The sequence below is a fragment of the Trematomus bernacchii genome, unplaced genomic scaffold (genome assembly GCF_902827165.1).
Source record: "Trematomus bernacchii unplaced genomic scaffold, fTreBer1.1, whole genome shotgun sequence".
Lineage (NCBI taxonomy): Eukaryota > Metazoa > Chordata > Actinopteri > Perciformes > Nototheniidae > Trematomus > Trematomus bernacchii.
Window position 1 is genome coordinate 21,194,069 of NW_022988043.1, and position 72,089 is coordinate 21,266,157.

General features: G+C 42.9%; 4 protein-coding genes across 4 annotated transcripts in view; all 4 read right to left on the minus strand.

The window, feature by feature from the left end:
• Positions 1-869: 869 nt before the first annotated feature.
• Positions 870-39,558, minus strand: LOC117473026 (solute carrier family 12 member 2-like). The gene is made up of 26 exons (XM_034118498.1): positions 38,993-39,558; positions 35,966-36,091; positions 35,717-35,792; positions 32,709-32,804; positions 31,295-31,434; positions 31,094-31,204; positions 30,196-30,304; positions 29,934-30,061; positions 28,893-28,977; positions 27,916-28,064; positions 13,650-13,757; positions 13,045-13,168; positions 12,852-12,953; positions 11,928-12,083; positions 11,489-11,588; positions 10,300-10,411; positions 10,052-10,192; positions 4,969-5,075; positions 4,361-4,440; positions 3,936-4,073; positions 3,601-3,714; positions 2,621-2,732; positions 2,441-2,527; positions 2,026-2,161; positions 1,849-1,916; positions 870-1,157 (listed from the first exon to the last, which is right to left on the minus strand). Exons 1-26 carry the CDS (start codon positions 39,395-39,397, stop codon positions 1,022-1,024), a joined length of 3,246 nt encoding a protein of 1,081 aa, XP_033974389.1. The 5' UTR covers positions 39,398-39,558; the 3' UTR covers positions 870-1,021.
• A 10,712-nt stretch (positions 39,559-50,270) lies between these two features.
• On the minus strand, positions 50,271-51,075 carry LOC117472608 (putative nuclease HARBI1). Its single transcript, XM_034117904.1, has 3 exons — positions 51,038-51,075; positions 50,722-50,831; positions 50,271-50,638 (listed from the first exon to the last, which is right to left on the minus strand). Exons 1-3 carry the CDS (start codon positions 51,073-51,075, stop codon positions 50,271-50,273), a joined length of 516 nt encoding a protein of 171 aa, XP_033973795.1.
• Positions 51,076-56,487: 5,412 nt separating this feature from the next.
• On the minus strand, positions 56,488-59,974 carry LOC117472533 (testis-expressed protein 43-like). The gene is made up of 4 exons (XM_034117787.1): positions 59,940-59,974; positions 57,374-57,482; positions 56,631-56,800; positions 56,488-56,533 (listed from the first exon to the last, which is right to left on the minus strand). The coding sequence occupies exons 1-4, from the start codon at positions 59,972-59,974 to the stop codon at positions 56,488-56,490; spliced, it is 360 nt and encodes a 119-aa protein (XP_033973678.1).
• Positions 59,975-67,694: 7,720 nt separating this feature from the next.
• The window catches only part of LOC117473200 (GRAM domain-containing protein 2B), a 23,655-nt gene continuing 19,260 nt past the window's right edge, over positions 67,695-72,089 (minus strand). The window contains exons 13-14 of the mRNA XM_034118717.1: positions 71,814-71,895; positions 67,695-69,018 (exon numbers count right to left, since the gene is read on the minus strand). Of these exons, the coding sequence (XP_033974608.1) occupies positions 68,977-69,018; positions 71,814-71,895 (124 nt within the window). The 3' untranslated portion in view covers positions 67,695-68,976. The remainder of the gene's footprint in view (positions 69,019-71,813; positions 71,896-72,089) is intronic.

Here is a 72,089-nt window from a genome sequence, read left to right on the forward strand (position 1 = left end):
TCCTTCTTAATTCGCAAAAATAACCCAGGAACCCAGAACTTAAATACATACATGACCAATCAAGACGACAAGACACAGCTGGGGAGGGAGAACACAAAGAGACCAGGTGACCAGAATCAGATCATCAAACAGGAGGGAAAACACAGACAGGAAACTAATACAGACATGACAGACAGGGTGAACACCTTTCAAAGTAAAAAAGGAAACCGACAGACTGTGACAATTCAAAATTAAAACTGAAATAAACAGAGGGTAACAGTACCCTGGTTTTTTTGTGTCCCAAAGTTAAAAAGTAACTTTGTTTTTATCATTTAAAATACATGCGAGAGAGGCATGTAGGATGTTAGGGGACAAATATTTAAAATAAAATGCAACAGCTGTTTGAAATAAAAGCTTTGTGAAAATATGAACTCAATTTGTGCCTCCTTTTTTGTACAGGAGGTTTAGGTGTACCATTCTTTAACATTGTTTCTGGTCAATAGGATAATCAGAGACAGTAAAAAGTAATAAAGCAGGTCTGGTGGGTATTTCATTTGTTTATTGTTTTATTTGCAACGTGTCAAATCATAAACGGTGCAAACGAATTGAAATAAATGTAAAAGTCGAATGATCCTCCTCAACCTTTGGCTATTGAAATCTAAACAGTGGAAGGTAGTGTATTGTTTTAATTGATTGTATGGTATAAAGGAGAGAACATCTTTAATGTTGAAAAGGCAAGCAAGTATTGCTTTTTTTGGTTCTGTGCAGTACCTAACAGTGGTGTTGATAGTATGCCAATGAACATAACCTGAAATCCCTCCCCCCATGGGGACCAGTCCCCATGGGGGGAGGGATTTCAGGTTTCTTTTTTTTTTTGAGAGTTTGGAAAATGTCAAGTGATATTTGTGTTAACAAAAAATTATAACGATTTTAGCAGTTCAAATCATGTCTCTAGACCCTTCAGAAAGGCTGGACCCCATCAGGCTGTATACAGTCATGGGCCCCCACGGGGTAGCAAAAACCCGTGTGTGTGTGTGGTTCGCTAAGAGTAGAATGTGAGGACACTCTGGTGGTTTCCTCGGACTAGCAGCAGAGGCGGTAGTTCTTTAGACAGAGTTTCCAGCCAGCACATGTAGAGGGCGCTCGACACCGTGCCCTTCCTGGCCAGAGGCATGCTCCTGAGAATGTAAAAAAATGTAAATACAGAAAACAAGTATTATTATTTATCTTGGTTTTTAGCAACCTGAATGTACAAATGCTATTTCAAACCAGTTATGTGTCCTTCAGTGGTGGGAAGAACGTTCACTTAAGAACAAATTTGAGTTTTTTTTTGGTTTGCCTACATATTAAACTACACCAACAGTTTATCCAAGTGGGTAATTTCAGCAGCATTTCTTACTTATTTGACTATTTTTTACTAAACGCAATATCCATTAATGGAGAGATAAAACAGCAGAGAAAATCACAGCGAAAATAATCATTAGTTATAAGCTCGACGTCATCAACTACAACTGACAAATCCTGCTTTAAAATTAATGCATGAGTAATAATAGTCTAATGATATAATAAGTATAGTGTTTCAATTATAATAAAGTCACAGGGAACATTATAATTTGTATTCTGTTACTACATAACCCTGATTAAACTAACATATGTTTTGTTTACTTTTTTCAGTGGAGGACTTAGGCAGAGTATTTTTACATTGGGGTTTTATCACTTTCACAACACTAAAGGATCTGAATACTTCCTCCTCCACTGGTGTCATGTGACCAATATGATCCACGTTCGTCTTTAACTCAAGTTATATAGTAAGTGAGTAAAACCAAACATGAAGTTAAAGTGTAACATTGATAATGAAGAAGCTCTTACATGACGATGAGCTTTGCCATGCTGGAGTGTTCCTTCAGCAGCTCGTTCAGTCGGATCTGCCGGTTGCTCTGAAAGTCACAAATCATCACGTTGACGTTAAGACAGCTGTCACTCACAGTGAACTTCAGCAGGATATTGATTGGTCAGAGTGGATGTGTGCAGTGTGGGGGGGGGGACCTTTGCCCTGTAGAGCTCCAGTTCGTTGTCAGTGATCCTCCAGGGCTCATGGGCCTTCAGCCTCTCTGCAGCTTCCTGCTCCATGTCGTCTTCCTTCAGCCTGTACGGCTCAATCAGCTCCTTAAAGCTCAGCTTACTGCACAACAGACACGTCACTTTATTACCATGAAGCTACCAGATTCTTCAAAAAAACATTGCTCCTACAGTTGGTTCAACTTGCAATCTACTGTACATCCGAACCAAACTATCACCAGCACAGAACTAGAACAGAATTTTTTTTAGTGTAAAAAGTGGTAAACCAGCATCTCTAGTTACCTGCGGCCCTTTAAATATCTTCATTTGATGACCTTGTGCTAAAAATATAGTCTTACACCCTTTACATTATAATGCATCAAACTCCGAACAGTGTTCATACCTGTGTTTTTTGGGCTTGCTGTTGATGTCTCCGAGGACATGGATGTCAGAGAAGTCGATCCTGAACCTGCTGAGCAGCGTGGCCATGCTGACGGGACACACACACACACAATCTTCTTCATACAGAATGTAGTGAGTGTACAGTATGAAGTGTAAAAAAAACAAAGCTGCTATGACTCACGCTCTGCGGTCGTGGTCGATGCGGTTGATTTTCCCGCCGATGAAGACGCGGATCCTGCAGTCACCCCACTTGTTCCTATTGGTCAGCAGGAAGGGAATCAGCACAGTCAGACCTGAAACACAAACACATTCAATACAAGTTAATGGGTAGTTGGAATCCTTCTCTTATATTTCACACAGGCTCCGCCCTCTACTGGACTCTTAGTGACACAAAAAGAGCCATTGTAACACATTCCGCTGTAATGGTGGTGGACTCATCAGAACAGAGTGGGCGAGCTGACCAATCAGAGCACAGTGGGCTCATAGGGGGGGGGGCAGGAGCTCCAACAAGCCGTTTAGGACAGAGAGTGAATACACATACTATACAGAGATGCTGTATGAGAAACCAATGTGAGTTTGGAACATTGAACAATGTAAATCTATTCTAGTAGACCTCAACAATGGAATTATGATCAGTAGAAATGGCCATGACATGGGCCCTTTAAAGCTTGACATGCTGTTAGATATGCTTAAAGTTGGTTTAGAGCAGGGGTGTCCAAACTACGGCGAGCCATTTTGAATCGGCCCTCAGCAAATTCTAAAAGTATAATGTATAAAAAAAGCCCAACAACTTATTTACATAACAACCTTGAAATGCACCCCTTCATATTTTTCCTTATTATTCAATCTGAGGCTTCTGTTTTAAGGGATGAGCTGCTAACAAAATAAATGAAACCCTCTGGAGAGCTGTGATGTAGGCTGTTTATTTTTCTTAAAGCATATGCAATTATCAAGAATAATTTACCTACATTTGATTGATTTTGCTGATTTATAACTTAAGAAACTTATGAGGCAATATACCTCACCTCTAGTGAGTGGCCCAGCACTTCGAATATTTTTCTGTATGTGGCCCTCTGTGAAATAAGTTTGGACACCCCTGGTTTAGAGGAATCTGTTCGTGTATATGTATAGTAAGCCTTCTTCCTTGTATTAAAAACTGACCTCCATCATCAAACAACCACCAGACATCTATGGTTCCTTTGCCCTGCTTCTTCTTAAACTGCTGGCTGTTCTCCAGCAGACGCTGGTCGGTCAGGCTCAGAGGAGACTTGGAATCTGTAGCAGGTGACAACACAGGAAATTAATCAACACAGGTGAGGTTAAAGAAATACTTTGACAGAAGTGATTTGATGAAAGTCTGTCCAACTGAGATTGTTCAAAGAGAATGTGATGGACCAATCTGGTACATGGAAGCTAAAGATAGACGGAATAAAACTGTTCCATTATCAATAAAAACAGGATGTGAAGCCAGACAGTAAATAAGTGTTCAGGGGTACCTATCGTGATGAGTGGGCTGCTCTGGTTGCTGGTGATTTTTGAAGGACAGTCAGATTCTGGGTCTTTAGAGAGACTGACGGTAACCACCATCTCCTTACTTTCAACAGGTGGCTTCTCATGGGACGACACCAGCTCATCTACAGGGACAAACAGGGAGATAGAGGACATGCAGTATAGATAGTTAAGACATATATACAGATGGATAATAATAATAATAATAATAAACTGTATTTATATAGCACCTTTCATGCAAGATGCAGCCCAAAGTGCTTCACAGAGCAAGACAAGATACATGAAACTAACACTGAGTTACAATAAAGTTATAAAAAAGACAATCAGAGAGTTAGATTACAGAACCATCAAACAATAAAACATGAACAGTGATACCACTAAAATGACCCCAAATGAAAAAGATAGGATGTACCTTGTCCCGGGATGTGAGAGATATCCAGTCCGTCCTGTAGCCGAAGGATTGCCACTCCGAACTGCAGGTCAAAGGCATCGCTGCATCATAGAACACATAATACAACTTTACTGTCTTTCAAGGGAAACTGTTTCATAAATCAATGCATTTTACGAAGATAAAAAAATATTTTGTAATTCAGTCAACTCATCAAACATTTCCTTGTTTTGGTGACCTGTGAACTTGAAGCCTATTTGCTAGTATGCTATGACTACATTTGAGGAATTTGCTGTTTATCGGATCACAAATGACACACTAATTTGCTAATTAGCGCTTCCCTTCGCCTCCCAGCAGCGCAAAAAACTAAATATCCACGACAGAGGACACAAATGAACCAGTGTGATGGTGGTGAGGAGAAATAACATATATGTTAACACAGATACAGTATACATGTGGTTATCTTGCCCCCAGTGGCGCTTCTCAGGCTGAACATCCTCTGGCAGTATTAAAAAGTCTCCAGACACCAACCCCAAAAATGTCACAATCCCAAACTTTAACTGTGTTTTGGGCAAATAAAGTACCTCCGATAAATGTTAGTAGCTCTTTTTAGAAGACACTTCAGTCCTTACTGTATGGTGTTGATGTAAATCTCCACTTCTCTCATGTCTCCATCACTCCAGTTGTTTTTGAAACCCATTACCAAAGTGTTGGGCTTCAGACGACCCAAACCAACTGCCTGAACATCAGAGAACATCAGAGAACAAGTTATGTGTTACTTTAATGAGGATAGGTATACAAGTCAATGGGTTTCTGGATCATTCATATCTTTGTAAGGCTTGAATCCTCAAGACAGCTGTAACAAAAGTACGAATACGAATAATGAAATTAGGTCGCATTCACACCAGCCTTGTTTAGTCCGGTTGAATCGAACCCTGGTGTGTTTAGCCGCTAGGTGCGGTTCATTTGGTTGGTGTGAATGCAGTCCGAGACCTCTGAAGTGAACTAAACAACCGGACTCTGGTCCACTTAAAAGAGGTGGTCTCAGACCACTGAAGTGAACTAAACAACCTAAAACAGGTGGTCTCGGACCACTTGCTAGTGAACTCTGGAGCGGTGTGATGCAGTCCGTACCAGAGCACAGGAAGCGTAGTATTTACGAGTCACGAGAACGCGGATGTCTTCAAAATCTTTAGTGAAAGAGTGAAGCAGAATTAAGTGTTGAACAGTGTCGTGTAAAGTAAAAACAACTATCACACTAAAAACTACATAAAAGTCAGAGCCACCTGTCGTCAGTGAAACGAGGGGTTACGTATTGTAACCCTAGTTATATAAGCACAGGCGGAGCCCTCTACTGGACTCTATGGGTACTACCTCTCAACCATACCATGCAAGCATTCACCTACTGAGACTTCTATAAATGTAGCCGGCCCACGGGGCGGGCCTACCTGAATGCGCACGCAATCACACCGTATAAAAGGCGGCCTCGCCTCCTGACCGTCATCGTACACCCTCTTCAGCGAGCGGTATATAAACGCGCTGTCATCCAACAACATCGGCCCCCCCACACTGCCCCTGACCGGCTTTTGGTTAACAGCCACTGCGCCGCCACTCCCTCTCCTCCAGTTGTGACCGTGGAGAAGACGGGGCCGCAGATCACTTGGCTGGTAGAGCACACACAAGAGTGTGCATGAAAAAAAAATAGTGAGGAAGGCTCTCACTCTCCTCGCCTGCCCATAGGCCCATAGGCAGGCGAGGAGAGTCTTCCAGCCCCGCCTGGGGCTTACTGCGCACCATGTTCCCTGGGTCCCCAAGGAGCATGGGAAAAACATAAGTGCATTATGTCCAGGGGAGGGGGGAGTCAGTACTCAGTACTCCAAAGGCTCAAATGGTTCTGTGACCAGAGCCTTGAGCACCAAGGGCAGGTCCCACTGCGGGGAGGAGGCGTGCACCACTGGGCGCTGCCTACTGACCCCCTGCAAAAACCGCGTCATAAGCGGCTGACTGAAGGCTGACCTGCCGCCAAATCCCTCATGACAGGATGAAATGGCTGCTGCATACACTTTAACTGTGGAATGAGCAAGCCCCCTTTCCACCATTAACTGTAAGTAGGACAGAATAGAGCCCAACGAACAAGATAGGGGCTCTAGACTCCGTTCCTCACACCATCGCTGGAATCCCAACCACTTTGGCCTGTAGCAAGCTGTGGTGGATCCCGCTCTTGCTGCCTGGATAGTCTGGATAACCTTGTCAGACAATCCCCCTCGTCTCAGCCTGTCCCTCTCAGGAGCCAAGCCTGGAGAGGTTGGCCCAGAGTGGGTAACGCCCCTATTGCACCTGCTTCCTGAGACATCGCCCCCCAGAACTGAAGAATCGCCCAGGGCTGGCCCACCATCATCTGTGTCAACTCTGTGAACCACGGCGCTCCGCAGCGATCTGGGGCCACTAGGATGACTGACAGATGCTCTCGTCTCACTCTCTCCAGGAGGGGGGAGCGGTAGGCCTACACGCTCTGCTGCCATGGTCATCACCGCAGGGAAGTCCTGACGTGCAGACCTGTGTGGCGGACCCTCCTGGACGTCGGAACCGGAAGCACCAGACAACGAGGCATCCTCGTCGTCTTCCTCCTCGACGAACGGGGCCGCCCGACCCGCCGGATTGGCGAACACGAATGGCACCTCTCCCGCGAAATCCTGTTCCTCCATTTCCACCACCTCGAGATCTTGGTCCTCCGCCTCCTCCGGCGAGACATAGTATGCCTGAAAATGCTCCAGACGATGCCGGCGGCTGAGCCGTGGGAGCATGCGGCAGGCATTGCAGGCCGGAGACTGGGTCAGGCCGTCCGCCGCGTGGTCAGGCCACAGACACTCAAAGCAGAGGCGGTGGGGATCAGCACCTGCGATTAAACCAGGGCACGAAGGACAGGGCCGGGGTTCAAGGAGTGGTGAGTCCATCTTCGATATTACTTTCTTTCTTTCTTTTCTCTCGTTTAAGTTCTCAGTTGTTATCCTGCTCGCTGAAGAGAAAAGGATGACGGTCAGGAGGCGAGGCCGCCTTTTATATGGTGTGATTGCGTGCGCATTCAGGTAGGCCCGCCCCGGGGGCCGGCTACGTTTATAGAAGTCTCAGTAGGTGAATGCTTGCATGGTATGGTTGAGAGGTAGTACCCATAGAGTCCAGTAGAGGGTGGAGCCTGTGTGAGATATAACCTCCTCCTGACTGCAGAACGTCTCTCATTATGTGTTAAAATGTTTTTTAACGCACATTGTCTCATTATATAATATCAGCTCCCTGGTACACCCCCAAACTCCGCCAAATGAAATCACAAAAACGCCAACTGGAACGTCTTCACAAGAAAACCACTCTAACAGTTCATCTCCATGCCTACACCGACTACCTACAACAGTACAATAACGCACTCAAAGCAGCCCGGTCCAACTACTACTCACAACTGATACACTCTGGCTCCAGCAACCCCAAGGCTCTGTTCTCCACCATCAGCACACTCCTTAAACCCTGTGACAACGCCACCCCATCCTTCACAACCGCACAGTGCAATTCTTTCCTCTCATTCTTTCAATCCAAAATCGACAGCATTTATAGAAACCTGACCTCCTCAGCAGCCCTCCCCATCTCCCCTCCTGGCTCCCCCTCCCCCTTCACCTCACAGCCCCTATCCCGGTTCTCCCCTGTGACCCCAATGCAACTGTCCACCCTCATGGCTGGAATGAACTCCACCTGCACTCTGGACCCCATACCAACAACATTTGTCAGGGAATGCCTCCCTGCCATCTCCCAACTCATAACCACAATCATTAACTCCTCCCTCTGCTCTGGATCAGTCCCCCCCTCACTCAAACTGGCTGCTGTTACACCTATACTGAAAAGACCTGGACTCACACCTGACATCACACCTGACATCATGTCCAACTTCCGGCCCATCTCGAATCTCCCCTTCCTATCAAAACTACTTGAACATGTTGTAGCCTCCCAACTAAAATCCCACCTCAGCTCCAATAACCTGTTTGAACCCTTTCAATCAGGATTCCGCACAAAACACAGCACAGAAACAGCTCTCCTCAGAATCACTAACGACCTCCTCCTCTCCTCAGACTCCGGCAACCTCAACATCTTCATCCTCCTCGACCTCACAGCAGCGTTCAACACCATCAACCACACCATCCTGCTGTCCCGCCTGGAATCATCACTTAACATCACCGACACTGCACTCTCCTGGCTGAAATCCTACCTCACCAACAGACACCAGTTCATCCATATCATGAACTGCACTACCTCCACTGCTCCTCTGTCCCAAGGCGTCCCCCAGGGTTCGGTGCTTGGTCCCCTCCTCTTCATCCTCTATATGCTCCCCCTTGGAAAAATCATCCGCTGCCATAACCTTCAGTATCGCTGCTACGCGGATGACATCCAACTCTACATCTCCACAAAAACCATCACTGCCACAACTCACTCCACACTTACCAACTGTCTCTCAGAAATTAAATCCTGGATGCAAACAAACTACCTTCAACTGAACAGCGACAAATCAGATATTATCATAATCGGACCCACATCCCGCACCAACACCACCCAGAACTTCAACCTCACCCTTGACAACGCCACTCTAACCCCCTCTCCTCACATTCGCAACCTTGGAGTAATTTTTGACAGCCATCTCAAATTCAATAAACACATAAACCATATCACCAGGACCGCCTTCTTCCATCTAAAAAACATTGCCCGCCTCCGCACCTCACTCTCCTTCCCGGCTGCTGAAACCCTCATCCACGCATTCATCACTTCAAGACTGGACTACTGTAACAGCATCCTGTATGGCTCATCATCCAACATTCTAAATAAACTGCAATATATCCAGAACTGCGCTGCCCGCCTCCTCACCCACACCCGCTCCAGAGACCACATCACCCCCGTCCTTCAAAACCTGCACTGGCTCCCTGTCCGTCAACGAATACACTTCAAAATCCTCCTGCTAACACACAAAGTGCTCAACAACCAGTCCCCCCCCCTACCTCACCGACCTGATCTACCACCACACCCATTCCCGCAGCCTTCGCTCATCAGAAGCCAACCTCCTTTCTATCCCCACACGAACCAAGCACCGAACCTGGGGGGACAGAGCCTTCTCCATTGCTGCACCCACCCTCTGGAACTCCCTTCCACAACACATCAGACCCCACCTTCAAAACACTGACCAAAACACACCTCTTCAGACTGGCTTTTAATTTGTGAATTATGTTGTGTTGCTGTTTTAATATTTTTTTTAAATTCTATTATATCTCGTTTTATCACCACTGTAAAGCGTCTTTGAGCACCTGAAAAAGCGCTTGGAAATTAAATGTATTATTATTATTATTATTATTATGAAAATAACCTGCCGATGCTCCATGGTGGGGGCTACGGTAGAAATTGCCGGGATTTGCGTTTTTACCCCCTTAATGTCTGACCAATTGTTGAACAGCATTTCCGTGCACATGACTATGGTTTAAAGTTTATAGTCCGTTTGAGTTTTGCCCGTGTGAACGCAAACCGAACCTTCTGAAAAATGAAACAATGTAACAAACTGTCGTACTAGAGAAACAGACTATTAAGGTGTGAATGCGACCTAAGGCTACCACTTACATATTAAGACCTTTTTAATAATGATTGAGATACTCGCTTAACCTAAGAATAACATTTTGATCCAGGTTTCATTACCTGCATAAGGAATTGCGCCCCGTGTCTCAGGTTGTCAGCAAACACATTAGTGTAAAAAGCCTTGATACGTTTTTCATTGAGCCAGCGCTGACATCGGACATGTTCCTGAGATAACTCCTTCAAGTTTGGCCAACGGGTCACCTGAACGGGTAATGACAGGAAAAAGACAGAGGAGAATCATGCAGAAAGTGTTTCAGTGATGTTAAGAATGTAGTGAAGGTAACAGACTGAACTGAATGTGTACATACTGTCCTGACGTGAGCGCAGACCATGAGGCCCACGTTCTTTGTGAAAGAATTCACCAGCTGAATGAGAGCAGGACGGGAGTTTGGATACCCAGTCATCACCAGACACTGCGGCCTGGGAACGGGGAATTCAAACATTTAAAGATGAACTTAAACATCGCATAAAAAAATGTTTTAAAAGCACTTTCAGTTTTGATGGAAATCACAGGTTGGTCTTTTTAAATCAAATTCTGTTAAAAAAAAAAAAATGTCCACAATCTAGCAAAAAAACGTTTAAGTTTTTAGGTTTATTCATTCACTTTTGGAAACTAAACAATTACAATTGTCAGTGGACTGCATTTGTGTAACGCTTTTCCTGTGAGGTTCCTTCTCGGCAAGTTTACTTTATGTTATCATTTTGTAATTCCTGTCTTATTTTGTTACTCACCTCTCCTCTCGTTTCAGTTTGATTGAGCTTGATTGTTCCCCGTCTGTGAAATCATCCAAATAAGGCTCAAATGTTCCCCATCATCCCTCTCCCTATGTATTTAGTCTGTGTCCCCATTCCAGTCCAGTAGTGTTCCCCCTAGTGTTTAGTGTCTTTTGTGTACCTGATCTTGCTACGTTTCCTGGCCCTGCTTTCATCTACTCCTCATCTGTTGTGGCTCCCTGTCCGAATGATCCGCAGTGTACGGACTTTTTGCAAAGTAAAGACTGTTTCTTCAAACTGAAGCTTTTGTCTCTGAGCCGTGATGTTGCAAGTCAGCATTCACCCGTTGACATTAACACATATTCCGTGCCATTGGGAGCAATTTGGGGTAAAGTATTTTGACAAAGGACACAATGACATGTTAACTGCAGGGCCAGGTCTATCTCCTGAGCTACTGCCGCAACATCTGTATGCTACTTCAGCACAACAGACATCATCATGGATTGAACTGGCACAAACCTCCATCAGATAAACGATGGATGAGTCAGGCAGACCAGACAAACATATTCAATTCAACAACCTCTCTTCCAAAGCACTCTCACTGTTTTTTAAGAGGGTGGAGTGCAGGTTTACAAGAAAACAAATATTTTCAATGACATTGCCCCTTGAATTGCACACTACTTGATTTTAAACATATATTAGAAAAGGTTTTCTGAGTTGGTATAAAGCTGTAACTGATTCTGAAACCAGAAACAAAACCCAAATCTGGAACATTGAGCTGACCTGAAGTTTTTAATGTGGTCTTCGACTCCAGTGAGGTTCATACAGTGAGTCAGAGCTTGGTTGTAGATCAGAGCCTGGGTGGACGAACCCCAGTTCACATCTACAGGACACACACACACACACACACACACACACACACACACACACACACACACACACACACACACACACACACACACACACACACACACACACACACACACACACACACACACACACACACACACACACACACACACACACACACACACACACACATGATGTTAAGTGTCTGTGAAGTGGACTCAAAAAGGAAGTAGAGTTGGACAGATCACAGTAGGTTGGCAGTTACTAGCATCATTGCGCAACACATTGATGGAAGCAGAATCAAAGTGGTTGGTATTGATCAGATTTAATCTTAGTAATAATCAAAGAAAATGTGAGATCATCATGTCCTCACCAGGTTTGTGGTAGCTGACATAGATGTATAGAGCGAGGACGATGAACAGAGTGACCAGAGCCGCCCACCAGTTGATGATAAACATGACCACCACGCACAGCACCGCCCCGGCCAGAGACACCCACATGTTGTAGTACTTGAAACTTGGGCGCCACCCTGTGTTAACAGACGGGAATTAAACCAAAAGAGCCATGCTAAAATAGGCAAATATAAACAGATCATCATACAAGGAAAAATCTGAACTGAAACAAAGAAAGTTTTAGAGCACACTTCTTCACCATATATTTACTTGATATAGCCTAAAACCAGACATGTTTTGCAAACAATCCATGTTTGAACCCTTATCCTAACAATGTTTCTGGTCAAGTGCAGCCCTAGAAATATACTTGTTATCAATATAGTTTTACAATACAACATAAAACTACACATATTGTTGGGAATGTTGTCCAAAGGTTCAAGACCAACAAAAGTTTTGTTATCCTCTGAAGGCATGAGAAAACAGGCATTAAGTTAACTTTCAGTAATAACGACAATGAGAGCTCTAAACCATTGTCACCTTAGGGGACAGAGTAAGATAAGAAATACCTACTTCGAAAATTGAGGCTTAACTGAGTATTTTCTTTTCTTCAGAGTACTTGAACTTGTCCTCAACTTAACTTTCAACGCAAGGCTCTACTCCCAACCCAACGGTGAGCAAAGAGCAAGTCGCGCATCATGTGAAAGCAGCTTAAGTATAAGGGTGCATTCAAATAAGCCAAAAAAAAAAGTGTAACAAAGGTGTAAGAAGACTCTTTGATCTCGAATGTATTCAAAAAGTTAGAGACCTTTTCAAGTCAACTCTTATGTCATGGCATGCATCTTATATCATCATCATCTTAGATCGCATCATCTATCGAGACTGAATCAATTCAACTTTGGGTTTACCTGGAGAGTTGGCCAGGGAGGCGTGGAAGACAGAGAAGTTAATGAGAGCATACGACGCCAGGAAGAAGTTCGAGATGATGGGAGCGATGATGTTCAACTCCGCTAACAGGCAACAACAGAAAGCTTTGAATGAATATGAACTGTTCATTCTAGTTTTAATCTTTAGCTGCAACAGCAACAGACAGCAGCTCACCAATGAGGATGAAGGCCAGGCCGATGAAGAAGGTCAGGACGTAACCACGGAGAGGCTCGTTGTTCTTCCCATAACCCTTTGCAAACATACCCAGTCCTGGATAAATGTTGTCCTTACATAGCGCCTAGATAACAAAACATTGAGTTAATTATTTATTACATTTGTTAACACAGTTTTTAAGAGAGAGAGGGATATGACATATGAAACTCTTAGATCGGGCTCATGCTTGGATGGATTGGACTAGGGATGATATTTTAGGCCTCTATCTCTCGAAATCTGTGTTTGACCCAAAAAAAGCTAAATGTATCCAATGATGAGAGAAGGTAAATGCTGTTAAAAGATAATAACAAAAGCTAATAGTTCAGGGTTTTTTTCCCAGGCCATTTTCTTTTGTCGTTGGCTTTTTTTCGTTCAGCCATTCACAACAAATACCAATAACAACCTTACAAATGTAACTCCTTAAGTCACTATATTTTGGTTGCTGATGATACACATGTTCAATTTTAAACAGTTATTGTTGTTAATTCCTCTATTTATGTCTGTGTAAGAAGATGTTTTTTGTTCATTTGTCTTGTAATAAATCAGATTATGAAGGAGTTTCTGACCTGGAAGACTTTGGGCGCGCTGACCAGCGAGGCCAGAGCCGAGGACAGAGTAGCTGAAAAAATCCCTGCAGAGATCAGAGGACCGAAGCCTGACACCAGACTCATGACCTGTAACACACACACACACACACACACACACACACACACACACACACACACACACACACACACACACACACACACACACACACACACACACACACACACACACACACACACACACACACACACACACACACACACACACACACACACACACACACACACACACGTGAACATGACTCATGTAGCATAGTGTTATGCTAACATACTGCCAAGTAAGAAGTTATGGGATACTGTTTGTGTCTTATTTATTTCTCTATGATATGCAAAACAAACCACATACTGTAGAGCAGTGGTTAGCAATGACATCTTAAGGCTCCCTCCATAGAACCAGCTGATTTTGGTGTGCAAAAGAACAGTTTGAGGTGCAAAGAAACAACTTTTCCGTTTGCTCAGAAATAGCTTTTTGCGGTACATAGAAACAACATTTATTTGCGTAGAATCTAATTGCAGTGAGTAGAAACTTGGGTTATGTTTTGTAACCCTAGTTCCACATATACCTGGATTCTTGCCGAGCCCAAATAGGTTTGACAACTCAATTTTGACTATGTAGATTATTGTTTGATGTCACCCCTACTAATCTAATATAGTCTGATCTGGAATTGAATCTCGTCTAAATTGTGTGATCTAAATCAGGCTTGACTCCATAATTTAACAGCGGTTTAAGTGAACAGTTTATAAATGCGAACAAGTGGGGACCCTAAGACATTGTTCCTAAAAAACTAAAAGAAACTCCTTTCATGACATAATATTATGTAATTAAATTACAGACTGAACAGAAGGACAGAAGGCAGCTCCATTGTGAAACATCAACACCTACAAACATTATGTGACGTCTGTTAGCATGTGAGAGGACGAGAACCACACACAGATGTTAGATTTAACTGTTTTTCAGTTGGACAGATTTTAGTGAGACACAGCAAAACGTAATAATATCATTATAGTTAAACCAGAGACAGTGTTTCCGTCCGTAGCAATAGACAACATCAAAACAATGTCAGGGATATCAGTGTCAGAGAGCTGTGTGAGTGTGTGTGTGTGTGTGTGTGTGTGTGTGTGCATGCGTGCGTGTGTGTAGAAAAGGCCCCAAAGTTATAGATATTGATATATATATATATTATTTTATTATACAGAGTTTATACCTGTTAAATTGTGCCTTCATGGTGGGGAGGGGCTAACCCACGTGTTTTGGGTGATATCATACATCAGAGGGTAATGTGCGTCAGTAGTTGCAGAAAAGTTATGCCGTCTTAACCTTCGTCTTGTGTGCGTAAATGAACGTGAGTGTTTGTCCACAGTGCTGCCTGTTATGTTGTTCTACACTTTATTATTATTGTGATAACTTCTGTGCCGATGTGGCTTAATGCAGAGTCTCCGTGCTCATGTGATCTGTGCATGCTGCGTGCATATTTATTAAGTCACTCGTCAAGTGAGTCGGCACTCCTGTCTCAAAGTTAGGGGTATATACACCGTGTTGAGTGGCACAGACCTATTATTAATGTAATGGGATGTAGTTTATGTGGATAAATGTTTATGTGGCGTTAAAGGTGAAATATTATGTGTTTACAGTTCATTTATTGCTCCGCTACTCGGCTACCGGAAGTAGCATGTCTGTAGCGTTTCACAATAAGAGCATCGGCTGCCGCTTTCCGCCAACCGGAAGTAGAACGTTATTCATTAGCGGTAGCTTAACTTTGAATCTCTGCGTGTCCCTGGTAAAGAGTGTTTGACATTATATGTTAATGTGTTTATGATTATAAGAGAAGGGAGACATGTTGTATTATGTCTAGATTATTATTTCTATAGGGTTTGGCAATATTATGTATATTATGTATGTATGCATAAGTGCTGATGCGCCGGTGAAGATGGCCGCATCGTCTATGTGCTCCTCTCCAACTTTGCCCATTTTCGTATTTTGTACATATTTCTTTTACTTTTGCCGTTTTACTTTTAACATGGTTCGCAACATGCTAGCCGACCGCACCTACTCTGCCATACAATATAGCAGAGAGGAACTTTTCCAATTGCGAAACTTCGTGGACAATAATAACCCTCCGACAAACAATGGAGATTCACCATGGCTACCTGTTGCTGTTCTACCTGAGAGACGCAAGAAGAAGACAAAGCGGGGATGCCGGGCCGGGTTGCTGGTCAGACTGAGAAAACGAGAGAATCGGCCCCCTCTTCCGAGTATTCTTCTGGCTAATGTTCAATCCATTGAAAATAAGCTAGATGAACTCAGAAGCCGGATTGCTTTTCAACGGGACATTAAGAACTGTAACGTGTTAATTCTCACTGAGACTTGGCTCAACCCCGCTATCCCGGACTCCGCTATTGTCCCTGACGGATTCTCTATTTTTCGTCAGGACTGGACTGCTAACTCGGGGAAAAGTAAGGGAGGCGGTGTGTGTGTAATGACTAACAACAACTGGTGCTCAGATGTGAAGATTATTTCATCGGACTGTTCCGCACAGCTAGAGCACCTCATGATCTCATGTCGGGCCTTCCATCTGCCGAGGGAATTCACATCTGTTGTGATAACAGCAGTGTATATCCCGCCGCAGCCACTCGCCGACAACAACACGGCACTCGATCAGCTGTTTGGGTTTATTGATAAAACCGAGACTTCACGGCCAGATGCGGCGTTCGTTGTGGCCGGAGATTTCAACACCGCCAACATGAAGAAGGTTTTGCCAAAATATTACCAACACATCAACTTCCCGACGCGCGGGGGAAACATACTGGACCATGTTTATTCCCCTTTCCGGAATGGATATAAGGCTCTCCCTCGCCCTCCCTTCGGCAAATCAGACCATATCTCACTACTGTTGTTGCCTGCGTACAAGCAGAAACTTAAAAGGGACAGACCGATAACAAGGACAGTACAACGATGGAGCGAGGAGTCAGATTCAGCACTGCAGGATTGCTTTGCATCTACGGATTGGAGTGTGTTTGAGGACAATAACATCAACACACACACGGACACTGTCATCTGCTACATTGGGAAATGCATCGATGACGTGGTACCGAAGGTTTCTGTACGGACATTCCCAAATCAAAAGCCCTGGGTAAACGGTGAGGTGCGCGGCAAACTGAAAGCGCGCACTCTCGCGCACACAGCGGGAGATTTGGAGGAGTACAGGAAGTCTAGGTATGATCTCCGGAGAGCAATTAAAAAGGCAAAGAGACAGTACAAAGACAAGGTGGAATCTGACTTCAAAGGCTGTAACACTAGGAATATGTGGGCGGGACTAAGGACAATGACTGACTACAAAGGAGCAGCGGGGGGTGCTGCGGGAGTGTCTGCGTGCGCATCTCTCCCAGATGAGCTAAACAGTTTTTTTGCACGCTTTGAGAGCAGCCAGGCTGTGGAGGTACAGAGGGACCAGGAGCTACACTGCCCTTTTGTTTTAAATAGGGCAGATGTGTGTAAATCCTTTAAAAGGGTTAACCCACACAAGGCTCCTGGACCTGATGGCATCCCTGGCCGTGTTCTCAGGGTGTGTGCAGTTCAGCTGGCAGAGGTGTTCACAGACATCTTCAACAGGTCCCTGCTGCAGTCTGTAGTCCCCACATGTTTTAAACACTCCACCATCATTCCTGTCCCCAAAAAGACAATCATCACCTGCCCTAACGACTACCGCCCAGTAGCACTCACCTCCATCATAATGAAGTGCTTTGAGCGGTTAGTCAAATTATTCATCACCTCCTCCCTCCCTGAATCTCTGGACCCCCTGCAGTTTGCCTACAGAGCAAACAGGTCCACAGACGACGCCATAGCCCTCACCCTCCACACTGCCCTCTCACACCTGGACCCGAAGAACAGGAACACATATGTGAGAATGCTGTTCATTGACTACAGTTCAGCATTCAACACCATTGTGCCCTCCAAGCTGGCCATCAAGCTCAGAGACCTCGGGCTCAACAGCGCCCTCTGTGACTGGATCCTGAACTTCCTGACGGGCAGACCCGAGGCAGTGCGGGTGGGAAATATCACATCCTCCACCCTGATTCTCAACACCGGTGCCCCTCAAGGCTGCGTGCTCAGCCCTCTCCTCTACTCCCTGTTCACCCACGACTGCGTGGCCACACACAGCTCCAACACCATCGTGAAGTTTGCTGATGACACGACCGTCATCGGCCAGATCACAGACGATGACGAGACGGCGTACAGAGAGGAGGTCGAAAACCTGACATCTTGGTGCCAGGAGAACAACCTCCATCTCAACATCAGCAAAACAAAGGAGCTGATTGTGGACTACAGGAAGCAGCAGGGAGAGGGACACGCCCCCATCGCCATCAATGGGACTACGGTGGAGAGAGTCAAAAGCTTCAGGTTCCTTGGGGTCCACATCACTGAGGACCTGACATGGTCTCTTCACACCACCACCATCACCAAGAAAGCTCGACAGCGGCTCTTCTTCCTCCGCAGGTTGAGGAGGTTCAAAATGGATTCCAGGATACTCTGCAACTTCTACAGGTGCACGATAGAGAGTATCCTCACTGGCAGCATGACGGCCTGGTACGGCAGCTGCACCGACCTCGATCGTAAGGCTTTACAGAGGGTGGTGAAAACTGCACAGCACATCACCAGGACGGAGCTGCCATCCATGGAGGACCTTTACTCCCAGCGGCTCAGGAAGAAATCACTACGGATTATCAAAGACCCCCATCACCCCAGCCACAAACTGTTCTTTCTGTTGCCGTCTGGCAGACGTTACCGCAGCATCCTGGCAAGGACAAGAAGATTCGGAGACAGTTTCTTCCCGCGGGCAGTGAGACTGTCAAACATTCAACTGCTACTCAGTAGTATGTATCTAATACCTAATATATATATATCATTCCAATAACTTGTATATAGACTCATACTGCACTATTCCACATCATAACTTTATTTCATTTTTATAACTATTATTATTTTTGTATTGCTCATGCTCTTATTGTTATTATGTTATGTTATTATGTTGCATTGTTGGAGAAGCCTGTGACATAAGATTTTCAACTGCATAATTACTCTGTAGCTATGTCAGATTGACAATAAAGAACCTTGAACCTTGAACCTTGAAGTTATCTTATATTGATTGTATTTTGTTTATTTCCTTTATAGGAAAAACCACACACAGACAAATATCTGTATGTCTGCCTAAATAAGTAAAGAAGTCAAGCCTCATCTTAGCTCCTCATGTCCTCTATTCTGGACCTTTGGCCTTAAGTGGTGTTCTGGCCGACACACCTGGGTGAACCTAGTGATAGACACAAAACTAGTGCCAACACTGAGTTATCTCCAGTGGCTGCTGGTGGAAAATATTTTAGGTGGGGCTGTGGAAATGGTGATCAAACAATACTAGGGGGCATTTTTTTGAGAAAAGACCCCCTAAATTATGACTTCTGGTGATGTTAGAGGGGGGGGGGAAGGACAATTTGAGGCTTAAAAATATGAGAAGACTGATCAATACCTCCATAACTTCAGTGTGGTTAGCTATGAATCTTCCAAAACTTCCAAACACCTTGTCCTGGACATAGTTTCTACAGCATAAACTGTGCTAACAAGCTGAGATTCCACATATTCTAGAAATATAAGTATCATCACTGAGCGATCAGAACTCGCGACAGGGGAAGCAAATACAGACATCACACGACGTAGCTTTAGGTAGCAAAACTCACCTTTTGCAGAATAACAATTCTGATCAAAAACGAGAAAAACGCAGCTGAAGGTTAATCCATAGGTTAATCCAATGTGTCTGTCAGTTTGAAAAATGATTGATGATCCATAATTCCATTTTTATGTCAAAAACTGAGTTTTCATTAGCTGCTAATGGTAGCTTCCAGAGTGTATGACAGCTTCCTGTTTTGTCTCCTTGGATACGAGTCCAAACAACTCACAGACTGCACCGGGCGCTCACGTAGGAGCCCTGTGACCATCAGATTTGACGACGCTGATTGGCTGAAATTATGTTTCGTCGGCATAGTTTAAAGATAGCAACAGTTGGCTTCTGCTGCACTTGCTGCACTCTCGTCTGGGCGCTGTGCATAGCGCCCAGACGAGATTGAGTAATGATACACGGGCAAGGCCTGGCAGGAAACATGTGACTTATCAGTAACTTTAGACATCGTAACACAATTTTAAACGAGATTTTATTGTAGATTATACATTTTACTGATACCAATTATATAATATTTACCTTGTTTATTAAAAATAAAAATAAAAATAAAAAATATATTTTTTAAATATATATTTTTTTATTTTTTTTATTTTTAATGTGGGAAGAGGGGGGGCGGCGCCCCTAGCGCCCCTATGGGCCGGCCGCCACTGGTTACCTCTAACTCTCCACTACATTGATGGTCCTTCGAGCCGGAGTCACAAGGTTTACGTCAGAGATGGAACCATTACCAGGGTATGAGGCCTATGGTGCACGCCCTAGAAGGCAAACCCGCCTTCCAACGCGATATGCAGACTATGATGTGGATCATCGAGGATACATTAGTCAGAGATACCGACAGGAAGAAGAGACTTCTCCTCTGGAGGGTAAGGCCAGGATGACCCCCCTCACCCCCCCCAATGACTCTCCCCCACCAAGGCACCTCAACAGGCGTGATGCTAATTTCCAGGAGATGGACTTTAGCTATGGGGCTGGCAGCCAGCAGCTGTTTCCAGAGAGAGAGCCGAGGGATCGGTTTCGAGAATACTCTACTCACCTGCCTACATCGCTGCACCACAGACCTCCGCGTGAGGATGACAGAGTAGAGCTAGAGAATATTCGTCAAGAAAGGTTTCTACTTCAGCAGACTCAGCGACGTATGTCATCAGATATAGATGAGCTCAAAGCACTGCGAGCAGACATGAGACAGTTGGTGGATACTGTCCGTAACCTTAAGACCCCATCACTACATAGCAACAAGCCAGAGTTAACGGTGATGCAGCCACCGGCACCGTTTGTAGGCGAACCTGATAGTGAGGATGAGGATGATTGGCCTGCACCACCACCATGGCCTGACCCAGTAAGTGGAGAGTTACTGCCTGGCGACTATATAACGCCTCATCACCCCAACGGGAGACCAGATGAGCTTCCACCGAAGGAAGAAGAAGTTCCAGCTCCAGTGACTCAGCCGTCTGTGGGTCAGCAACATGTACAGCACTCAGCACATGGTGCCCTTCCTGCTACGCGGTCAAGGGAGAACTACGCTGATTATTCAACTCCCTGGTACCAGCCTGCTCAGCCGTCACCGCGACCACTCAGTTTGGCTCCAACTGAGCCCAAGTACCAAGTTTATGGTGGTCACAGGAGTGAGCATAGCAGTAACCCAGTTCCCCCACCGCAGCCTCATCCACATAGATCATGGACACAGCCACTGCCCTCCAGACCTGCCCTCATATCAGAGCCAGGTTACCATGGACCACGCCCAACAATCCGCAACTTCTCAAGTCGAGACCCAAGTGAGTTTGCACGGCTCAAGATCTCCTTGGAGAACCTCCTACCGCCCAGTGCAACAGAGCTGTTCAAGTATCAGGTATTGGTGGATCACCTGCAACTAGAAGAAGCCAGGTTAATAGCAGACGCTTACCTCAACTCTCCAACGCCCTTCTCAGACACTATGGCTGCCCTGAACGATAAGTTTGGCCAACCACATCAGATAGCGCTGAAGCGTATTGCTGCTGTGATGGACTCACCGGACATTAAGCGGGGAGACGTTGCTGCCTTCGAGAAGTTTGCTCTTCAGATCCAGTCATTAGTGGGAATGCTGAGAACCATAGGGTCCGAGGGAGAAGTGGAGCTACAGTGTGGTTCACATGTTGCTCGTCTGCTGAGTAAGCTGCCGCCTGAACAGAGAGCAGATTTCCGCCGCTGCATGTTCCGTCAGGGCTCAAGAACTCACAACCTTATAGATCTCGCAGAGTGGCTGAAATATGAGTCCTGGTGCCAGGACTCCGAAGGACAGTTAGCTGTGAAGGGATCGTGGGAGTCATCATCCAGACCTGAGGGACGGCAGGGCAAGCACCACACCACTGTGCTCCACGGGGCCAAGGACACTTGGAAGAAACCAGACTCTCAAGTTTCAGGTAACTCCTTCAAAGGGAACAAGAGTAAGCCATACTGGCCGTACTGTAATAATGAGGACCACTACCTCAGTCAGTGTACAGCAGTAACCACGCTGAACAAAGAACAGCTGACAGCATGGATAAGAACCAATAAGAGGTGTTGGCGCTGTGCACGGCCGCACCAGGCAGCGCAGTGCAACTTAAAGAAGACATGTGGCCTCTGCCAAGGGAAACATCTCCAGGTGCTGCATGATGTGAACTTGAGGCCACCTAAGGAGACAGACTCAGCACCAACCTCGCAGAACCATGGCATGAGGGCCACGACTGAGGTACTGTACCTGGACAGACCCGCTGAAGGCAGTCAAGTCCTTCTGAAAGTCGTCAAAGTTCGCATCCATTATAAGGATCGATTCATCAACACCTATGCCATACTGGATGACGGTTCGGAGAGAACTATGCTGCTGCCAGAGGCTGTAGAGAAGTTAGGTGTGCAAGGGACCCCAGAGGACTTGCCACTACGCACAATCAGACAGGATGTGCAGACCCTTCGCGGTGCATCAGTCTCCTTCTCCATTTCCTCTCCTGCTAAGCCGAAGACCAGGTTCAAGATTACAGGTGCTTTCACCACTGCTCACATTGGACTAGCAGATCATACCTACCCTATGGAGCAACTCCGGGAGAAGTATAAGCACCTCATTGGCCTTCCTATCCGGACCCTCACAAATGCGAAGCCTCTGCTTCTCCTTGGAAGTGACCACCCACATCTCGTCACCCCCATTGAACCAGTCAGGTTAGGCCCAAAAGGAGGACCGGCTGCCATTCACACAAGGCTAGGCTGGACGCTGCAAGGCCCAGCCAGTGTTGTCTATCATCTCGCACAACCACAGCAGTGCCTTTTCACATCAGTATCACCACAAGTGAGTGAGCTGATGAAGCATGTCGAGATGTTGTGGCAGGTCGACACTCTTCCTTTCAGAAGCGAGAAACTAGTCACACGTTCGAGGGAGGACCAAGAGGCCATCGGTATCCTGGAGACCAAAACCATCAGAGTACAGGTTAACGACATACCCCGTTATGCCACCCCGCTGCTACGCCGGAAAGACATGCCACTCCTTCAAGCTACTAAAGAAGCCGTCATGCACAGTCTACGGAGTATAGAAAGGAGATTGGCCAAGAACCCTATGCAGGCTGAAGCCTACAAAGTGGAGATGGAAAAGCTGATCAAGGCAGGCTCTGTCATCAAGTGTGACCCTGAAGTACCAGTAGAGGAAGGTCGTGAGTCGTGGTACATTCCTCACCACATGGTAAGCCATAATGGCAAGAACAGACTGGTGTTCAACTGCTCATTTCAGTATCGAGGGCAAAATCTCAATGACTATCTGTTGCCTGGGCCGACCTTAGGAGCATCTCTCCTGGGAGTCCTGCTACGCTTCCGAGAGCATGCAGTAGCAATCAGTGGAGATATCAAGGGCATGTTCCACCAGGTTCGACTTCTCCCAGAAGATCGAGATCTGCTCAGATTTGTTTGGCGAGACAGCAGTCAAGATCCTCCTGCGGTGTACGAGTGGCAAGTGTTACCTTTTGGAACGACGTGTAGCCCCTGCTGTGCTACGTTTGCCCTTCAGCGCCACGTCATCGACCATAGTCAGCCAGATGAAGAGGTGAGTACAGTCGAGAAGTGCTTTTATGTAGACAACTGCCTACAGAGCGTCCCCACCATTGCTGAGGCGAGGCACCTGGTCGACAAATTACGAGCCATCCTAGCCTCTGCAGGCTTCGAGCTGCGTCAATGGGCCAGCAATCAACCAGAGGTCATCAGTCACCTACCAGAAGAGAGTCGCTCTACCAGTCTTGAGCTATGGCTGGCTCAGAACAAGACAGATGTCCCAGAATCCACTCTAGGACTGAGCTGGCTCTTCCAAAAGGATATCCTGGGCTACAAGCATCGTCCCGTGGATTATGGTGAAATCACGATGCGCAACATCTACAAAGTGCTGGCAAGTCAGTACGACCCCCTAGGGTTCATCTTACCCTACACAACCAGGGCAAAAATACTCTTCAGGCACCTATGGGATAAACATCGTGGATGGGATGACCCGCTGCTACCTCAAGAGCTTCTACGGCAGTGGAAAGTCTGGGAGGAAGAACTACAAGTCCTGCCTCAGGTCAACCTGCCCCGGCCATACCTACCAAAGGAAGTGGACATCTCCGCTCTACAGAGAGAGATGCACATATTCTGTGACGCCTCGGAAGAAGCTTACGGCTCGGTGGCGTACCTTCGAACTACTGACCGACATGGTGTTGTGTACCTGTCGTTCCTGATGGCCCGCTCCAGAGTCGCTCCTAAGCGCTTCCACTCCATGCCCCGACTGGAACTCTGTGCTGCACTCACTGGTGCTCAGCTGTCGCAGGTTCTGGCAAGGGAACTCACCATCAACATCGACCGGACGATCTTGTGGTCTGATTCCACAACAGTGTTGACGTGGTTGAAGTCCGAGTCCTGCCGGTTCAAGGTCTTCGTTGGCGCCCGCGTAGCTGAGATACAAGAGCTGACAGACAGGAAGGACTGGAGGTACGTTGATTCCGCAAGGAACTCAGCAGATGACGTGACACGTGGTAAGAAGCTAAAGGAACTCATAGAGACCAATAGATGGAGCCAGGGACCCCCCTTTCTCCTGCTGAGTCCAGACTCGTGGCCAGAGGATCCAGCCGTTCACAAAACAGAAGATGCCTCAGAGCTGCGCAAGTCCACTTTCTGTGGAGTCACCGCAGTAGCATCAAGTCAGCCTATTGCAGACCCCAGTCATCCCAACTCCTGGAAGGAGTTGCTGGAGGTGACAGTGCTGGAGCTGCATGGGGCGGCCAAATCCAACGACCCCCCTACTGCTGAAGACTTCTGTCAAGCTGAGCGGTTGATCCTCCAGAGGGTTCAGAGGGATAGCTTCCCACAAGAGTGCAGCCTACTGAAAGCTGGTAAGCCAGTTCTTCGAAGCAGTCGACTCCTCACTCTGTCTCCGGAGTTAGATGAGAGTGGAGAACTCATCCATGTTGGAGGAAGACTACGTCGGGCAGAAGACCTGGAACCGACAGCTCTTCACCCTATCATCCCAGGTCATTGGATGACCAAGCTTCTGATCCAAGACTTTGACAGCCGCTTACACCATCCCGGCCCAGAGAGGGTGTTCGCTGAGTTACGACGCTCCTTCTGGATCTTGAGAGGGCGTGAGGCAGTTCGGCGCTACCAGCACTCCTGTGCTGACTGTCAGCGATGGAGGGCCAGACCAGCGGTACCCAAGATGGCTGACCTTCCAGCAGCCCGTCTGCGCCTATTCAAGCCTCCTTTCTTTTCTACGGGCATGGACTGCTTTGGGCCTTTCCAGGTCAAGGTGGGTCGACGCTTAGAGAAGAGATGGGGAATCATCTTCAAGTGCCTCACCACCAGAGCGGTGTACTTGGACCTCCTCACCGCCATTAGTTCTGATGCCTTCCTGATGGCCCTTCGTCGGTTTATTGCCCGCAGAGGTACACCTGCAGAGCTGTTCTCGGACCAGGGGACAAACTTCAAAGGAGGTGAGAGAGAACTAAGTGAGGCCTTCAAGGACATGGCTCCCGACCTACAGCAGATTCTTGCACCACAGAAGATTGCCTTTCACTTTAACCCCCCAGCAGCTCCCCATTTCGGAGGTGTGTGGGAGAGAGAGATACGCTCGGTTAAGAGTGCCCTGTATGCCACGGTCGGTGCTCAACCGGTCCCAGAAGAAGTGCTTAGCACTGTACTCACTGAGGTGGAGGGGATCCTCAACAGTAAGCCCTTGGGTTATGTGTCTTCAGATGCCAGCGACCCAGATCCAGTGACTCCTAATGTTCTTCTGATGGGGCGGCCAGACGGTTCACTACCCCAGGTAGTCTATCCGGAGAGCGAGCTCATAAGTCGCCGCCGTTGGAAACACTCCCAAGTTCTGGCTGACCACTTCTGGGCTCGATTCATGAGGCTCTACTTGCCGAGTCTTCAAGCTCGTCAGAAGTGGCAAGCTACACCTGCCTACATCAGAGTGTAATGTGCGTCAGTAGTTGCAGGAAAGTTATGCCGTCTTAACCTTCGTCTTGTGTGCGTAAATGAACGTGAGTGTTTGTCCACAGTGGTGCCTGTTATGTTGTTCTACACTTTATTATTATTGTGATAACTTCTGTGCCGATGTGGCTTAATGCAGAGTCTCCGTGCTCATGTGATCTGTGCATGCTGCGTGCATATTTATTAAGTCACTCGTCAAGTGAGTCGGCACTCCTGTCTCAAAGTTAGGGGTATATACACCGTGTTGAGTGGCACAGACCTATTATTAATGTAATGGGATGTAGTTTATGTGGATAAATGTTTATGTGGCGTTAAAGGTGAAATATTATGTGTTTACAGTTCATTTATTGCTCCGCTACTCGGCTACCGGAAGTAGCATGTCTGTAGCGTTTCACAATAAGAGCATCGGCTGCCGCTTTCCGCCAACCGGAAGTAGAACGTTATTCATTAGCGGTAGCTTAACTTTGAATCTCTGCGTGTCCCTGGTAAAGAGTGTTTGACATTATATGTTAATGTGTTTATGATTATAAGAGAAGGGAGACATGTTGTATTATGTCTAGATTATTATTTCTATAGGGTTTGGCAATATTATGTATATTATGTATGTATGCATAAGTTATCTTATATTGATTGTATTTTGTTTATTTCCTTTATAGGAAAAACCACACACAGACAAATATCTGTATGTCTGCCTAAATAAGTAAAGAAGTCAAGCCTCATCTTAGCTCCTCATGTCCTCTATTCTGGACCTTTGGCCTTAAGTGGTGTTCTGGCCGACACACCTGGGTGAACCTAGTGATAGACACAAAACTAGTGCCAACAATGAGTTATCTCCAGTGGCTGCTGGTGGAAAAATATTTTAGGTGGGGCTGTGGAAATGGTGATCAAACAATACTAGGGGGCATTTTTTTGAGAAAAGACCCCCTAAATTATGATTTCTGGTGATGTTAGAGGGGGGGGGGAAGGACAATTTGAGGCTTAAAAATATGAGAAGACTGATCAATACCTCCATAACTTCAGTGTGGTTAGCTATGAATCTTCCAAAACTTCCAAACACCTTGTCCTGGACATAGTTTCTACAGCATAAACTGTGCTAACAAGCTGAGATTCCACATATTCTAGAAATATAAGTATCATCACTGAGCGATCAGAACTCGCGACAGGGGAAGCAAATACAGACATCACACGACGTAGCTTTAGGTAGCAAAACTCGGAGATATGCTCACCTTTTGCAGAATAACAATTCTGATCAAAAACGAGAAAAACGCAGCTGAAGGTTAATCCACACACACACACACACACATACACACACACACACACACACACACACACACACACACACACACACACACACACGCATCTACGACGGCGCGCAGAATCACGAGCTGCAGTCTGACACAATTTACACTTTTTAATTTGACAGAGTCTGTTAATGCCGCTAAAGAGTTATAAATGATACATCTGCTTTCCATTATTATCATTGAAGTCTATGCCAGGCACCAGACGTAGCAAATCAGTATTGGGCTGAAACTAATGTATCCTTTGATAGTCCTAAATACCTTTTTGTATTAATCTCAAATACATACAATAGTTGTACTTGAGGTAATAAAAGGTGTGTATCTTGAGGCTAAATATTGCAGTGTTGGCAATTGTAGCACTAAAACCAAGTGTGTAAAGTGTGTCTTTATTATGGAAAGACAGTCAAGGTCTCATTATTAAGGTAAATGAAAAGTCTCATCATGGTCTGGAAGGCTGCATAAACAGCAACAAACACAAGATCTAAAAGATGAATGGGATCAGATTTCTACTTCGATGGACTGTCAATGTGTGTTGACGGTCTTATCCTGACACGGCATCTCCGTCAATATGTAGGCTTCCATAGGAAAACAATGGCTGTGGGTGTTTGGATACACGTCACATCTGCTCATGTGTGTTGGCCTTTATGTGACACAAATTCCTGAGCTGGCCTGTTCAGTATTTTGAATAATAAAACAGTATTGTATCTTATTGGTCATCAGATCTTTAGGGTTGGGGTTGGGGTTAGCGTCCGTTACCTGGAAGTCGTTCATCAGGCCGAACTGACAGCCTCCCTCCTTGCAGATGGAGAAGTCGTAGCCCAGCGTGCAGGCGGCGTCGGTGCAGTTCACCGTGTCGCTCACCGTGTCGTTTTGATCGCCAGTGGCATCCCTGACAATGCAGGAGCCTGGAGGATGAGAAAACCGACACACACTCTAACATAAGCCACAAACAGGGAGATTTAGTAAATCATGCTTTTGGTTTATTAGGTTAAGGCTTTTATTGTCATGTGCACAGTAGCTACAGTGTAGTTATGACAATGGAAATCTTAGGTCACAGGCTCCTCCAACAGTGCAACACAATAAAACAGATAATAGTGCAAATAAATAAAATAAAATAGAATAGAATAAAATTGTGCAGAATAGTCTATATACAAGTAATTGGAATATTGATATATATAAGTTACAAACGGATGAATGTTATGTATGTTCTTTCAAAAGTTCAGGTGCTTAACAGTCTTACGGCCTGTGGGATGAAACTGTCCCAGAGTCTGGTGTTTTTTTGGCTTTGCTGCACTATTGAGTATTATCCCCAAAGAACACTGACCATTCATTGATGTATCACACTCCAATTTTATTGTACTTTTCCTTCCTTTTTCATTTATGTGTGGTTAATTTCATATCTTAAGTTTGATTTTTAAAGTAACAACACAAGAGGTGTCGATAACAATTATTTATCAATGTGTACAGCGAGAGTAATATATGTTTCAATATTAATTTTTTTAATCGGACCAAAAAGGGGGCAAAATAGTCATTGTATACATCTCCTTAATATTTGCCAGATATGTGACTTAAACAGCATTGTCATATAATGTATAATAGCTGTAAAGATATTTATAAAATGCATATCATCACAGTTTTACGTGACACAATTTGTGCAACAAATGAACAGCAGTTCTGAAGTAAGCAAGTCTTAATGAGTTTTGGAATAGGAGCTACCAATGAGTGTTAAATACCTGCAGAGATGGCAACGGCAATGTATGTGATTCCTGTGATGAGAATGGCCAGCAGAGTACCTTTAGGGATCGCCGACTGGGGGTCCTGAGGAAAGAGACATGACCACATTCAAGTTTATTTTTTGTCAATTTAAAATGTGGTTTGAGCCTCAAGCTAATGAGTATGTGATACATAGCTAAAATAATATTTTCTCTGACTTCCCCTGGTGAAAGTAATAATTTAAATGTATTTGTAACATCAACCATATAACACATTTCATACAACAAGTATGTGTTCTGAAAAAGACAAAACAAAAAAAAGTAGTCACATCGAAGAGAGTTAAGAAGTCAGAACAATAAATAAATAATACATGACAATTATTACTCTATGTGAGATTACCATTTTGTGAGTTTATCGATGAATACATGATAGGAAAATTAAAGTTTTATTTTATAAATATCAAGCTGTGTTCACATGCTCAACTCCACATGTAGACTATTTCAGGTTATTTTATGAAACATATCCAACATAAGCATAGACTTAAGTCCTGGAGCAATGTTCCTTCATGTAAAAGAGGCAGAGCAACATAGTGATGAGTTAGTAACCTAAACTGTACAGCCTGAAACTAGGCCTTAAAGTGTTTTTCAAAACGTTGAAAAGGGCAATTTAAGTACCTGGCTGTAGTGTTTAGACAGTCAAGAAAAGTCTAAATAACCCCGAGAGAAATATGGTGAGCTTTTTCTAGGTGTGACCTTATTCTTGAAATGCAATATGGCCAAAAACATATACATTATTGAGCCATACAATGACTGATTTCTGAAACGCTATATACAAGAGTGTCCACAGGGCTTGGATCATCAGATGAAGCAGAGATATAGATTTGAGTGTCATCTGCGTATCAATGGATGCCAAGCTGTTGACTATTACAACTAAGTGGCAGCTAGTAAAGAAATGCAAGAGTGGGGCTTAAGACAAAATCTTAGGACACACCACAAGACACATATTTACTTTCTGAACAGGACTATATGCCTATATTATATTATGCAAAATGTAAAACTCACTGCGAGGTCTCCGGAGATGTTGGCTCCAGCCAGGATCCCGGTGGCCGCAGGGAAGAAAATGGCGAACACTGAGAAGAATGTCTCCTCATCTCTAAAGTCTGGACCAAAGTTCTCTAAAAGGATAGCAGCTAAAAGAGAAGAGAACCAACACAGAGGAGAATAGTAAGTATTTTTCAGTAATACATTCTCAAACGGCATAGATTAGGTCAGGGACACTTGAATAGACCAAATGTTTGTATACATAAAAAAAATGCAGACTTACAATTGTAGCCAAAGAATCCTTTGGGGTCTTTGCTTTCCATTGACATGAAGCTTCCTATGAAGTAGTTTGCGATGGCTGCCAGAAGGATCACCAGGAGGACGATCTGAGCCTGATAGACAGAGAGAGAAAGACACAGATCGGGAGGATGGTATAATCAATGTGATGTTTTTATTTTAACAAATGATCTCCTTACTGATCACAAGATCTGCTGTTTGTGTTTGAATCTAGGATGCTAGTTTATAACCTGAGACAACCACTGATCACTGATCAAGATTGTAACTAATTGCCCCTTTTTTTGTAACTGTAGCTGTACATGACACGTGGCAGTAGTAAATTGCACATAGCAAGTTCTTACAACAAGATGGATGATTGGATTATACCAGATAATGTGGCTACGCTAACATGCTAATGTTTAGCAAGTACTGTAAAATGTTCTAGCCTAATAGCATGCCATCGTTCTAAAACTCACTGCTAAACCAAAAGTACAGATGAGGGTAATGGGGAAGGGCATTAGATCTGCAGGTTTTTGGACATGACCTGAAGATGATAAATAAATAAAGGTATTTCAATTCATCCTGGTGGGACCATGAATATCTAAACCACTCGTTAATGTAATCCAACCACTAGTTGTTTTAATTTGAATACAAACTATTATGTGATCATCATGGTGGTGGTAGATGAAGTCAGGGAATCAACAATGTAGGATTCATCCTCTGGAGACCATGAATACTTGCAAATAGTTTCATTTTTGCCATACAACCAATGTTGAGCTATTTCAGTCAGACCAAAGGCACATGTTTGAGGCTTTAATATTAACAGCAGGGAGCTATAATTTACTATCAGCGTCATGTGTCAGTCTATGAGATGTCCTCTGAGGATGTTCAGTGTTCTGTCCTACCTTGGCTTCCCACTCCATCCCTGCTACAGAGATTCCCAGCAGCAGGATGACAGTCAGAGTCCCGACGATACGAATGTCATTTAGCTCATCGGTCATCAAAGCATCGACATCCTGCAACCAACAGCAGGAACAAGATCAATATGAGGATCTATGCAAAACAATCTGACACAATTCGAATGGTTATACCAAGTTATTTCTTACGTTAAGCATCTCAACGACTGTCTCTGCAAAGCCTACGACGTACATGGCCACAGCCACTGCGTTGGCAAAAGCAAAGATGAGACCGATGGACCCTCCAAACTCCGGTCCCAGACTCCTGGAGATCAGGTAGTACGCTCCGCCTGCACAGCAGTGACTCAGGTATTAGTCATTGTTTCATTATGGGGTACCGTAAATTTGAAAATTACCTTTTATTCTCAGGGACACTCTAGCGCTGATGGTGGTTGCCAACCCAGAGGTCTTTAGGTTGAATTATGCGAGTAAAATCACCACTTCAGTTCTCTTATAACTTCTTGACTAGGGATGGGTATCGTATGAAATGTATCGATTCCGATTCCGATTCTGCTTCTCGATTCCGGTTCTTATCGATTCCCCGTTTAGATTCCAAAATTGTAAAAGAAAGAGGTCTAATGTTTAGAAATATCTTTATTTTTTCAAGCTTTTAACTGACACTTTTATAAATAAAGAAAATACACAATAGCTGTGCTTTATTTCAACTGAGGTAGTAGCAGGAAACCTACTGACATACGTTTTATAACAGTACCTGGCTTTTACTGTTCAAGTACCCTACTATCGTCAATTTTTTTTTTAACCTTGCATACCTAAATGACGGCGCTTCGACAACCGAGAAGGGATGTAGCCCTTTGACAACAAATGCTGTTACCGCTCTGTGAAACTCCTCCGTTTTTTCTCTGGTCAGCTTTCCTTTTAATGCCAAAGAGAACGGTGTGTCGCGGCTAGCTGGACCTGGCATTTCTGGACATGCAAGCGGTGGGTCCGGGGTGCTAGTGCTGGCTATTGATGCCATACTCGGGCTCGGAGACCGCAAGCCATTAAAGACTGTACATTCTTTATTCTTCCGTGCTGTCTTAAATGTTTGCTTAAATTTGAAGTGCAACCTGACGAACAAGCTATTAGCTTGCCACCGGCATTGCACTGTGCCTTGCCTTTCTCTTTTTGTGTGTAGTGGAGCCACACTTTTGAGCGTTTGTAGGCTTTCTTTGCAATACTAAAGGGTTAGTCTACCGCATCTAGGAACCGTTAAGCAGAACCGAAATTGTGTATTTTGTATGGGTACCCGGTACCCGGTACCCGGCATTTTCTTATCGGTTCTCATCTGGAACCGAGTTTCGGTTCCCAACCCTACTCTTGACTGAGCCATCAATCAACTATAGCTATCAGTATTACTTCAAATATGTTCTTTATCTAGTGGTTTTTACGAAAGAAAAAAAAGGTTTCATATGTCTGAAAGTTGGCTGCTAAATGTTAGGGTTTTTGGCTCTCATAATATGTTGCTTTAAAAATAATCTGTATTTCAGGATAACTGGGTGGTAAACTCCACAATAATCAGATTACATTTTCAAAATAAAAGCATGTGTACAGTTGCTGTCATCACCTCCTCGTACGAAGCCGTTGGTTGCTATAGCAGAGGTGGACAGACCGGTGATGGTGGTGACGACACTCGCCATCAGAATGATCGCAATGGTGAGACCTATTAAACATAAAAAAACATAAACAAACTAAGAAACACAGTTCGGAAAATTATGAAACAACAGTTTTGATGAATCATATAATTTCCAGAACTGATTAGCTTATTCAAGCAGGCAAACAGGCCCAACATTCTCTAATGATGAACTTAACATACCCGTTAGCTCAAATTGATAAATCAGCTCATTTCACAGAACTTTTATCAATGTAATTCAATGGCTCTCATTATATATTCCTGAACATCAATGTTTAGTTCACAATATCAGTTAATTGTTATCAGTTAAAGGAGAGGTGTCATGCTTTTCCGGTTATTACCCGTCCCCTTGTGTGTGTGCATGTAAACGGTGTGCAGAGTCAAAACCCTCAAAGTACACCCTGTAGCGAGTAAAACTCTAACACAGAAAATACCTCCCCAAAACGCCTCGTTGGAGATACGTCATTGTCCATTTGATGTCATGCCGTACCCGGAACAAAATGGACCAATCCGGAAGAGCTATGGCCACACCCAGCGGCGCTGGCCACACCCTCTGCCAGCCTAACATTTACTGTTGGAAGCTCTGGTTCAGTTCACAATCGATCCAGTCATGCCAATGCCAAGGACCTGTTTCCTGAAATGTGAAGGGAATTCTGAGCTGTTTCTCCTACCGACGGAAGAACCACGACGAAGTCAGTGGTTGAAATATCTGTTTAACACTGTTCCTTCAGAGGTTCGAAGAACGTTACTGTGTGCTAGCGTTTCCATATATCAACTCTAATATCAGCAGATGGCCTTACATACATGTATCTCATAGCAGGAGAATGTCTGCATTCACACACGAAATACTCATAGACAGTATACTCCAGGTGATTTACCGTACGGTCAGTCGCGAAACGTAATTACATTATAGCTGGCGTTCCTAGCGTGTATGCTACCGAGCTAAACAACGGAGCTAGACATGAGTTTGCTCGGGAAAACATTGTTGTTATGCCAGCTACAATGAATGTAGCAGACTACACGTATAAGATTGCAATTGTAAACATGTTCTTGATAGCCTAATATGAACCACTATCTGTTGTTCATAGTATAGTATAGTATAGTATAGTATAGTATAGCATATTACACTGAACAACTAGCAAACGTAGGTTAGCATTGTAATCCAGCTGGCAAGCTGACGAACATAAAACGACTAAGTTTCAATAATATTTTGTGATTGGCACTTCATTTCGTTAGGAATGTCTCCCAAACAAGGTATCTACCACGACTGTTTAAATGTGTAAACGTGTTTCGGACTGCTAAGCCATTGACACAGTGCTAACTGGGCTAACTAAGTTGCTAGCGTTTCCATATATCAATTCCAATATCAGCAGATGGCCTTACATACATGCTACATAGCTAAACAACAAGGCTACCTAGAGCTAGACATGCTAGGGAAAACGTTGTTTTCATGCCAGCTACAATGAATGACCGAACGTAGCAGACTACCCGTATAAGATTGCAATTGTAAACATGTTCTTGCTAGCCTAGACTAGCTGTATAGTAGATTGGCATATTACACTGAACAACTAGCAAACGTAGGTTAGCATAATAGCTGGCAAGCTAACTGTGTTGATTAGATAGATAGATTAGATAGATACACACTCCTACCACAACTACTACTAACGAATCTAAAACAACTAAGTTTCTCTAATATTTTGTGATTTGCATTTGATTTCGTCCAGCCAGATCAGGAAACTCCTGGCGTATCTGGCGGACAACACACACACGGGATGACCCACTCTGATGCCTTGTCCTAAAAAGCCCCGGCAGCCGCTTACAAAGCTGCGATAGGCAAGATGCCGAAAACGCCTATAAGGGGAGGAATGGATGATATACCGTGTATATATGTATATTTACGCATGTTCATTTTGTACATTTCTAAAAATAAAGTTTGATGGAAATACTTAGTAGGCCTATTCTTTCTTCCCTGAATTATTTGCTCCTATAACATATCATTCATATATAGCAAACCATGATTTGATTTCTCATCAAACTGTAGTAGTTTATTACAGGTAAAAATAACTTACTCTTCTATAACAACAGTTGTAGGTACAGTTCGGTTAGTTAGCGTATAAAATATACGGCTGTACCGAAGCCATTATAAGACTGTTGTTCCGCTGAGAGCGAGCCGAAAAAAGCACTGTTAGACATGGGCGGAGCCTCTCTGGTGGTTGACTAATCAGAACAGAGTGGCCGAGCTGACCAATCGGAGCACACTAGGCTCACAGGGAGGGGGGGGGCAAGAGCTCCAACGAGCCGTTTAGTGGAGAGAGTGAATACTGCTGAATACACACACTTTACAGAGATGCTGAATGCGAAACCAATGTGAGTTTGGAAAATTGCACAGCATAAATCTATTTTAGTATACCTCAACAATGGAATTATGATCAGTGGAAATGGCCATGACACCTCTCCTTTAACATATTCCATGAAAAGTCAAAAACCAATACTGTAGTGCGTCTCTCAATTCTTTCTGACTTCCTGTCTGTGGCTCTCAGCTCCATGCCCAATGGTCCCAACTGAAGAAGTCGCATTTTTAAAAAGGGATTAGAAATGTTTATTTTATCCAACATTACACTAACAGTGGGAAAATTGTGAAATTGTTAGGGACATTATTCATTAGCGGATGAATCCACGTTTGGTTATGAGTATTTGTGGCAGCAGGACAATGTACATGGGACACGGCACAGAGGCACATGACCCAAAATACTTTTTATTAGATACATTCAGTGTTGGTTTGGGTCTATTAATGGGAATAGTTGATAAGAATAGAACATTAACCTGTAAGTATTGTGGCTGCCAAATAGTACATCTAATGAGACTTTCTGATCTGTTGGCACTTGAAGGAGAATGACCTCATACTTGGATTCTTCTCAAACATTTAAACTCAATGTACCCACCGATTCCAGCGTGGCCAACGATCCAGGTCATTCGGATGAAAAGCATCACACCCCAGATATTCAGCATGCAGCGGACCTGTAATGCACAAACATGTTAGTCTTCTGTGGGCCAGCCTGTAACCCCAGATGGGAGATGAGTCTACGCTATAACAATTGCTGTTGAAAACATTGATTTGATCAGATAAGATGAAATATCACAGTGAGAAACAGAGGACTACTCCTTTAAATGTTCCTGTACATAACACTAACCAGGACTCCTTTGACCCAACCAAACTTGATAGTTCCTCCTTTAGCATTCTTTGCCGCCAACGCCGCTGCTGCCTCCTCAGCTGCTGAAGGCTCCTCGCCATTGGCCAGTCCGTCTTCAAACGGATCCTGACAACCAATCACAGCCAAGGGGAAATGGGTGACAGAAAAAAAAAACAGGAGAGTAATCAATTAGTGGATCAATGAAAAAGAAAAATATACCTACATCTGAAGAGGCCCTATTGTGCTTTTTGGGCTTTTCCCTTGAGTTCTATAGGTTTTTGAGTATGTAAAAGGTCTGCAAAGGCTAAAATCCCTGTGTTCCCTCCAGAGGGAGTTTCTCTCCCACACACTCCCCCTCCCTGCCTGAAACACCTCGATTGGATTCCTTTGTTTACTTTCGTGACATAGTGACCTCACTAGGTAATACTTGCACTTCTATTGGCTGGCGATCCAACACATTGTACGTGATAGGGGTGGGACATCTCTAAGCGGTTGACAAATCCCAAAAGAGGCGGTTGGCTAACCAATCAGAACAGACTGGGCTCTGGTTTCAGACAGAGGGTGAAAAGAGGTGCTGCAGCACAGGCAGTATGAGAAAAATAAAGAGCTTTCTGAACATTAAAGCATGGAGACATGTCACAGTAGAGGCACAACATACAAATATGAGCCTAAAATAATTAACATATTGGTATCCCTTTAAAAATAAATGTCTTAGTGGATTTTCATCTAACATCCTGCTGTTAGAATACTATCAGCGTACAATGTACGGCTATGTTGCAGCTACCTAGAGGAGTGGGATGCCTACAGGGTCATGAGATGCAGCATTGTGTGTGTGTGTGTGTGTGTGTGTGTGTGTGTGTGTGTGTGTGTGTGTGTGTGTGTGTGTGTGTGTGTGTGTGTGTGTGTGTGTGTGTGTGTGTGTGTGTGTGTGTGTGTGCATGTGTGTTTGTTTGTTGGGGTCATGCCTCCAGTGATGTCACTAAGGCCCAGGCTCCACGGGAACGCATACGGCAAAACGCATCGGAGTAACGCAAACGCAACCGCAAAAAACCTTCCGCCCACACGCAATATACACCGGATTGTGTCAAGCTCCACGAGACGGCTCCGTTTACATCCAACCGCTGGAAAAGCTGCAGTACATATGCCGAGCCTGTACGTGGCGCTGTAACTTCCTCCACAAAAGCAGCAACTTCCTCCACAAAAGCAGCGAAGAAGAATGGTTGTCATGGCTGCACTTCTGTTTATTCTCCGCGGTGGGGGCCGAGGGATCCGGGCAGAGTTTTTCGCCGGTCAACGTGTGTTAAAGTTTAAATCTTCCGGACAAAATTATAAAAGTGCCGGTCAAAGGTCTTCTTTGTTATTTATTGAGCTTTAAAACAAATGAATAACGACGATATAATGATATATGATAATAAAATACACGGAGCCTGTCTCTTTTTCCTCTCTTCTCACAGCGTCAGTGTCTGTCTCATGCAGCAGCTGATCCAGTAATGATGACTCGACAGTAAAAATAAACATATTTATAACTAGTTTAGGTAGTTTGAGAGGTAATTAAAATAGCTAAGGGTGATGATCTGACTTGAAGTGTGTGTTTTGCTCCCGCTGCATCACAGCGGGAGGAGCTGCGTGTCTCCGTCCTGTCAGATTAGACTTCACTCGCGTTTATGTCCATATCGAGATAAAGATAAATAATCTGAATTCAGTGTGCAGTGTACTTTTGCGGGGGTGAGCAGCAGAGGCGGGGAGAGGCGGGGCTATTGCGTCGTCATTATCAGAAACGGATGACCGTATAGGCGACCACACGGCCCCGTTGGACCCCCCAGAGCGCTCCGTTCCCAGATCTATCCACCTTTGGACCTGTTGTCGTTTGCAGGGTCTGTTTCTACGTTTCCGTTACGGCGTCGTCGAGCTTAAAGGGCTATACGCATGAGAAATATGCGGATTCAACCCATTTTCGTTCCCGTGGAGCCTAGGTCTAAGCCCACTCGGAGTCTCTGAGATGGAGTGTAGGGAATGTTTTCTGTTTTCAGCTTGCATACCTCTAATTACCGTCCATAACTAAACATTAACTTAAGAAAAACTGTCTTACTATTAACTATCATTTATTTTACAACTGCTACTCTGAAGATTCTCATATCAATGAATAATACAGATATTTTTATGTTTTTAGGTTAAGATTAAACTCTATTGATTCCTTACAGAAATTCACAAGTATAAATACTTCAAACATACTATATATATTAGGAATGTGATGATGTGCAGAATGAGTGCCTTTACACTTTGAGTACATTTTAAGACTACTTGTGTACTTTTACTCAAATACAATTTGGAATTTAATGTAACTTGTTATTCTACGCTGTTGTAGTGCTACTTTTACTTCACAGTTACTTTAGAGTATTCGAGAACTTCACCATCCTCTGTTTAAAAGTGCGGTATTGGCAGAGGTGGGAGAAGTATACTCAGATGATCGTGTACTTAAGTAAAAGTAGAAGTACCGGAAGGTAGGAATACTCTGTTACAAGTAAAAGTCCTGCATTCAACAGAATAATACACATGATTTTTTAAATAATGATTGATCATTAAAGTGTTCTCAAAGCTGGTAAAGGTGCAGCTAGTTTGAATGACTTTGTATAATGCAGGGTAGCTTGTGAATTTACTCCAGGTGGAACTCAAGTCTGATTTAAGAGTTGATTATATTTCACATCATTAATCCAAATTTGTAAAGTAACTAAAGGGATTAAATAAATGTAGAGGCGTAGAAGTACATGATTTACCTCTGAATTGTAATGGAGTAGAAGTTCAAAGTATACAAGAAATATAAATAGCCTACTTAAGTAAAGTAAGTATCTCAAATTATACTTAAGTGAGGTACTTGAGTAAATGCACTTAGTTAATTCCCATCTCTGGGTATTTGTACTTTAACTTTAGGTCAAAAAGTCTTCCACCACAAACGTGCGTGATAATTTCCGCAATGTAGGCTATGATGTTTAATGCTATTAGGGGAATGAAAACACATTTTATTTGTACTTTATCGAGTTCATCGTGCAGCTCCGACAGCGACGGTCTGCCCCACTTCTCCCCGAAAGGCGCAGCGGTCTGCCGGTAGAAGTCGATGTTGGGCACGGCGTCTATGGTGTTGTGTCCAAAGGTCCTCATGTAGTAGGTGTTGTAGTGGGAGTCGGAGATGTGCGTATGTCCCGTGCCCGTTGAATGGAGGCTGACCGAGTCGCTCCGCGCCGTGTCCGGCTCCATGGCGCTGCCCAGGGCGCCTGCATCCAGGAAGCCCACCACCCTGATCCGGCCTTTGGACTCCTCGGGCGGCTTGGATGCATCTGTGGAGGCCGGGGCGGCTGCTGCTTCTGTCACCGTGTCCACCTGGAAGCGTATCCGAGGGGAGCCGCCGCTCTTCAAGGCCGGCTTCTGTCCCGACATGTCCTCCCGGATTAGACGCTCGAAACCTGTCCAAAGAGTCACTTCTAACGAACGGTTAACGTGTCAAAAACACCTGCTCTAAAGCCAAGGGGAGGTCGGGGCAGCAGCTCCGCAGCATGTAGTACCGAACAGTCCCAGCAGACACACACAACCGCAGGCTGGCAGAAGAAGAAGTCATTAAAGTATCCAAAAGAAACATTTACAAACTAAAGTTAAAAATCACCTCCTCTGCGAACTCTGGGTAATGGAGCGGTCAGGACGTGACGTGCGTAAAGGGCACCAACTCTCTCTCTTTGACTCAGTGTCTCTCTCCACCTATCACTCTGTGTCTCTCCCTCTCCATCAATCCATCTGTCCATCCAGGGCCGTATCCAGGATTAGCTAAATACCGAGGTCCCAACATGCTAGGGGGGTTCGGGGGCGTACTCCCCCGTGATTTTTGGGATTTTCATGATCTAGTTAGGTGCTTTTTAAGTCCTGTGGGGGGTCACAAATGGATAATATATTGATTTCAAACAAATGCAGCATCAATTATTTTTGAAAGTGTAATGCATAAGAATCAGTTGATTGTTACTATGAATGATCTGGACATGCAGAAGAGGCTAAAATGATCCCAAAACATTGTCAACATTAATTTTCCATGTCTCTCTCCTTTCCATAACCTGCCCCCTCTCTTCCATCTTCTTTAGTCTCTCTGTCTTCCTCCTGTTCATTACTCTCTCTGTCCTCTACTCTTTCTCTTTGTTCAGTCTCTCCCTCGTTGTTCACTTTCTGCTCCTCCTCACTTGTCGCTCCTGCCAGTGAATTAAAAGCAATTCAGCAATTTAGTTCATTTCACTTGTTTGCATTCTTTTTAAAATAAAAATCTGTTTTGTTTGATTCTCAAAAGAGAACAAAAATGTAAGCAAATTGTGTTTTATACAATTGTATGTTATTATGACATCATAACTGCAATAGATGTATGTTGTTAAAAGTATGCCTATTGTCTATATTGTAAATGAAGATAGATAGATAGATAAATAGATAGATAGATAGATAAATAGATAAATAGATAGATGGATAGATAAATAGATAGATAGATAGATAAATAGATAAATAGATAGATGGATAGATAAATAGATAAATAGATAGATGGATAGATAAATAGATAGATAGATAGATAGATGGATAGATGGATGGATGGATGGATAGATAGATAGATAGATAGACAGACAGACAGAGAGATAGATAGATGGGGTTATTAAGCCTACATTCTTTTGTGTGACTGTACCTGCAGTTCCTCCCTGACTTCCATCACTTTCTCTCTCTCTCTCTCTCTCTCTCTCTCTCTCTCTCTCTCTCTCTCTCTCTCTCTCGCTTCGACTGGCCTAGTCTTTTCATTATATCTGAGTCAGCATAAAAAGAAAACAATACAATGTTATATCTTCAATGTTTTACTCAAATTGAAATGAAAGAAAAGCATTACAACGTTTGTTAAAAGGTAATCCTTCTGACATTGGATGAATGTAATTAACTTTAGCTCTCTAGCTAGTTTATTCACGCAATTTAAACCAAAGTATAGCCTATAGCTGCAATATAAGTTAGTGTGCATGTTGTCGGACGTCCACTGACTAACGTAGAGCGTTCACACTGGATCTGCTGGTCCTATGTTTGTTTGTTTGTAGCCTTTATTTAACCAGGTTAAAAAATCCCATTGAGATCAACGATCTCTTTTTCAAGGGAGACCTGTGGTACATTAGTTACACATAAAAACCAACAGAATACAAAAGGACATCACAACATAATTACAGGGTTATACATTAGCAACCTATTTACATTGACAGGTATCCAATAACATTTCATCCAGCCGTGCTTTAAAACGATGCAAGGGAATCAAAATGCTCAGTTTCAATATTTTTTGCATGGTGTTCCAAGCCAGAGGAGCAGCGCACATAAAAGCTTTAGTACCTAAAACAGTCCTAGCACTTGGCACATGTAATAAAAACACATCCTGGGATCTCAGGCAATAGCTACTTGCCACTCTCCGTGAGATCAAAGAGCATATATAAGTTGGTAGTTTACCCAGCATGGCTTTATATATGAATATGTACCAATGACTGAGCCTCCGACCAGTAAGTGAAGGCAGACCTGCCTTGGCATACAGTACAGGGTACAGTGATGAGTAAGTACTTTACAGTTAGTAACAAATCTCAGAGCACTGTGATAGGCGGCATCTAACCTTTCCAGGCAATGGGCAGGTGCATTCATATAGAACAAATCACCATAGTCTAGCACAGGTAAAAAGGTCACAGTGACTAGCCTTTTCCTGGCTTCAAAAGAGAAACAGGACTTGTTTCTGAAAAAGAAACCTAGTCTAACCCTCAGCTTTTTAAGCAGATTAGTGACCTGAAGTTTAAAAGTAAGACAATCATCAAGCCAGATACCAAGGTATTTATAACAGCTAACCACTTGGAGTACTTGTCCTTGCATAGTCACAATATCCAAAGCAGTCTCTGGAGTCTTTTTAGCTTTAGAAAAGAGCATTACCTTGGTTTTCTCAACATTTAAAAGAAGCTTTAGTCCAGAGAGCTGTGTCTGAATAATGTTAAAAACAGCCTGTAATTTAACAACCGCCTCCTTAATGGAGGGACCTGCACAGTACATCACGGTATCATCCGCATAAAAATGCAAAGTAGCTTCATCCACATTTTCACCTAAACTATTGATGTAGATGGAGAATAAAAGTGGACCTAAAACAGAACCTTGAGGAACACCATTAGCAATGTTCAACCACTCAGAAGACAGCCCATCAAAGTGAACACATTGGGACCTTTCAGAGAGGTAGTTCACAAACCACCCCACTGCATGGCTGGATAAGCCAATACTGAGTAGCCTCTGCTTTAAGATGCGATGATCGACGGTGTCAAACGCTTTGGAAAGGTCAATAAATAGAGCTGCACAACTCTGCTTTTTATCTAAAATACTTGTAATGTCATTCACCACTTTCATTGTGGCAGTGATGGTGCTATGTTGCTTTCTGAAACCTGACTGATGTTTAGACAGGATGTCATTGTTACATAAAAACTCCTTTACCTGTTCACTCACTAGGCGTTCAAGAACCTTAGCCAGAACTGACAATTTCGAGATTGGCCTATAGTTATTTAAAACAGTTGCCTCCCCTCCTTTCAGCAAAGGCAGGACATACGCTGACTTCCATACTTTAGGAATTGTGTTTGTGCTGAGGGAGAGGTTAAAAAGAGTAGTGAGAGGTGGAGCAATAAAATCTGCAGCTATCTTTAAAAAGAAAGGTTCTACGTTGTCCGGGCCAGCCGGTTTCTTAGGATCTAACTTAGATAAAGCTTCATGAACAACATTTACAGTAAAAGGAGTAAAACTGAAAGGGTTTTCCAGACCACATTGTTCAGAGTCACAGACTGTGGTGTTCACAGTAGCAGAGTTAGTCACAGAATCAAACATAGAACCGCAGGACACAAAATGCTCATTAAAACAATTTAACATAGTAGCCCTGTCCGATATAGAGCCAGATGTTGTGGTAATGCACGGAGGTAGCTCATTTCGGATCTCACCGGTGGATATCGATTTTATGGCTTTCCAACATTTCCTAGGATTATTTAGGTTTTCTGTAGTAACTGACAAATAGTACTTCGACTTAGCACTTTTGACCTGTGAAGTGAAGCTATTTATTAGCTGCCTAAAACGCAGCCATTCTACCTCTGAGCCTGATTTCCTAGCCTTTGCCCAGGCCTTGTTTCTCTCATGTAGGAGACTGGACAGTTCAGCAGAAAACCAAGGATTGTCTCGTCCCTTTACTCTAAAAGTACGTAGGGGTGCATGTCTATCTATAATTTCCATAAAACCAAGATAAAAATAAGACCATGCAGTTTCTACATCAGCACACAGATCGATTTTTCCCCAATCAAACCCAAACAGATCATGAACAAAACCCTGCTCCACAAAATGTTTTATGTGTCTCTTAATAATAATACGAGGTTTAACCTTTTGGACCTTAGTGTCCCTAATTGTGGCTACAACACAGTGGTCACTCACATCATTTGCAAATACTCCCACAGATGGGTATTTATAGGGAACATTAGTTAGAATGAGATCAATTAGGGAGGATTTATTAGGGGACTTAACGTTAGGGCGAGTAGGACTGTCAACAATCTGAGTAACATTCAAAGAGATACAAAGGTTTTTAAAATCCTCTGATACTGCAGTTAACCAGTCCCAGTTAAAATCTCCAAGTAGCACTATTTCCTTATAGTCTAGTTGCGATAAAAGTTTTGCTAGTGAAGACAAGGAGTCCTTGACAGCTGAGGGGATCTGTAACACCCCACCACCATGACTTGTTGCCCCTTTGCCACTTCTATATTTAAGGCTAAAAATTCGAATTGCTTACTGACAGATTTGGAGATCAATGTGGTTACACTGAACTTATTCTTAACATAAATGGCAACTCCACCACCTTTATTAGGCCGGTCGGTACGATACACATTATAACCATTTAAGGATATGTCAGAGGCCAAAATAGTTTTATTTAGCCATGTTTCTGATAACACAATGACGTCAGCGTCAGTCGAGCTTGCCCAAATGCGGACAAAATCTAGTTTACCTAACAGACTGCGCACATTCAAGTGGATGAAACCCAACCCAGACCTAGCTTTAAAATCAGCAGGAGTAGCGATCTGACTACTACTACTGGGCGGACCAGGGTTAGGTTGAACATTTCCTGACAGTAATAACAACAAAAAAACCAGGCATCTTTTCCTCTTAATCGACACACACACATTGTCATCTACTTTAGAATCACCGGAAAAGTCTGCGAGAGTTTGATTAGAGTTTAAGAAGCAGTCCTGAAGTACCATCATCGCAGGCAAACAAAAAAGACAAACATATTTTGTCGAGCAGATTGTCTGCGACAAGGTAACCGGTAACTGTTTGTGTAACACATCCGACCCTTTGCAGGGGATGCCTACTGCGGGTGGCAGAACAGACCTGAATCCAGTAGACTTCTCAGGATGACTAGAGATCTTCTCATAGTCCAGAACAGTTAACAGGCACAGCAGAATCACGATATGGGCCATTTTCCCAGACCAGCACACAGTATCCGCGATGTTCCTGGGGCAAAAATCCTCCTCCTCACAGCAGCAAAGGACAGGTGAACAGGAACACAAGCAGCCCGCTGGACTCAGATCTCTAGATACCTCATCACTCCTCCGCTGCTCCGATACAAGTCGGCGGTGGTTTGTTGATACATGTCGTCTTCTTCTGTTTGCTTTAATCGAGGCTACGTAGCCCCCCATTGTCAGTAAATGGAAGTACTACAAAGAACCCCGTTTAGTGCCGTTATTTCACAAGTTTTTTTCAGAGCCGTATAATATATATATCTCTCTAAATTATTACCGAGGTCCGGACCTCGGTGACCTCAATGGTGGATACGGCCCTGTGTCCATCCATCCACGTGTTGACGTGCGTGTCGTCCCTTCAGATGGCGACTCAAACGGTTTATTGTCATCCGTCTTGTTCCCTCTCTCCTCCTCTCTCTGGACTCTCGAGACATCTCAGCATGACGGGAACCCGGCGGAGAGGAGGAGGAGGGGGATGAGGAGGAAGGGGAAGGAATGATGGATCGGTGTCCGTTACGCACCAAACTTTGGCACGCGTCGTGGCGCATCCATCCATGTCGGGAGGAAAAGAGAGGAAGAGACAGAAAGGACATGATGAGAGGGGGACATGAGACCTTGCCTCGTGTAGTTCAGATCACACTGGAGCGTGGGTCAGGTTATATTAACTGCAAGTGCCCTGACTGACGGCATAACTGACGTGGAAACCAAACCAAAGAAATTAAAACAAAAAGTTAAAAAAACATAAATAATATAAAAACGTCAAATGAATATCTTGAATATGTGTGTGTGTGTGTGTGTGTGTGTGTGTGTGTGTGTGTGTGTGTGTGTGTGTGTGTGTGTGTGTGTTAGGGTAAAACAAAGACATTTGTCATCACTGCTGGTGACACACTGACACATTCACATGGAGGCACGCAAGGAGACTAAGGGCGTGCGTGTGTGTGCGTGTGTGTGTTTGCGTGTGTGTGTGTGTATGTGTATGTGTATGTGTGTGTGTGTGTGTGTGTGTGTGTGTGTGTGTGTGTGTGTGTGTGTGTGTGTGTGTGTGTGTGTGTGTGTGTGTGTGTGTGTGTGTGTGTGTGTGTGTGAGTGCATCGTTTGCATAGGGAACAACAGCTGCTTTCTCTGACAAAGTGCTTGATGCTGGAGCCAAACACTGGACAATTCAAGGACAGAATAAAGGGGACCAGTTCGACCAATTTCACTTTATTAAACGTATCTAAGATTACATTTGTGAGTTATAAGCTCACATGTCATCATCATTATGTCACACGTTTGCGGTTCTTTTACTGCAAACATATGTTCCTTAAGTTTTCCCCAATGAAATGAAAAAATTATATTATAGTTGAAAGATTTGTCACTTATATTGTCATAGTAACAAATGATATACTGTAGAGTAGAACAGTTCTTAATTTTTCAACAGAAAGCTTTAGGTTTTCGTTTCTTACAATTATGAGTTATTGAATTTCTAAGTATTAACTATCTTGCTCTTATAACCTTTAAAAAAAGGCAAAGAAATCTTAGAATATTACAGGAACATTGTTGACGAAATTCATTATTATTATTATTATTATTATTATTATTATTATTATTATTATTATTATTATTATTATTATTATTATTATTATTGTTGTTGTTATTCTTACTATTTATATTATTATTTATTATTAACATTTTAACCTTTTTAAAATATATTCAAAATAAGTATTAATTTAAAATATATATTTGTCTTTCATTGCTATGTTTGATTTTATTTTCATCAATTATATTTTCTATACCTACCTGTTGTTTTTAGCTCCTCTGCATTGTATGGTACATATTTGTGCCTGACCTGAGGCCTGAGGCCTGTACTACGAAGCCGGTTCAACCTAACCTGGATATGTTTGAGTTACCCGGTTTACCTAATCCAAAACAAACGCCCTCTCGCTAAACTGTCCTACGACGCTGGTTATCAACTCGTTAACTCAAGCCAGTTTTGCCCTATCTAGTTAGGTGCGCGTTCACATGAAAGGGGTGGTATTTGGAGCATTCGACCAATCACAAACATGGACAAGCGTACTGGCAGCGCGTCATACTTCCTGAATAAAAAGTCAACTATAATATTAGACAAATATGAAGACGTTAAACTTTAAACATCCATGACTTAAACACTTTGTCCAGGATAAAAGCCACATAGCTGCACCTGCAAGTTGAATACAGCTGGTAAAAGAAAAAGCGTTTGAATGCGTACATTAACAGGTTTATGATATGATATCACTGCCCCGTTAAGACACGAGTGGATCTGACTTTAATTATATTTGACTCGAGTGTTTCATCAACTTAATGTGTTGCTTAAAATAATACTTCTGCATACAGTAGGCTATGTGACTCTGTAATGGCGCATTTCCACCGCAGTCCTCGCTCGACTTTTGTTAGGCCTTGTTAGGCCTTGTTAGGCCCGGCTCACTTTAATGCTGCGCTTCCATTACAGTTTAGGAACTGGGGTAGTTTCTATAGTAACGCAGTGTAGGCGGAGCCGTGACGCCATCTTCAATGAGCACCCCAGAAAAACAACACAGCCGTTAGCTGTTAGCACTCAAGCTCACAGCTCCTCATATCTGTTCAGAAACTAGACAAAAGTTAAACAAGTACAAACCACAGACTGCCTGTGTCATGGCGAATACAGTCGCTGGTTTATTTATGTCTGTATAGGCCGTTGTTGTGAGTGTGGACGGTCGGAGCATATATTGCGTTAGTTTAGCCAATCTCCATTCAGAAAACACGCATTTTAAAAGGTTTTTTGCCTGCCGTCTGTCTGCAGACTTGTCAAAGCATTAATTCATGGCTTTTACTAACCGGTATCAGTATGTTGTTACTTCGGCATCATTTTGAAACGTGTATTACAATTAAATCACGGTCAAATATGTTCATCTTGTTGTTGTTGTAGCCCTCCTGCCAGCGATTCTCTCTCTAGTTTAGCAAACTCAGCCCGACTCAGCCCTGTTTGTTGGCCCCGATAGAACCACGATTTTGTCGGGCCAGAAAAAAGGTGAAAAAGTAGCCCCGGGCCGGAACTAGGCATAGTGGAAACGCAACCAAAAACGGGCCCGGCACAGCACGGCACGCTTAAACCGCGCTACGCGCCATGGTGGAAATGCGCCATAAGTGTTGCACGGCCAGATACGGCTCAAGAAGCTGACTCAGATAAGGAAATATATGATACATTATGATGCGATATGATGTGATATGAATGATAATGGGGTGTTGCAACGGGACACATCGACGTCTGCACTCACATCGACGTCTGCACTCACAGTGTCGCGGACTATACGTAATGTTACTTTGATCCGGTTACTTATGTTGTGGCAGATATTTAAGTAAGCTTTCTTAACGCCATGTTATAATAGTCAGATTGCTCTGAAGATGGGAGGGGATATTCTATTAATGTTCACGTTCACACAGTCGGTCATTTTTGCCGGCCGTCTTTCGGCAGTCTAAACTGTATTTCCTTTCTCCTGTAATATGACTTGATCGCTTTAAACTCCGCACACGGAGCTCTGATTGGTCGGCAGGCGGTGCTTTCACTGAGTTGATCTCTTATCCTGGAACTTAACCTGCTCCGGACCAGGCTAGCCGTTCAGCATAAGTTACCATGGAGATCTAGCCCGCTAAGAGGTGAACCAGCGTCGTAGGACCGGAAACCCAGAGTTTTCCCTGAAGTTAGCTCGCTAAGCGAAAATCCGGTTCAACCTAACCTGGATATGTTTGAGTTAGCCGGTTGGCCTAATCCAAAACATACGCGCTCTCGCTAAACTGTCCTACGACGCGGGTTATCAAGTGGATCGCTCAAGCCAGCCGTGTCCTATCTAGTTAGGTGCGCGTTCACATAAAAGAGGTGGTATTTGGAGCGATTCGACCAATCGGAATCATGGAGAAACCTCGAGCGAATTATTTCACGGCCGAGGAGCAGACAATGATCATGAGCCGCTACGAAGATGTGAAGCACATCATAAAAGCCAAAAGCAGTACCCTTGTGGCTGCCAAACGTCGCCAACAATGTTGGCAGGAGATTGCAGACTCCGTGAATGCGTAAGTAAAATATGTATATATATATATATGCAACAGCGTGCAGAGCTGCACATCTTTAAAAAGTGTATTGGATGCACGGCAGTCATGTACAAAAATAAATCAGGCGCCTCCAGATTATTATTTTTTATTAAAATACCAAATTGATCATTGAGTGGCAGCCTTTTTTCCATTATAATATCATCGACCGAGGGTCACAAGTGGACTTTAAGCCTAATATTTTTGTAATCCTTTTAATTTATAGATTTTTTTTAAATTCAAGCTGTACATGACGTTTTTTTTTTCGTTTTTCAGATGTAACCCCGGCGGGTCTAAAAGGACTTGGGAGCAAATGCGAGTGAAACACAAAACCATCATTCAATCTGGTAAGTTTCCCTCTTTTGAGATCTTAAAAATAGAACTACACGTTTTGTATTGCTTCAATTAGTCTGTGTTTCTTAACTGTATAGGAAAGCGGTCACATTTTTTCACAATTCTTGCAGCCAACAGGAAAAGAAATTAGCATACTGTATGCAGGGGCCCTCCTCCAGCAGATTTCACCCCTGCTGAGGAGCTGGCCCTCAGCAAAAATGTGGGTCGGCCCTTGATGGTAGGGGTGGAAGGGGGGGTCTCTACAGACCCTGGTGGCAGCAGCTCCCACCACCTTTTTATACAGGGTGAGTCAGGGAGCTTTAAACAGCTGGGATGCTATAAAACACAATTATATATCTATTTTTGTGGGAGTAAGTAACATGTAGGCCTATTTTATTGTTCTGCAGATGATGGGGAGAACGTGGTGTTGCTGCCCCCCCAAATCACCCACTACCTCATACAGAGGTAACGTAACCTTTGGTACGTCGCCCTATATGGTCGCTGAATATGGATAACATAGACCATTTACATTTCTTCTTTTTTTCAGGAGTGCCTGGATGATGATGAGACGCTGTCTGTCTACTCAGAGAGCGCTCTGGCGGTACACTTTAGTATTTTGTTACCAATGATATGAAGTTTTCAATTTGCCCTAACACAGACAGAGAGGGTGTGGACACGTTGCTTTAATTGATTCTTTCTGATTTCTTGCACATGGTGGTGGTCTGCACATGGGACAAATAACTACTCTCTATTGAAAAGATATTTGCTTTGCTCAATTTGCAGGAAGAAGGAACTCTTCCTACCCCGCAGCCTGGGCCCTCCACATCTAGGCCCTCCACATCTAGGCCCTCATCACGACAAGTAATTAATTAAACTAAATTTAAAAGTATAGTCAACTTTAAAATTGTCAGCTTTCTTGCTGTGAGCCATGCTTGAATGTTAAAGCAACATATATGTGTTTCATGTGTTTCAGGCTGAAGCAGACTCTGTGAGGGCCCTTTACAAACGGACCCTAGTCCAAAATATACAAATAAATGCCCAAACGATACAACTAAATGCCCTACTCATCAAAAAATCGAAGTTGGAGGTGGACAAATTGGAAAGAGAAAGACAGGTAATTTTGTAACATTCGGTCATTTATTTTCAAGTCAAATGAAAGGTGCATAAGGTGACCTTTATCTTTTAGGATACCTAAAAGAGAAATCCCTTTTTTCTTTACAGAAAAAGTAAACCAAAATTATGTTTTTTTCCTCTTTTTCCTTCAGGAATGGCTGAGAAAATAAAAACCTACATAAATCACCCAAGGCCTCTCTCTCTGTGTGTTATTTTTTTTATTATGCAAATAATAATGCGATTGCATCTCTGACAGCCCTGCCAGTAGGGTAGTCCAGGGTGATGGGGTCTACCACATCAGGAGGTTGGGGGTTTGCAGGAGGGGCCCTCTCCTTCCTCATGGTGGCGATGTGCAGCACAACACAGGCCGTTATAATGCGGCATGCTCTTTCAGGGGCCACTCTGAGCCCCCGCAGGCAGGTGAATCTGGCCTTCAGTATCCCAAAGGTCATTTCGATCCTGACCCTGGTTTTGGCATGGGCCACATTGAAACTGGTTTGTGGCCCTTCACCAGGGTTAGGATACAGGGTCATTAGGAATGGCTGGCAGGCATAACCCCTGTCCCCGAGCAGCACTCCACTGAAGAGCCCTGAAGATAAAGGAATATTTCCATAATAAGTACCACAAAAGGCAGTTTAAGCACAAAACAATAAGAATGTACAGTTGCCATACCTTGCTCGAGTTTGTGACACAGTGAAGACTCTGAGAAGATCCTTGAGTCATGGACTGACCCAGGCCACTTTGCCTCAAGGCTGGTGATGACACACCTGGTCACATGTGGCCTGCAAAAGCATTTGGGGTTAACAAGCTTACTTCCACAATAAGAGCATCATAGTCAGTGTAGCATCAATGTTCATTTGCAATGAGTCCATGTTATAGATAAAGATAGTCCAAGTGTGAAACATTATACTGTGTGAATATGTAAATGTGTGAGTTCCTTTAATCACCCAGACTTCAATGTGTGTTCTAGTGAATGTGCAAGATTTACCTGAATGTTGAGGCTGTGGAAGGATTTGCGATTGACATAGTCGCCTTCATTATCTCCCAGGGACGCAGAGATCGGTATGTGTGTGCAGTCGATACAGCCAAGCACCCTGGGAAACCCTATGAAATAGTAGGCTGCATTTATTATACAACAGTGTACGTCATAGGAACTGTGAACAACATTCACTGTAAAGATATAATCACATATCAATACCTGCCATGCTGTAAAATCCCTCTTTGATCGTCTGCGTGGGACATGTGCCAGGAAACACAACAAAGGTCTGTGCGAGCCCTGTCAGAGCATGTGCGACCTTATGAATAGCACTGCAGACTGTATTCTTGCTGAGGTTCTCTGCATCACCCACAGCATAGAGAAAACTGCAAGGTGAATACAGCTGGTAAAAGATAAAGTGTTTGAATGCGTACATTAACAGGTTTATGAAATCACTGCCCCGTTTAAGACACGAGTGCATCTGACTTTAATTACATTTGACTCGAGTGTTTCGTCAACTTAATGTGTTGCTTAAAATAATACTTCTGCATACAGTATGTGACACTGTGAGTGTTGCACGGCCAGATACGGCTCAAGAAGCTGACTCAGATAAGGAAATATATGATACATTATGATGTGATGAACAGGGGCGGACTGGGACTAAAAATCAGCCCGGGAAACTCGACCGGCCGGCCCAACTCGGTACCGCTAGTCAATTGTCAACGATAATTGCCGGTAAATGAATTGTCCGACCGGCTCATTTCGGTACCGGCCCACCGGGAAAACTCCCGGTATTCCCAATGGCCAGTCCGCCCCTGGATATGAATGATAATGGGACACACATCGACGTCTGCACTCACAGTGTGGCGGACTGTAGGCTACGTAATGTTACTTTGATCCGGTTACTTATGTTGTGGCAGATATTTAAGTAAGCTTTCTTAACGGTAATGTTATAATAGTCAGATTGCTCTGAAGATGGGAGGTGATATTCTATTCATTTTCACGTTCACACAGTCAGTTGATTTTTGCCGGCCGTCTTTCCTGCAACGGCGGTCTAAACTGTATTTCCTTTCTCCTGTAATATGAATTGATCGCTTTAAACTCCGCACACTGAGCTCTGATTGGTCAGCAGGCGGTGCTTTCACTGAGCAGGTTAGGTTCCAGGATAAGAGATCAACTCAGTGAAAGCACCGCCTGCTGACCAATCAGAGCTCAGTGTGCGGAGTTTAAAGCGATCAAGTCATATTACAGGATAGAGGAAATACAGAAAAACTGCCGTTGCAGGAAAGACGGCCGGCAAAAATCAACTGACTGTGTGAATGTGAAAATTAATAGAATATCCCCTCCCATCTTCAGAGCAATCTGACTATTATAACATTAGCGTTAAGAAAGCTTACTTAAATATCTGCCACAACATAAGTAACCGGATCAGAGTAACATTACGTACAGTCCGCGGCACTGTGAGTGCAGACGTCGATGTGTCCCGTTGCAACACCCCATTATCATTCATATCACATCATATCGCATCATAATGTATCATAATTTCCTTATCTGAGTCAGCTTCTTGAGCCGTATCTGGCCGTGCAACACCTACAGTGTCACATACTGCAGAAGTATTATTTTAAGCAACACATTAAGTTGACGAAACACTTGAGTCAAATGTAATTAAAGTCAGATCCACTCGCCCTTATGAAACAAAAATATATTGTAATATATTGGAAAATATAATACAATATACTGGATCATACATTTCCATATATGGGAAAGTAGTCCTTATATTTTTAAATATATTGCAATATATGCATGGACCGTGTATGGCTATATATTGATACATATTAAAAAAAAATATATTGCAATGAAAACAAAAACTGCACTATACATATGTAATAGTTTTATTGAAACGCTCATTTATCTTTCATGATTTACACAAGTTTACATACAGTTGAACAGATATTCATAAACAATTATCTCACTTCGTTTTGTATAGTTACCTCCCTTTATGAACATATGTTTGATGGTATATATTTAAAAAGTACAAATACTCCATTGTCCATTGAATGATGGAAAATAATATACAGTTTATAAATATATACAGACACACACATATATATATATATATATATATATGCATATATGCATGCATATATACGCATATATATATATAGATGTGTCCAATGCAATGCACATATTTTTTCATTCTTGAATATACTATAATATACTTACTTCTTATTTATATTTGTTTAATATATATGTTTATTTTGAAATTGTAAATAACCCAGTACTGAGATATTCTTGGAAATTAAATGAGAATCCATAAAACGGCTGGCGTTTGGATTCTGGTTACGGCCGACCAGCTATTTGGAGTGGAATGCAGCCCATCCACGGCAGACAGCCCAAAACAGTAATCGAACGAGCCACTTCCGGCTGACAGTGGCTTGGATCATGTTATAACTCTCTAAAACGTGTTAACATTCTCATTGGACACATTACGTGCCAGTGATCATAAAACCAATCAATCTCACAGATTTCGGGGAGGCCCCGTTAATGTACGCATTCAAACACTTTTTCATTTACCAGCTGTATTCACCTTGCAGGTGCAACTATGTGGCTTTTATCCTGGATAAAGTGTTTAAGTTATGGATGTTTAAAGTTTAACTTCTTCATATGTCTAATATTATAGTTGACTTTTCATTCAGGAAGTTTGACGCTGCGCTGGTCAAATGTTGCTAGCCCCGCCCCTTTCGAGTGAACGCGCGCTCAGCCGGACAGAGAAACCCTGGCTTGAGTTACCGAGTTGATAACCAGCGTCGTAGGACCGTTTAGCGAGAGCGCGTTTGTTTTGGATTAGGTAAACCAGCTAACTCAAACATATCCAGGGTATGTTGAACTGGATTCGTAGTACAGGCCTCTGATAAGAATACTTTTCACAATGTTGTTATTAAAGATGGGGTATGTAATTTATTTCAGAAACACTTTTTGTTATATTCCATGGAATGCTCTTAACATCCCGATAGCAATGAATATATTAAATGCTTTAACAATAAATACATTAAAATATGTCATCTGTGGAAGCCGTAGTACTGTAAAAAGCACGACCAATCATTTTAGCCGGGCTGGCTAAAATAACTGGATGGCCTACCTGCCTGTCAGCCTTCCATCTCGTGCACAGACTTATCTCGTGCCCTCATTGGTCATGTGTGCGTTCGTGTGTGCTGGAGGAGGGGCTCTGTAAGGAAGTGGCAGATTTTTTCCGGTTGTGTATTTTCAAATTCTAGCGCACTCGAGCCGGTTTCTCCGAAATTACATACCCCACCTTTAAGTTGTGATGTGACACAGTATTTACTTAATAGATATAAATACATTAATACATTTATCACTTATACATGCAATTTGATGAATGACATGTTCACTTAAATGATTAATTAACGAGTAATTCATGTTTTCAACACAACAAAAAGAGGTATTAACCAACAACAACACACAACTAAATAAAGATTCAGTGTGCAGTGGGAAGGTTCAGCCCTGACCCAGCAGCAGCTCTGTCTGTGGTGCTGAAGCTCCTGTGATTGGTTACATCACTGACACCTGGTGGTTAACATGAGAACAGCAGGAACACACTGTGAGCGTAAACTACTCTCGTGAACAAGAACAAGAACAAGAACAAGAACAAGAACAAGAACATGAACAAGAACAAGAACAAGAACAAGAACATGAACAAGAACAAGAACAAGAACAAGAACATGAACAAGAACAAGAACATTAACAAGAACAAGAACATGAACAAGAACAAGAACATTAACAAGAACAAAAACATTAACAAGAACAAGAACATTAACAAGAACAAGAACATGTACAAGAACAAGAACATTAACAAGAACAAGAACAAAAACAAGACATACTTTTTTAAGGTCCGTTTCACTGTTTTTCTTATACATTCTTCTTAGTTGTAATACACACATGCAAACAGGACCTGTACACTGAAATGCACAGATGCACAAAAACATGCATTTCTTTCTTTTTTCTCTTTTTTAACACATTTATTCGTATTTGTATGAATGTCTCAACCCCTTTCATTGCATATGTCACTAAGCTCTGAAGTTGCTGCTCATCATTTTTAGCCATGGATGTGTACTTACCTACTTATTTTGTCTTTATTTTCATTCTAGTATAACTAATGTGCTTTTCTTCTATAAATTCACATGTTAGCTCATTCTGTATTATTGCATGTCTTTTTTTACCTGCTATGCAACTTTTGCTGTAACATATTTTAGCCTCCTGGAGAAGTTGAGGTTGTGTTCCCTTCTGACTGAGCTACTGCCACCCAAATTAAATGGACAATGACATTGTTGGTCAGAAATAAATAGTCCGCGAAAATTATTATTAACTACAGTAGGAATACGTCGCTGCACTTGACATATAAGTGCTAATTCCTGATGCAGGTGGAATATATTAGATCTTAATAGACTTACAAGTGGATAAGTGGAATAAAGTTAATATTTAATCATGCTTTTGTCACAACTTTCTCAATATAGTGCCCGTGTACTTCTGAACATGCACATTTGTCTCATTCATCAGGTTATGTCATTCATCTATTTATTTAGATGATGTCTTTATTATTAGATGTACTGTATATGTAGATCTATATAAAGTATACATTTTCTAATGGCCATGATACTTTACAAAACTTCTCGGTGTTCCTTTTTGTTCTCCGTAATTTATACTTCAGATTTGTTCACATTTTCATATTTCTTTTCAACAGTCATTAGATGATACAATACAAAGACCTATACGTAAGACAAGACATTGCGAGAAATACTCAAACGTATGTATTTCTTCAATGGTTTAAACCAGGGGTGTCAAACTCAATTTCATCGTGGGCCACATTAGCATTATGGTTGCACTCAAAGGGCCGGTTGTAACTATATAATTTATACATATATAAATATATAATATATATATATCAAATAATGTATATATTATATTATTGCCTCTGAATTGGATTATTATCGGATAGGGTAATAACTTCGTAATTAACTACGTCTGAAAGTAGAAGTCCAGGGCAAATAATTGCAAGTCTCTTCAGTGCGCATGTCACAAAACGAGATGCATTGTGGGACATGTAGTTTATGGGCAACGTACTTCTGTAAAGTGGCATGTAACCGTATAATAAACGTATTATATTCTTTCAGAGCTCTTGCGGGCCACATGAAATGAAGTCGCGGGCCGGATTTGGCCCCCGGGCCTTGAGTTTGACACCCCTGGTTTAAACCATGCTAAAACAAACTAAATAAATGTTTGTATTTTGTGAGGCATCCTGGTTTTTTCTTTTTCAAATCTAAACTGGGATTGATTCTTCTTTTGAAAACTGAACCAAGGGACCATTTCAATTTCCTATATCTGTATAAGCAATAGTAAAAGTTAAGCTGTGCAGATGTGTTTATTCATATTTGTGTGATATGCCTTCATGTTTGGTAGAGGCGCCTGGTGGTCACCACAGAGCTGTTGTATCTGCAGCAGAGTAAAAAGATGTCAGAAAATCATAAAACATTTACCTGAAAATGTACAAACAACACCTGTTTTTCGTTTCCTGTCTGAAGTGTTTTACCTGGAGAAGTGGGAGGAGTGATGAGCTGTCTGTCCTGATTGGGTGAGCAGAGCAGAGGAGGAGGAGGAGGAGGAGGTGGGGGATTCCTGACTGTGGCAGAGACGTTCCCGACCACAAAAACATAAAGACTCCTCAAGAGGAACCACAGGGATCTTTGTAAGAGCTGCATTCTGACACACACACACACACACACACACACACACACACACACACACACACACACACACACACACACACACACACACACACACACGTGAGTGGACAGTTAAAGGGGCCCTATTATGCTCAATTCCAGGATCATATATGTATGTAGTGTCTCCACTGTGACATGTCTCCATGCTTTAATGTTCAAAAAGCTCTTTATTCTTCTCATACTGCTTGTGCTGCAGCACCTCTTTTCACCCTCTGTCTGAAACCAGAGCCCAGTCTGCTCTGATTGGTTAGCTGGCCGGCTCTGTTGTGATAGGTCAACAGCTTAGAGATGTCCCGCCCTTTAGCCTATCACGTATGGGTTAGAGCTCTAACAAATAGAAGCAACAAGTGTTACATAGTGATGTCACTATGTTGCGGAAGTAAACAAAGGAGTCCAATGGAGGTGTTTCAAGAAACTCCCTCTGGAGGGAACACAGGGCCTTTACATGCACAAAAAACGATATAACACTACAGGAAAGGGAGAACCCCCCAAAAGTATAATAGGTCCTCTTTTACAGTGAGGTGTGTTTGATTCCCTCTCTGGTATCTACCTTCATCAAGAGCCTTTGGTTCTTCATGTCCTGTTTCCATGGCATCACATACAGTTTGGGGATCATGGGATGTTGGGCGGAGAACGTAGGGGTGTGGGAACAGGATCGTCTCAGAGTGACCGTGAGAAAAAAGTTTACTTAGCTGTGTTTAACAAATGTTTACACTTTATTAAACTGAAGTTGTATTAATTTAATTAATTAATTAAATGCAATACTTCAAAGATGCTGTTTGTCATGGAGCAAGCGAAATGCAGACTAATAAAATAAAAATAAAAGATTTAATGTGGAACTATGATAGGTATAAGTACTTGAAATGAATTATACAAAGGAAATAATTTATGAATAATTGTATATTGAATATTGTATAAGGACATATTGTAATGTTTTATCAGATGCGAGTGAATATTGTATTTTTGTATCTTATTATTACATTGTATTTAATGTGATTTCTCTTGACTAATTTATGTAGTACAATTTTGAGGTTTGATTTCACTTGGGTACTTAATTTCAGGCTTCTCTTGATTTCTACTCCCCTACATCTCAGAAAGAAATATTTGCATTTTTTCAACCACAGTAGTTACTTTGCAGATTAAGATTCATAATTCAGAAAATAATCAACTAATCCTTTTACGATATATTGTTGAAGGTGAGCTACTCAGCAGTATATAAAGTAATTTAAATGAGCATCACATTTACCAGCTTTAACATTAAAGGTGGGGTAGGTAAGTTTGAGAAACCGGCTCGAGATACACTTTTTGTTATATTCCATGGAAAGCTCTTAACATCCCGATAGCAATGAATATCTTAAGTGCTTTGACAAAAAATCCATAAAAAAATGTCATCTGTGGAAGCCGTAATACTGTAAAAAGCACGACCAATCATTTTAGCCGGCCCGGCTAAAATAACTGGATGGCCTACCTGCCTGTCAGCCTTCCATCTGTGCACAAACTTATCTCGTGCCCTCATTGGTCATGTGCGCGTTCGTGTGTGTTGGAGGAGGGGCTCTGTAAGGAAGAGGCAGATTTGTTCCGGCTGTGTATTTTCAAATTCTAGCGCACTCGAGCTGGTTTCTCCAAAATTACCTAACCCACCTTTAAGGTAATTATCACATTTATGCATCAATGATAACAAAAAAAGTCAGTAACACTTTATATTAAGGTACACAAATTAACCATCAACTAGTTGTTAATTAACATGCATATTAGCAGTATATTGGCTCTTTATTAGTCATTATAAAACACGTATTAATGCCTTATTCTGCATGACCATATTCTACATTAGTTGAGAGTTTTTCCTCAATAACCCTCTAATTAGTGCTTATTTATTGCAAGTAAGGAAGTTGTTGTACATGAGTTTTGGTCTTAATATGCTCTGCTCAATATGGGCCTAATAAGGCAGTAGTACCACAAGAATAGTACTTCTCCCATAATAACACTTAACAAATATGATCTATTCTTATGTAACAAGACATGAAACTATAAGTGTTAATTGTGTCTAAATAACTCAAAATTAGGTATTTCTATCTAAGAATATGTTCCCTATTTTAAAGTGAAGTCTTGTTCATAACCAATAAGCTATTAGTTTGACTCTAATTGACCTGAACAGGTTCCCTATTCTAAAGTTGCCTCCTCTTCACACTTTGTAAATACATTATAGCACACAACTACTGACATTAACCTCAACAGTACATGATCAAAGTAGGCACAAGTTGAAATATCTGTTTTATTAATGAACCACTAAAGAGAGGTTCAGACACATACCAAAACATATCAAGTTTCTCCAAGGCTGAGAACAGCAGCCTGTACTTTTTAATAAAAACAGATTTTTTTTAACAGATTTTATGTGTGATCATACTGTGTGACCTGCTTACATGTACTTACACAATAGGTGTACTGTTCTCTCTCTGTGTTGTCCTGTCTCAGTGTGAACATAGATTAAACAGCCAGCCAAACTCTTTTGAGAGCCAGGGAATGAGCAGCCATGCTCCTTTATTGACTTATTTGCAGTCCACTGATATTCAAACGGAGTGAAACTATACAAAAATAAGTCACTTAATGATCTCATACATGCAAGTGTAACATTCACAGATTAACACATAGGACCGCTAAGTGTAAACAAGGTAAATATAGCTAATGCTAGCTGTGCAATAAGCATTTGTACAAGCTATTATGGCTAATGCTAGCATGTATGCTAACGCTAACGCGAATGCTAGCGCGAATGCTAACGCATTTTCTTATTGTGTTTAAACCGTTTAAACATCTCCAAATGTCATCACATAAACACAATACATGTTACTAATCCTTACAGCGTAAGTGTAAGGCTTACACTTAAGTCATTGCTTTCTGACGGACTTGACCCTTTACTCTTCAGGTTGCAAAGGGTAAATTAGTGCTGCTAATATGCATGTTAATTACCAACTAGTTGATGGTTAATTTGTGTACGTTAATATAAAGTGTTACCAAAAAGTCTCAATGCTTCTTCCACTACTGATAAAAAAAACTGTGGAAACACTAAAAGATAACATAATAAATTGTTGCATTTCACTGCTGCGCTACAGTTTACTCACTCATGTTGGTGAGAGCTCCCTGCGGCACCGGCCATGTTTGTTGACAGTCAGGGTTGCCTTAGAAACCTCCCAGTGCATGGTGGGTAGAGGGTAGTATTTCAGGAAGGGACATGGTTATACAATTGTGAATTGTTGGTAAAGACTGACTGATTGATATATCTTTGGCAATATATATATATATATTTTTAAATGTGTGTTAACTTAACCCTAACCCAGTGTCGTTTTTACAAAAAAAGCTGCAAAATATCACTTCAATATGACAAAAAAACTAAAAACGTCTTCCATAAGGTAAATTAAATCCTTTACCTTCGGAAAGTTTTGTCATGGGTATGTTGACTTCAGGTTTTCTTTTTTTCACACCACCTAAACATTGCTACTTTATCCACATCTAATTGTATCACGTGGCTTTGCTGTATACTCTATTCTGATTGGTACATTTGGGCATTTCCAGAGGTTGCTAATTTTTGCTAACACACTGTTGTTAAGGAAAACAAATTGTTGCCAAGAGGATCAAGGTATGATGTGCAGTCATATCAATATGCAGAAAGAAGTCTGGTAAATTGACTGCAGCTGTGGACAACACACATTAGTTGTCTCCATGAGGAAACACAGTTTTTAAAATACTTTTTGAATATTATGTTGAATATTTGTGGAGAGCGCGACACTTTGGATTCATGATGGCTAAACTGTCCAGAGTTAAGAAGCTCAAGAGAAGGAAAGAGGTTGAAAGAGAGCGCGGGACGGAGAAATCAAAAGAATAATTCAGACAGGAAGTAAACACTAAAGGGAACAGCAGAAGAAGACAGACAGGAAGTACACTAGCTGTGTCCCAATTCAGCGACCGCATCCTCTTGAGGATGCATTCGTAGACCGCATACGTCACTTCCGCCGAACGAAGGCTGCCCAATAAAAAAAAGAAGACAAGACTCCTCCGAATGCGGCCCACAAATGCGGCCTACTTTTCCCAGATTTGGGGGATACATCTGATGTATCCTCCGCGGTCTAGCATATCCCAGGATGCAATGGGCGACGGTGACGAATGAGTTTTTTTTAAAGAAAATGGCTTCCAACGTACCGGCAATGGCTGAAGCTTCGGCAGGTGCTGGATTTGTTTTTAAATGTAAGTATAGGGTTTCAACTCACACAAATAGTAAACGACATGAAACAGTAAACCGATTTAACTTTTTTATTTAAAGATACGGGCGATTGGAGATGTCTTCTTTATATTACTGTGTAGTGATCACTCATTTACTCATGTACATAATTCACTCATGGAACTACAGGTGGGGGGGTATTGTTTCCGCACGGACATATGTGTTGCCGATTGTATTTATTGTGTGCCCTCCTGGCTTCTTCCTCTCTTCTTCCCGGGCTGCGACCCGACAACATGTCCGTTTCTGCTGCTCATTAAAGTTCCCTTTTGCACCTTCGATGCACCGCCTCCGACTCCTATCTCTCGGCACTACATTGGTGACCCTGACATAAGTCTCGCGAAGGATCCGAGACTGAACCGAACACGGCAAAAGATTTTTGGGGACGTCCGTGGCTGCATCGTGCGCACGGACTGAGGCTCGGTGCGCCCTCCGGAATGGCCGCGGACGACGCTCGCCGTTTCCACGGCTTTTCGGCACTGGGGGACAGCACGCCTTCCATGGAGACGATACACGACCATGCCTGGTTTATTCGGGACATGCGGCTGTATGTCCGGCTGCGCTCGCTAACACGGCTAACGGACAGCTAACGGCTAACGGACAGCTAACGACTAGCAGCTACCGGCCAGCAGCTACCGGCCAGCAGCTACCGGCTGACTGCTTCCATGTCGACATCCAACTGTTAGCCCTTTTTTTGTTTTGTTTTTGGTGCCTGAGAGGAGGTTCGACCATGTCTGGTCGGCCTCGTGTGGACCCTCTCGTTTTTTTCACCGCCTCGACGGTGGCTTCGGACGTCGCCCATGCCTTATTCGGCCCGTGGGTGGCGCGCTTCTGGACCCCGTCTCGCCTCGACTCCACGGTTTTGGACGTCGCCCATGCCTTCCTCGGCATGGGTGATGAAGGCAAGCGCGGTGGCGCGCTTCGGGACCCTGTCTGGCCTCTTCCTTCGCCTCGGCAGCAGCTTCGGACATCGCCCACGCCTTCATCGGCCCGTGGGTGGCGCACTCCCGGACCCTGTCTGGCCTCTCCTCTAACCGCGGCTCACGGTTTGCCTCGACGGCGGCTTCGGACGTCGCCCCGTCTGACCCCGTCTGACCCCGTCTGGCCTCTCCCCTGTCCACGGTTCCTTCCTCCCGGGGATGCTGCTCCTGCCCCCCGGGGATACCGCTCCATCTTTCCAGGGACTTCATGCCCGCTGCTGTGCCTTTGCCTGCGGCCGGGCAGCGCTCCTCCCTGCTGGGGACCACCGGGATATTCACGCCCGTCCCCACGTCGCAACACAGTGACCCTGCTTTCTGCGGCCCCCTTCCGACGGCCCGTTCCATGGCCCGGCCCTCGCCGGCAGCCCCGCCCTCCTCGGCCCCTGTGGTGCTTCCTCCCGGACGCGAGGATTGTGTCCATGGTTGAATTCTGGGGGGGCTTGTGTAGTGATCACTCATTTACTCATGTACATAATTCACTCATGGAACTACAGGTGGGGGGGTATTGTTTCCGCACGGACATATGTGTTGCCGATTGTATTTATTGTGTGCCCTCCTGGCTTCTTCCTCTCTTCTTCCCGGGCTGCGACCCGACAACATGTCCGTTTCTGCTGCTCATTAAAGTTCCCTTTTGCACCTTCGATGCACCGCCTCCGACTCCTATCTCTCGGCACTACAACATACATAAAATAATATGAAGTGAAAATATATCGACATGTTGTAAACCCTGTTTGGTTTTCATATTGTTGGGATTCATTATAAAGCTAATTTATTTATTTAACTGCTTTTGTTATACAAATCTTACTGCAACAATTTGTTTTGATAGGGAGCAAGGAGCAGACTGCTCAATTTATAAAAATGCGTGGGGAGAATGAATCCCTCTTCACCGGGCCAAATTCTCTGCGAGCATCGCTTGGAGGTAAGGCACAATATCCAGTTTGTATCGTTCTAATATCCTTATTTTATTAATCATCCCTCATTTCATACAGTCCATTCTAATTAGACAACTAGTATATGGGTCAATGCCTTATTTCTTTGTTGTATTTGTGTAGGGATGTCTCCATGCCACCATTAAAAAAAAAAAAAGGATTTCTTCCTAAGTGTGTGTCTCCTTGTGACATTGTTATTGTTTTATTCATAATACTAGATTTTTTACTATTCTCTCTGTGATTAGGACGGTTTCTTAGTCTTAAAAAAAAGATATAAAGTATGTGAGTTTTACAAGTTAATAAACACATTTGCTGACATTTGTTTATCTGCTGGTGTTTTTTTTTTAACTGCCATGACTGTTTTACTCACCCAGGGTCAGGAGAGGGAGTCGGTGGGAAACTCACTGCTGCAACTTGGCCATGGTTTGTCCAAATGGATGAGGTATTAGGACAGAGGTCCTCCATCTGCCCGCCTGTCCTAATATCCTCTATTCCAGAGGACACGCCACGGCCAAGTTCAGCAGTGGGGGACCAAGAGGAGGACGAGGACGAGGATCAGGTTGAGGCAGGGCCATCACGGCCTAAAAGGAAAAGAAAGGATGGGCTAATGGACCTCATCAGAGAGGACATGAAACAGCAGAGGGAGGCAGAGGAGAGGAGAGCCCAGGAGAGCAGGGAGAACCTTAATAGGCTTTTTTCTCTCCTAGAAAAATTAGCAGATAAATAAATAAAAATAAGTAATGAGCAATATGAAACGTATGATTTATTTTATGGAACAACATACAAATAAAACAACATTTAAACTATATACACATTCAGGCTGAGCAGGTAGTCCCAGGTGGTGCTGCTGGACCTGGATGGGCTGCCACAATTAGGACCCTGGTGTCCTCTGATGGTGGGTGGGGCTTCATTTGGGGTGGTCTCCAGAGTGTTGGGGATGCTTCTCTCCACTGTACATCGGATTGTCCATTAGGGCTAGGGTTCGCAGGGCGAAATCGACGGCTGAGTGTCACTAAGATGTTTTCAGCAGCAGATAAGAACAAAAGATGTATATAAATATTGCACAAGGTTATTTTATCACAGCTCTTCAATTGTTTTACATACCTTTTACACATAATCGTGGTCATCAATGTTCTCTTCTGGGGCCATGATGTCGCCGGCCCCAATGCAGATTGTGGAGGACGGCACATGCTGTTATGACCTGAAATTTTAAAATTGGCAGAAATATATAAATATATATATATATATGTTTACCTCCTCAAAAAAATAACTTATGTCAGATCTACAGTACTCTTCAGTATTATTAAAATGTCCTAATGAGTGATTACTTACTTGAGGAACAAAGGTGTGGTGCACCTCCAGCGCTTGCAGGAAGATGCTCCTGAAGATGCTCCTGAAGATGCTCCCGAAGACACGCTCGTTGATGGAGCGTGCCTTCGGTACGTGTCGATGAAGCGGCCCTGATGGTCACAAACAGCCTGCAGCAAAATTGAGCTGAACAGTTTCCTGTTTTTAAAGCAGTGACCATCAGGGCCGCTTGGTGGCACGATGCGGACATGGCAGCCGTCCATTGCTCCAGCAGCTTTTCTGAAGGCTCTGTGTCTGGCCAGCCCTGAGAACCCACGCGACACAGCCTCCAGGTCTTCTGCTGTCCTGGGGAGGTGGATGACCTGGTGGCGAATGGCCACCACCTCCTCAGTCACTCTGTGGACAATCCGATTTACAGTGGATCTAGGCATCCCAAAAACTCTGGAGACCACCCTGCATGATGCCCCACTTGCCAGCCAGAACAGGAACACCAGGGTCTCGATTGTGGCCCCCCAGCCGTGTCTCCTGTCCTGACCCAGGAGGTCCAGCAGTACTTTCAGGGACTCCCTGCTCAGCCTGAAATCAGGGCATGTGTCCTGGTCATTGAAAAACCTGTCCAGGACAGGGAGACTTAAGTTGATCCTGCAGTACAGGGGCCTTGGCTGGTAGAGGGAAAGGTTGAGTAAAAAAGGGTTAAGTAAGTGAAGAGCATATTTTTTTTCTGTGTTTATGTGTATAAATATATCTCTATCAAATCAAATCAAATCAAGTTTTATTTATATAGCACATTTAAAAGCGATTTTTGGTCGAACCAAAGTGCTGTACATGTAATAAAAACACATTACTACAATCACAATAAAAGACAATAATTTACAACAGAAATATAAAAAACAAAAACACAGGGAATAGTCAGGTGTCATCCTCCGCTCTGACTAGAAGGCCAGAGAGAAAAAGTGTGTTTTTAGAGAGGATTTAAAAACCCTATAGTGTCTGGGCCGACCTCACATGGAGGGGCAGAGTGTTCCAGAGCCTAGGGCCAGCTGCTGCGAAGGCTCGGTGCCCTCAGGTTTTAAGCCTGGTCTTGGGCACTATCAGCAGCAGCTGGTCAGCAGACCTTAAAGCTCTGGCTGGGGTGTAGCGCTGGAGGAGGTCGGCTATATAGGCCGGAGCCAGCCCATTTAGTGCTTTAAAAACTAATAAAAGGATTTTAAAATCAATTCGGAACTGAATTGGAAGCCAGTGTAGTGAGGCCAGAATTGGGGTGATGTGGTCACGCTTTTTGTGGCCAGTCAGAAGACTCTATCTCTATTGACATGTTTATATATATATTTATGTGTGTATATATCAATAAATATATATAGGCCTATATACACTCAAGCTATACTCAACCTGAAATTACATTTGTATCAGTATTATATGTTGATAACATTACTGTTAGCTAAAAATACAGTACATACATATATTCTGTGTTTGTGTATAAATATATCTCTATAGACATGTTTATATATATATATATATATATATATATATATATATACATATATATACATACACAAGCTATACTCAACCTGAGAAAATAACATTTTAAACATGTATTATAGGCTAATATTAACATTACTGTTAGCTAAAAATACAGTACATATATATTGTATACTATCCAGTGTTTCCCCTATATACATTCAGCAGCGGCGCAGCGCCACGCTTCTACGGGGGCGCCAGCCAGGTACCAGGTATTTTTTTTTGTATACATTAAAATAATAATACGTAGCGTTCGCGTCATCGCCATGGAGGAGCACACAGCCTCTGTGAGCGAGCGAGACAGAGAGAGAGAGAGCTAGAGAGAGCACACCTTTATCTATTTAATATAATTGTAAAAAATAAAGTAAGAAATCATTCCAATGTGTACTATAGGACAGTGAAAAAAACAGTTTAAAAGGGGAGTGATTAGTAAAATATGCATAAACAAAAAGAAAGAATGCTAACTAGGTAACATAAGATAAGAATAAACAAGTTTAAATGATTTGTTATTGGTTGTGATCATATTCTAAAGATGTTTGGATTATTGAAAAGTATACAGCTCCCTTTCATATGAGTGTTGAGAGCTGTATCCATAAATTCATTTTGTGCTCAGAGTGCACCAGATTGATGCATTTCACTTCAACATTTAAAAAAAACTCTTCCCGGGGGTGCATGCCCCCGGACCCCCCTAGAGGAGGTGAGGTCCACCCCCAAATAAAGCAGGTTAAAATAATTAAATTGCATACATTTTATTTTGATTGTTTGTTATGTGGATGTATAGTATTTGTGTTTGATTTAGCAAAATACACCTGTAGAGCCTCAAGAGCCTTTCTTGTGCTGGCAGACACATAGTGTAGAAACATATTGGCGGGGCGCACTTCGCACACACAAAAAAATTCCACGCGCTCCGCGCTCACTTTTGAAGTTTGAAAACAGTTTGAAAATATTTTGCCTAATGTCAGAAATTATTACCACCGGCACTTGTGACTGCAGCTGGTTGCTAGGCGACGGGGGCGGCAAAAGGTAGGGGCAGTAACTGCCGGTGACGTACCAGGAAATGCTCCGTAGACGTCTCATTTCGCAGGCTGGGTCCTCAGGAGGACGCAGCCTCTGAATTGGGACACAGCTAATAACAGGAACAACAGAAGAAGACAGACGGGAAGTACACACTAAAGGGAACAGCAGAAGAAGACAGATAGGAAGTAAACACTAAAGGGAACAGCAGAAGAAGACGGGAAGTACACACTAAAGGCAGGAAGACAGTATGGGCTCTGGCAGTGTTTAAAGACCGGTTAATGGACTTGCACTTGGACGGTTACAATTGTTTCTTGGCGGAAGCAGTACGATCATTTTTAAATCAATATTGTGACTCAAGACGCTGGTTTATTTAGTAGGCAGCCGTGTAATAAGCGGGATAATGTGCAGCGAGGAGGTCATTCATGAGAAAAGAACACCAACATGGTGATCAGGATCAATACATTATTCCTTACATGGGAGCTTTGAAAAAAATGGAAACCTAGAATGTATTGCTACGTTCATGTTGTTGCGACACAATGGGAAAGCTGACAACATGTAAGCCTACATTGGGTTGGTTTACAGGATTTCAAACACCAATATTGGAGATTTCAGAAAAAGTTTTCAAACTTCTGTTTCCCTGTTGTAATCCTGTCAAATGTTGGTGTTAACATTAGTTTCTCTAAAGGTTTATCCAGAAATGATTGAAAATACAAGCAGGCTGTGGTTAAGTAACTCCTGCATGACCTGCTTTAAATCAATGGAAGAAACTGTTAAATTAGTATATGAAACCCCGGTTGACAACATACATTTAAAGAGAATGTGACGCTTACAAAATAACTACTACAGGAGCAATAAAGAAAATAAAGAGCTTTATTCACCAAAAGAAAATAAATCACATCATTAAATCTGTGTTTAATTTCTATATTTACAGTACATCATAACAGTCATATGTGTAACAGTCTGTTGTGCGGAACTTAGCTAGAGAGTAAATAAATCAAAATGTATCATTGTTGCATGTCAAGTTTTTCGTTCGATGCACACGTACAGTTAAATTACTTATCTTTCACTGTCAGTGGTGAACAAAACAATAACAATTGTGGTGCATTATTGAGTCTATTTTTGGACCATTTTTGTAGCTAGAAGTCTGAAATTAGGTCTTTGGTACACAGAAATGTAAAAAAGATGTCGTGGAATTATGGACTGCGACTCTCACATGGAGCAATAGGAAATCCTACAAAGTGGGTTGAAGTACTTCATCCTGTATCCTCGTTGCAGTATAAATTAACTTTAACATGTTAGCACACATGCTACATTACATAGCTGTTTTTTTGGAACAACATACTCAATTTCAGCATTGTAAAAGTTCTGTTCTTCATTGATTCACAGTCAAATGTACTGAGACAAGATATGACCAAGCTATTGACTTGCCTTTTTTTTCAGTTTATACACAATCCCTGAATCTAAACAAGTGAAGCAAATGCTGAAGTGACCTATACCTGCATCTTTATAATGGCAACCTGGTGGCCTGTCCACAGGTTGCAAAAGAAGCCCAATTGTATAGAAGTCTATGAACAAATAACCCTACTTTTTACTTGATTTAGTACCTTAGTAAACATTTTAAACATGATTGTACAGTCTAAATCGCTGGTTTATATTCTTCTCCAACAAAGCAAGATGTTCATTAAGTTAATTATGGTCCCATTTTGAGTAAAAAGACACATTTGTGATTGACAGGTTGCTACCATGGTGTTGACCGGGTTGGGTTTTGTCCTTGTTTTGTCTTCAACCCTTTCAAAAAGTGCGTTTTTAATTCATCTAAATAATATTGAAATGTTTTGTTGACTTGGCTTGAGTGGGACAAATGTCTCATCTTTCTGCAGTGATGTAGTCGTGCACTCCTGGGCGTGTCAGTACGCTGTGACATGTGGGTGTGGTTACCAGTTAAACACACTCTCCAAATAAAATAAATTAAACAACTGAACTCTTTAACAGTATTTAAAGATGGCTCATGATTTTCAAGCCCTTTTGTGTCATTGCATTAATACATATCGGTTTGGGTCAGTTTATAACATCTAATAAACTACATATTTACAGAACTGTATGCAGCTCAAGCAGTCTACTGGTTTCAGAACATTCAGGCAGCTTCATCCAGCAATCTCTGCAGGTTCTTCTGCACCTGGAAGAACGGACATGTCTGTTATTTTGACTGCATGATACATGATATACTTGTGTTCTATTGCACAAGCATATAAGATCTGATGATAATAGACATTTTTATTGGTCGGTTTCTATAACTCCATATGTACATCTCCACAAACTCCTACAAACTGGCAGTAACAGGAACCAGTAAGCTCTGTAAAGAAAGCAAAAGCACATTCTCAAAGTGTTCTATTCCATTGATGCCATGTTGATAATGAAGTAAATCACTTAAAGGTCCCATGACATGGCCATTTCTACTGATCATAATTCCATTGTTGAGGTCTACTAGAATAGATTTACATTGTTCAATGTTCCAAACTGACATTGGTTTTCTCATACAGCATCTCTGTATATGTGTATTCACTGAATTTCACTCTCTGTCCTAAACGCCTTGTTGGAGCTCCTGCCCCCCCTCCCTGTGAGCCCAGTGCTCTGAGCTGACAGTGTGAGCTGGCTTACTGGTGTGGTTTCCTGCTTGCTGCGAGACAGCGAGACATCACCAATGGACGCGGGAAGGGGGGGGGGGGAGCTGAGGGGGCTGCAGCAGCCCCATCTGCGAGGCTCCACTATCATTCAATCTATGGTTACTTATTCTCTTGCTGATAAGCTAACTTGTGATTTACCTTCCTTGTTATTTGTCTTGACCCACTAAGGATTGTTTCAATTTCTATTAGACGTTATATTTACTTCTCATTGCCCCAAAGTCTCATGCATTTCCTGAACAGCTCTGTGGATTTCGCATCCATCCACCAGATGTCCTCAGAACTCCCTAGCAGCAGTTAACCTGAACCTGTACTTGTGCCTACTCTCTATTCATCTATATCTCTATCTATTCATTTATTCCTTTATTTCTTTTACGCCCCTCATTGATAAGTTTGATTTTGAATGTTGCCTCTAGTAAATTCCATTTCATCCTAACTGCTTGCCTTTTGTGAAATAATGTTAGTTCTCCTCCATCTATAAAGATAAACAACTTTAAATATCTACATTTCTAATCAATCAGGCTCTTGTTTCGTGTTTTGCTGCTGTTTGTTTTTAGGAGACGTGTGTTGGCCTGAAATGTTAATGTGCTCAGACACACACAGTGCAGACTGATGGATGAGGAACGAGCTCTTCTTACAGGTGACGTCCACACTTCTCTATATGAACAGATCAATGACTATAAATGTTTGATTAACGGCAAACAAGCATCCGGTTACACTTTGTCCAGAAGCCTTCCAGTTCTGCTTCTGACACAAAGCGTGTTGGTTTCACATGTTGATGAGCGGAAAACAACTTTTCCACTCTTTCCTTTGTAGTAATTAAAGGGGACCTATCATGCAAAATGCACTTTTGTACGTCTTTTATACATGAATATGTGTCCCCGGTGTTCCAGGGAACTCACCAAGTGTCAGAAAACACAACCCTCTCTATTTTCCTCCATACCCAAATCTCTAAAAAAGGGGCTGCAACGGATCTGATAAAAACTGATCCAGATTTGAACACTTTACAGATGTCAGTAAAGTGGCGCTACGGCTATTGGGCCAACTCTCCACCTATCAGGGGAATGTGGGGTTGGGCCACGGGCGGCCATTGCCGCTCGAAAGCGCTGGAGACGCTGTAGTACATATGCCAGGCCTGTAAGTGGCGCGTAGTCTGCCACAAAAGCAGCGAAGAAGACTTCCCGCCCATAGTTACCATGGTTACCCTTCAGTTTATTCTCCGCTGTGGCTTTTTTTCTCCCTCCCCGAGGCAAGCGTTTGCTCCCGCTGCAAACGCTTGCAGGGAGGGATTGCTCAATGCAATCCCTCCCCGTCGAGGCAAGCACTGTAATTCTCTCCGGTTAGTCCACCAGCAGATGACAAACACCCACCTCTCCGCCTCTTCCAAGGAACGAGGGGACCGTGCGGCAGAGTTTCAGTTTCAGTTACTTTCGCCGGTCAAGATGTCCGTTAAAGTTTAAATCTTCCGGACAAAATTTGAAAAGTGCCGGTCAAAGGTCTTCTTTGTTATTTATTGAGCTTTAAAACAAATGAATAACGACTCTATATAATAAAACACGGAGGACGGAGATCTCTTTTTCTCCCCCTCTTCTGACAGCCCAGCAGCTGATCAGAGCACGGCTCACCTCTCCTGCAGGGGGGCGTGGTCAGCAGAATCAGACCGGTAGACAGCAAACAGCAAATAGAGCGAAATGAGGCATGGCTAAAATGCATGATCTGTTTGGTATTTTGAAAACAGAAACGTATAAATATACCTTATATAGGTATGGCCCTACAATATATCATTTAAATATAGCATGATAGGTCCACTTTAAGTTTATGATTTTAAAGAAGGTACTCATGGGGAAAAGTTAAAGAAAGGATACTTTGGTTGCATCATCTTAAAACAAATCAGCAGGGGTGGTTATTCAGTGCATAAAATATCCTGAACTGACTATTTCGTCTGCTTTTTACATTGTATTTACCTAAAAAAAACAATACTTTTACATAAACTGATGATAAAATATAGAAACTTATGTTAACGCCACCCAAAGTGTCTGGACCCAAAATATAAATTCCAAGATATTTAATTCTTATATAGTCTTCTGAGTTTTTTTTTTAAACTGATCAAAAGGCTTTTTGTTCAAGACAAAGGCCTACTCCCAAAAACATCAAAATTCGCCCTAAGGCAACTGTTGATATTTAGAATTTTAAATTCACACGATAAATACGATTTTTAGGGATTAATAGAATCATTTAATAATCAATTTTAATGTAACCCTATGAGACACAGATAGACAGACCAACTGACCTTCTCCAGCTTCATCAGGTTAATGGACAGCAGTTCAGAAAAAAGCTCCGTGTTCACGTCATTCGCCCCCAGAAATCCATTTCTAGGGGGTAAAAACAAGAATGGTGGATATTAATTCTTAAACATGAATTGAAATGTTTGTGTTTCCATGCCCTATGTTTTATATTGTGGATTAGATAGCTGAAGATAGTAAGCTAGTTATTTCAGTGTCTTAGTAGCCTTGAATCTTGAACATCATTTCTCAGGGTCTGCCCTGACCTCATAACTTTGTCTCTC

Coding starts and splice junctions, on each gene's coding strand:
- LOC117472533 (XM_034117787.1), bottom strand. CDS start 59,974: ATGGCCGGTGCCGCAGGGAGCTCTCACCAACATGA. Junction 57,483..59,939: donor GGGAGCTCTCACCAACATGA/GTGAGTAAACTG, acceptor GGTCACTCTGAG/ACGATCCTGTTCCCACACCC. Junction 56,534..56,630: donor CACTCCTCCCACTTCTCCAG/GTAAAACACTTC, acceptor ACTCTGCTGCAG/ATACAACAGCTCTGTGGTGA.
- LOC117473026 (XM_034118498.1), bottom strand. CDS start 39,397: ATGTCGGGACAGAAGCCGGCCTTGAAGAGCGGCGGCTCCCCTCGGATA. Junction 12,084..12,851: donor CTCCCTGGCCAACTCTCCAG/GTAAACCCAAAG, acceptor CTGTTAACACAG/GGTGGCGCCCAAGTTTCAAG. Junction 2,733..3,600: donor GTGGTTGTTTGATGATGGAG/GTCAGTTTTTAA, acceptor TTTGTGTTTCAG/GTCTGACTGTGCTGATTCCC.
- LOC117472608 (XM_034117904.1), bottom strand. CDS start 51,075: ATGTCAATCGCAAATCCTTCCACAGCCTCAACATTCAG. Junction 50,832..51,037: donor TCCACAGCCTCAACATTCAG/GTAAATCTTGCA, acceptor ATGCTTTTGCAG/GCCACATGTGACCAGGTGTG. Junction 50,639..50,721: donor GTGTCACAAACTCGAGCAAG/GTATGGCAACTG, acceptor CTTTATCTTCAG/GGCTCTTCAGTGGAGTGCTG.